At 37.6% G+C, this 72,089-nt stretch overlaps 2 protein-coding genes and 1 pseudogene across 2 annotated transcripts; 2 read left to right on the top strand and 1 right to left on the bottom strand.

Annotated features, from left to right (window-relative positions):
• The first annotated feature begins 23,902 nt into the window (after nt 1-23,902).
• On the top strand, nt 23,903-24,820 carry LOC146894352 (putative vomeronasal receptor-like protein 4). Its single transcript, XM_085691035.2, has one exon. The coding sequence runs from the start codon at nt 23,903-23,905 to the stop codon at nt 24,818-24,820; it is 918 nt and encodes a 305-aa protein (XP_085547161.2).
• Nucleotides 24,821-29,506: 4,686 nt separating this feature from the next.
• Nucleotides 29,507-45,695, top strand: LOC146894353 (vomeronasal type-1 receptor 90-like; annotated as a pseudogene).
• Nucleotides 45,696-57,933: 12,238 nt separating this feature from the next.
• LOC125404180 (vomeronasal type-1 receptor 90-like) lies at nt 57,934-58,851 on the bottom strand. Its single transcript, XM_085691036.2, has one exon. It carries the CDS (start codon nt 58,849-58,851, stop codon nt 57,934-57,936), a length of 918 nt encoding a protein of 305 aa, XP_085547162.2.
• Between the last annotated feature and the right edge of the window lie 13,238 nt (nt 58,852-72,089).

The following is a 72,089-nucleotide window of genomic DNA, read 5'->3' as shown; positions in this document are numbered from 1 at the left end:
GCTCAGACTCTTATGAGAAAAGGAGTGCCCAATTATATTGTCCAGTTAACGTGTATATTCCACACATATAGATGGATGGATGCATATGTGTGTAGAAATAACGACAAAGTTAGTGTATGAGCCAACCTATAATAGCCCCATGAAAATGATACCATAATTCACACATTTTATGTTTAAATGATTTTTTGCTCTTAAAAAGCTCAATCAAGTAAAGAAATAAATTCATTTCAATTGCAGGAGCCAAACATCTGATTCTCCTACCAACATATGTACACAGTAGCTGCACAGTGGTATTTTGCTTTTTTAAAATTTCAGGATACAAGCTAGAAGATGACTCAGTGGTTCAAATCACTTTTTCTCTTGCAAAGGACATGGGTTACATCGCAGCAATGACGTGGTGGCTCATAACCATCTGTAACTCTAGTTCTGGGGGATCCATTGCCCTCTCTGACTCAGGCATGCAAGTAGCACATAGACACATATGCAGGCAAAACTCATATATGTAAAATAAAATAAATAAATCCTAAATAGTAAATATTAAATAAATAAGTAGAAGGAGAGATAATGAATAAGTAAATAATGAATAATAAACACATACATGTTCCAGGATAGCACTTAATTCAGGACGCAGTCTACAAAATTAGAGAATGGTAGCCCAATGCCATTTACAAAAAGAAAATGTACAAACCATATATGTAAAATCATTTTCATTAATTGTACATCTGCAATATATCTATATAGCATATCTAATATATGCAATATAAAAAGATGATAATATGAAGAAAAAGATAGTAATAAATTTTTTCCTTATCCCAAAGATATGTTCTAAAACCTGTAAATTTCATATTCAATGACTTGTAAATATCTATGACTTATAGAACTTCATACATCTCATAAGTGATCATGGGTTATCTTTCTGTGGAACTCAAACTGACTGACTGAGATTTAACCGAATAACTATTGATACAAACTGAATTATTAACATATAAATACAATGAGAAATGGTATTTGTTTTACTTGGAAAAATAAATTACAGCACTGGGTGCTTTCTGTCAGTTTCAATTACAGTGTTTAGTTTGTCAGTACTAAAACACAAAGTGTAGCCATAAACCTTCACAATATACAGAAGCCATCAAGATTTAATTGACCCAAACCTAAAGACCAAGCAGTCTGCAAGCAGCTATCTGAGGAGATGTGCAACAGTAAAAATCTTGGGCTGCTTAATGGATACATAGCTCTACATTCTTAGAAGAAAAAAAAATCACTTTACCCCTTCATTATCACAGTACTTGATTTTAGAACAGTCTTGTTTTAAGACTAATGGTGATCTTTGTATTTCTCTTAGTGATTTAATTACATGAACATTAAAACATACTAAATTAAAGCATCATTTTCATTTTAAGATTTACCATATTTAGTGAGTAATGACCTAAAAGCTGTGTGACTGCTCAGAGAGAACAAGGAGTGATTGTGTGACTTTTAGATGACAAGATACATGGTGATGGCTGATGTGCTGTCCACTGTCAGCAATGTAAAAACTATTCGCAAATCTCAAGAAGATGAAGACCTTAGCCACACAAACTAGTTCCAGGAGGGAATCGTTAGGAAATACATGATGCCTGCAGGAATAACTAGTGACTAGCTTTTATTAAGATATTAATTCACAATTATTACCTGATACACTTACATAATTAAAATGCATAAGTTATTATTTGTGAAATTGAATTTAACTCACCTGCAACTGGAAGCACACAGACGCTCACTAGAACTTTACAGGCTCACACATTGCAGCCAGTTCCCCTGTGATGAAACAGCAGCAGCAGTGTCACTGCAGAGCCTGTGGGGAAGCAGTCAGACCCAGAGCTCCATCACAGGTCACATGGTGTAAGTCTGGGAAAGATATGAAAGTGTTCACTGGAAGTGCGTGTGTGTGTGTGTGTGTGTGTGTGTGTGTGTGTGTGTGTGTGTATTTGAAACGACTACACGGACTAAGAATAGGTCAATAGCACATTTTGTGCTGGGGCTGCTGTCATGAATGTGTTTACACCAATTGAATGCTAAACTAAGAGTAATATGTTCACAAAATAATAAACTTCAAGGAAAATGAAGAGTTTGTTCTTTATTTTCTGTGTGACTTGATCAGGTCAATGAGGGTCCTGCCTAGTGCATCAGTGCAGAATTTTAATGTGCGTTATGCAATACAGATTGAAAATTCTGTAACGCTTGCAATCATAAACTCTGCTTCCACTGTTTGCTTTCATGCTACTCATAATCTGTGGCCAGTTATTAAGTGGCATTTACTCGCATAGTTAGTTCTAGTCCTTAAACAAAATTGTACATTTTCTGATTTCCAATGTAATTTTGTTGTATTTCTGTGTGTCTGTGGGATGCTGTCTCGACCTGTAGTTCAGACCTGTAATAGTCAAACTCACGATGCTCATGCCTTAGCCCTCAGAGTGTAGAGATTAGAGCTATGTGCCACCATGCCTGCCTTTACTTTCCATGTAAACTATGTATACATTATTAAGTGATATTGCAGCAACATAACAACATAACACTGGCCCCAGTCATTCAGCGGCTAAGCTTCAACTTACTGGGCATTTTTTATGAATGTGTATTTTAATGAGCAGTTGTATTTTATTACTATTAGAGGAAACCTTGGGGATTTTGACTTTAAATAATTTTATTCTCTGCAATAATTAAAATTACTTTCTCACTGCTAATGAAAAGCTTATTCAATATTGTATCAGTACCAATGTTACAAATTTCAATTTGAAGACTTGAAATATTAAATTAACTTATTTCAAATAAAACACTCAATATTCAAGTGAAATTTTTCCAGTCTACATTTTTGTAAGGATAACTTTATAAGTATTTAATAAATAAGTGAGATGATATTTCCAGGTATATTTTTGATACCCAGAAATAATCTACTTTTTTAGAAATCACTGCAATAGAATAAAAAATATGTAAAAATTTTAAAACTTGTTTATACAATGTTTAAGATTATCCTATGTTTTAGTAAGATATAAGCTGAAACTTTTCTCAGAATTCCTAAGTATATATACACTTACCATATCAAAAACTTACTGATAAACATTAAGTCATTTAATATTTGTTGTACATTTTTGTCTTAAGTTTCATACACATAAATGCATGGTCAGTTGACTTGAGAAAAGTAGTAAAATGACAAATACAATGTACCATTTAAATGTGGTTTAGTATCATTAATGTACGCCTGTAAACAATAAGTGTGTCTTCTCTGTTTTTCACACACTATGTTATTTCAGATGTTTTGTGATAAGAATGGAAAACTAAGACAGTGGGCATTACTAGTTGGAACCATGTTCTCAGAATGATTAGAGAACGCCCAGAGGAAAATAGATAGTCAGATATGATCACTAAAATATTCCACTTGGGGTCATTTTTTACAAATATACTAGTGTATATTCATTGAAAAATTGAGAGATTTCATAGCATTTTCATTCAATATACAACATCCATTGATTGTCCTCACTCTGTTAGCCTCCCCCCCCACTTCAGCTAGGCCCTGTCCTCTCCAATAGCCCCACCTTCTATTGTCACACATATTATAGTCAGAGGTCAAAGTAAATGACATCTTGTACAAATCATTACACTGATAAGTTATGTCTAAAAGCATCTGTTTTGCTTGCTTATGACACAATTTGGATCAAAATTAAAATGCTAAGCACAGCATTCTCTAATAATTTCATCACAGAAAATCCACATTCACTCATCATCTGCTTAAAACTCTCACTATTAATGAACAGAAAAACCAACACACTCACCTAGCCAGGCCTTTGATAAACACCATGTACAATGAGACTCTAAGAGGCAGTTATAAAGAAGAAATGTCATCAGCTCTTATCCCCCTAGAAAAATAATTTTCATGTCATCAGTAGAGGAAAGTTCTGATTCTGAAGTTGTTAGGAAGTGCAACCATCAATGGGAAAGTGAACTTTCCTAATTCCAGGAAAACAGTGCAGTAGGAACAGCTGAGCTCTGGGTTTCCCACATGTGAACTGTTCTCCCCAGGCCCTACATGTCTGTGTGCATTAGCTGATCCCAGTCCTTGTGAACAAAACAAAAGTAAAATAAAATTATCCTATTTAAAAATGTAGAAAAACACTTTTGCTTCCCCAAGGTATCCTTCCTGCTTCCAAAACATTCCTGATAGCTTCAATACTTACTTGACAGTGGCTTCAGAGTCTCATCTAGAAATTAACAGCACTTTTGCTAAAATTAACAAAATGTTCAGCTAGCCCAATAACCTTTGATCTACAGACTATCCTGTCTGTCAGATATGCTTGGGTAAGGGGGAGCTAGAGACTTTTTTACAGAACGTACAGATGTGAGGTGGTGTAGCTGTATTATCAGCAGATAGGCTGGGAGGGAACTGGTAATGCAGCTTGTAGCATGATTAATAAAAACTCAGATACATATTGGTGTTCAACCTGAAGGTCAGAAAAGCAAAACAGCCAGCCACTGGTGTACCCTGTAAAGATTTTCACTTGCATTGGTTTAATAAAATGCTGATTGGTCAGTAGCCAGGCAGGAAGTATAGGTGAGATGACAAGAATAAAATAATTCTGGGAAGAGAATGCAGTCATCACCCAGACACAGAGAAACAAAATGAGAATGCCTCACTGACACAAGGTACCAAGTCACATGTCTAACACAGACAAGAATCATGGGTTATTGTAAGATGTAAGAGTTAATTAATAATAAGCCTGGGATAATAAGTCAACCAGTTTGTAATTTATGTAGGCCTTTGTGTGTTTCTTTGGGACTGAATGACTGTGGGACTGGATGAGACGGAAATCTCTGTCAACACGCTGGCTCTTACCTCTACCCCAGTCTGAAATGATGATCCTGCCTCCAGGAATCTTAGAATAAGTCTGTGTCTGAGAACTGTTTTCTCCCATCTTGTATTCCTCTCTAGAGCTGGGATTAAGGGCATGTACAACTGCCACCTGGTTTCTATTGCAAACAGTTTAGCTAGTGGGATTAAAGGTGAATATCACCACTTCCAGTTCTGTAAGGTTGACCAGTGGGGCCATTTTATTCTCTGATCTTCAAGCAAGTCTTATTTATTAAAATACAAGTGAAATATCACTACATTTTCTGTTTTTGTCCAAAATAAAAAATAAGGTTATAACTTATATAAAAAAACTATATAAATTAAGTACAATGACTATATAAAATATATACAGGCAATAAAAACATCAACAATGTCTAGTCCATTTGCATTTGACAAATTCAGAGACTATGCTCCATATCTATCCAATGTTCTGTACCTAATTTACTTTCTATCATAATGTGATTTCTGCCTCAGGTAAATAGTGAAAACTATAACTAAAACTATCTAGTCTTTACTCTTTTAAAACCAAGGAGGAAATAATATTAACTGAGTGAGCAGAAAGTGTGAGCAAGCAGTGTCCAAAACTGTGAGAAATGACAGAAACAGCTAGCTGCCTGGACAGTTACCCAAAGTTCCTTTGCAATGTTGGGGTATCCACAGTTGACCTGCAGGTCAACTATGTTTCAGACATTCTTTAAAATCCCTTTGTACCATGAGAATAGCATATGATTTTGTCTTATGAAAGAAATCATAAGGGCTTTTATCCATTTTATTTAAAAGTTTCAGATTTGTAACCTGCCTTTTCTGAATTATTTGTATCAGCATAGAAAGTAGGGGCTACAGCTATTGGTGTGTACCATACAATGCAAGGAAGGATCCAATTAGTTCTCATTATAACTCAAATTGTCTCACTTTTGTGATAGTTGTTGTTAACTCTCCTAAAAAAAAGTACTATAAGCTCTTTGCCAGGATTGAATTTCTTCCCATATTTGTTAATTTCAGCATTAGTGATTTTTACCAGAATTTCTTCTGGGTTTATTCCTGCTAATTGACAAAGTCTCAATGTTCCTTTTATATTCAACTCAGACACTTTTTCCACAAAATCATTTAATTTTTTTCTCAGTTTATGTGGTAAAAGAAACTATTCTAAGATAATGTCTTCCCTGTGCTTTATAATTCCAGTAGGAAAATGTTTGTAGGGTAATATGACAAAAATTTATTTAAGATTCAATTCCATAGGATTCATATGTGACTCTTATAATTTCACTTCAATCAAGTTCAATCCCCTCTTAGCTTCAGTTGAAAATTTCCTGGAACTATTAAAGCCCTTGTCACCATCTAAGGTTTTGTTTAAATTAATACAATCATCATGTTCTATCCCAGTAGTGGGCCAAAGTGGGGAAATGTCTCATACCAATCTCTGGAAGTCATTAAGAGTCTGCAATAGATCTCTCCTACCTTACACCTGTTAATGTCTATTTTTATAAATGTATTGTATAGCCTAAATAATTAATAGAATCTTCTCCTTGTATTTTTCACGAGCAATTTTTAATCCCCAACAAAGAAAATTTTTATTTACTTCTTCTAACATTCTTTCTAAAGTATCTATATTTGAATCAGATAGTAAAATGTCATCCATGTAATGACAAACAATAGGTTCAGGAAATTTCTTAATATTATTTCCAATGGTTGACTTACAAAATATTGACACAGAATGGGAGTATTTAATATTCCCTTTTGGAGAACCTTCCATTCATACCCCTTTAAGGACTGAGAATTATTATAAGTAGGCACTGTGAAAGCAAATTTTTCTCTGTCTTTTTCTAGTAAAGATATAGTGAAGAAATAATCTTTTAAATCAATAATTATGAGATGCAATTCTTTAGGCAATAAGGAAGGTAAAGGAATGCCAGACTATAGAGAGCCCATTGGCTGAATCACCTTATTAACAGCTCTCAAATCTGTTACTATTCTCTATTTTCCAGATTTCTTTTTAACAACAAATCCAGGAGAATTCCAGGGATGGTTGATTCCTCAATATGCTGAGCATCTAGTTGCTCCTGTACCAGCTGTTCTAAAACCTTCAGTTTCTCTTTTATTATAGACAATTGCTTAACTCCTATGTGTTTCTTAGTTAACAATTTTAAAGGTAGGGCCATTGGTATCCCTAAGAGTAGGCTAGTTGTTGTTCTGTTTTTGTATGGACTCAATGGTTGATGGTTTTTTTTAATAGTGCCTTATAATACCCTTTCCAGTAACGTGAGTTGATATGATCCATTTCTGAGACTTCAACAATGTTAATATGGGTATTCCATTGTTGTAACAGATGACCACCCCATAGATTCACTGTTATATTAGCCACAGGTGACTTCAGCCTTTCTTGTAGTCCTTCTGGTCCTATGAATTCAAGCCATTTTTGATTTGTTTTCCTGAGATATGGTTCCAATTCCTAGGAATTGAACATCAGCCTCCTGAAGAGGCCAATTTGGATGCCAAGTTTCTGGAGTAATAATAGTCACATCTGCACTTGTGTTAATAATCCTTTAATTATAAAGTCATTTATTTATACTATCAGATTTGGTCTTTGAACCTTTATGGAAGCCTAGCAAAGTATACCTATTCCATTTTCTCCTGAATTTTTGATTCATCCTTCATTGCTATTTCATCATTCAGAATATTATGATGTTTTACAGCAGGCACTGGATTTACTAATTTTCTTGGGGAGGCATGTCCTCCACAGGGACTGGGAATGGCTGGGCCACTTTTGACTGCAGGAAGCTGTGTGGGTACTGCGCAGGATGACAGCAAGCCATGACTGCCACCAGAAGTCATGGGTGCACAGCCAGGGCTAGAGAAAAATCTAAGTCAGTGCAATCCTAGTTTTTCTTCCAAACCCAAATGATTAGGTTTGGTCTAGCTCTTGCCTATGCCAGTGGCTAAAAAGCCTCAGGAAAATAACTTTTTTTCCATGAATTCATAAACCAAATATTGGATGTAAAATGTAGCAAGATTAATAAAAACACAGAAACAGGTATTGGCGTTCAACCTGAAGGTCAGAAAAGCAAAACAACAAGCATATTACTCTTACCTCTACCTCAGTGTAAAATGATTTTGCAATCAGGAATCTAGAATAAGACCATGTCTGAGAGTTATTTCCTTTCACCTTATATTCCTCTGTACATCTGGGATTAAAGACATGTATCACTACTACCTGGTTTCTATAGCAAACAGTTTTGCTAGTGGGATTAAAGGTGAATGTCACCACTCCCTGGTCTGTAAGGCTAACCAGTGGGACTATTTTACTCTCTTATCTTCAGGAAAGCCATATTTATTAAACGATAAATAAAATACCACCACAGTAGCTCAGTTGGTAGAGTGTACACATGGAAAGAACTTTATATGTGGAATACTAGGAAAATATAAAACTTTCAAATTATAGGCATAGGAGAGACAAGAACCCAAAGTCAATGGCAAAGATAAGACCTTCAATAATATCATAAAAGAAAACTGTGCTGGTAACACACACCCAGAAATAAACAGAAATACAGAACACATAAAAGACAAGAATAGAAAAGAAAATTTCAGACAATACCACACATAGGTCCAGGGTCAACCATGCCTACATGAGACTGAGGACTGATCTTCAAAATGTATAAGGAACACAAGAAATTAGACATTAAAATTACAGATAACCCAATTTAAAAATGTGGTACAAAACTAAACAGAAAATTCTCAACAGAAGAATCTCAAATGGTCAAAAGACAAGACCTAACAGGGAAATGCAAATCAAAATGACTCTGAGATACCATATTACACCACTCAGAATGGCTAAGTTGAAAAACACCAGGAGTAAGTAGAGTACTCATTCATTCCTGGTACAATGCAAACTTGTACAACTCTGGAAATCAGTAAGGTGGTTTCTCAGAAAATTTGGAATCAACTTACCTCAGGACCCATCAATACCACTCCTGACCGTATAACCAAAGGATGCTCAATCATGCTACAAAGACATTTGTTCAATCTTTTTCATTTGTAATGTTTTGTTTTTGCATTTCAGTATATGGCCTCTTTCAGAAAATTTTCTTTATAATGCAGATTAAAATATTCTTTTGTATTTGGTTGGACTGTTTTGTAGGCATTTTTAAGTCCCTTTGGTATATGAGGTCAATTAATTCTGTTGTTTTTCTGTATATTTTTTTGTGAAATATCTTGTCTATTGGAGAAAGATAAGTATTGAATTCTGCTATTATTAATGGGTTAGTGTAATCTGTGTCTTTTAAAACAGTGATAGAATTTTTTTTGAAATTTTGTGTCTCTCATTTTGGTGCGCATATGTTTAGGGCAGTAATGTCTTCTTGGTTAAGTGCTCCCTGGATCTGAATGCAGTTTCCCCCTTTATTTCTGTTGATCAGTTTCTGTTTCAAGTCTATTATCTTAGATAATTGGATGGTGATGCCTTCTTTCTCCATGATTCCATTTGATTGGAATACTTTTGTCTATCTTTTTACTCTAAGGTGGTGCCTATCTTCATAACTGAAATCTGATTCTTTTAGGCAACAGAAAGATAGGTTTTATTTCTTGATCCATTCAATCATTCTCTGTCTTTTGAGTGAAGAATAGAGGCCATTCATGCTTAAATTGTTATAGAAATGCATGTGTTAGTTCTGGTCATCACGTTGTTGATTTTTGTTGTTGTGTTCTCAGTGGTCTTTATGGTTAAATAATTATGACTCATGTTCCTTTCAAAGTCTCTATGTTTTGCTTATCCCTCTACTTATCCCCAAATAAAGCTTCCTCTATCACCTTAGGTTTGGTTTTTGAATTTAAATCATTTTTTTTAGGCTGAAAATGTTTGTAAAATTCTTCCTTTTCCTTCAATAATGGCAGTAATTTTGCTGGCCATATTATTTTATGTTGGCTGTCATTTAGAACTTGGGTGGCATTATTTCAGTATCTTCCGGCTTTGAAAGCTTTCCTTGAGCGATCACTTGTTCTTTGAAGTGTTCTTTACTTGTGATTTGCACTTTTTCCATTGCAAATTTCAATGCGTCTTTATTGCTCTGTCTCCTCAATGATTAAATATGAGATGTTTTAAATATGGGATACTCTTAGGGTCTTGTCTTTAATGTATTCCGTTTGCTTCTTTTAAGTGTGTGGGTGAGTCTCTCCTTTGCATAGTACAGTTTTATTCTAAGATCTTTTTGAAGGTCTTGTGTTCGCCATTGATTTGGGATACTTCTCCCTCACCTGTGCATAGAATTTCAAGGTTTGATTTCTCCATGGTATCCCACATTAACAACAATGTCTACAAATACACTCAACCAACTAAGTTACATCCCCAGTCCCACAGCTCACTATCTGATGATTATGTCAACTCATGTCTGTGGCTCCCGCAAGAAAGATTACTTTTTCCAAGTGTATTTCTGTACATTTTCTTAATTTTAGCAAAAGTGATTTTAATTTCTTGGTGAGGTCATGAAGCCACTGTCAAGTAAGTGTGGAGGCCTTTAAGGAATATTTTGGAAGCAGGAAGAATTCCTTGAGGAATTAAATGTTTTTCTACTTCTTATGAATGTGATGTTATTTTTACATTAGCTTTGTCCGGAAGGACAGGGATGAGCTAATCCACACAGACAGATATGGACTGGGGAGAAGAGATCACACATGGGAAAGCCAGTGTTCAGTTGCTTCTTCTCTACTGTTGTCCTGAAATTAGGGAAGTTCACGCTTCCAGTTAATGGTACCACTTTCTAACAACCTCAAGCTCAGAACTTTCCTCTTTCCATGGGACATGATAATTATGGGCTTAGAGAGAGATGAGCTGATGACATTCCTTCCTTATAACCACTTCTTAGGGCCTCATTCCAACTGGATGTTTATCAAAGGATCGGCCAGGTGAGTGTTTCTTTTTCTCTTCATTAATAGTGAGAGTTGTAATGGTAGAAGGAAGCAGAGTTTTCTGTAATAAAATGATTAGAGAATTCTCTGCTTAGAATTCATTTTTGAACCTTATTGTATCAAGAGCAAACACAACAACTTGCTGTAGACAAAGATATCAGTGTAATTTGTTGAAGAACATAGATTTCACTTGCTATGACCTCTGATTATAATTTATGTGATGTAGAAGGTGATCCTATTGGAAAGAGAACAGGGCCTAGCAGAAGTGTGGACAGAGAGACAGGGAAGGCTAATAGGGTGAATGTTATCAATGGATATTATGTATTGAATGAAAATATAATGATATCTATCTCTTTTTACAATAAATGTTCATTCACATCTCTGTAAAAAGTGACCCCAAATGGAGTATTTTAATGAGCATATTTGACTATGGATTCTCCTGAGGGTGTACTAATACAATTCTATAAACAAGGTTCCTCTTAGCTAATGGCAGCTATGTTAAATTTCTAACCTTCTCACAAAACACCTTAGAGGGTGAAACACAAAGAACACACATTCATTGGTCTGCAAAAGTACATTTATAATATTAAGATATAGATATATATATAAATTATATTTTATATTTTCTCATTTTTATACTTTTCTCAAGCCTATGCATTGATTTATATAAAACTTCATCAGGACTATGCAATAAATATTAGCTAATTTAGTGTTTATCAGTATTTTTCTGTTCTGTTAAGTTTTTGTATACTTAGGAATTCTTAGTAAAGTTTCACTTCATGACTTGGTAAAATGTAAGATAGTTTTAACATTGTATTAATAAGATTAAATTTTTTCATAATTATGCTGTTCTACTGTAATAATTTCTTTTGGTCATCTCAAAAGTATCTAGAATCCTACTTCACTTATTCATTAAATTACTTTTTTTGTATTTTTTACAAAAGAAAACTATATAAATTATTTCAATGTTATCTTTACAAAAATTTAAACTGAGTAATTTTCAGTAGAAGTTTCAGTGTTTTAATTTTAATGAATTAATTTTCAATATTTAATTTTTCTAAGTTGTACATTGTTACACTGCTATTTATGTAATATTGAGTAAACTTTTCATTAGCAGTGAGAAATATTTTTGGTTCTTAAATAGTATCAAATTATTTAAAGTCAAAATATCCAAAATCTTTTAACAGTTGCAAAATATAATTGTTCATTAAAATATGCATACAGAAAATATGTCAAGTAAATTTAAGTTTAGCTAATGAATGTCATAAGTCCAGTTTAATATTTCTGGGATATCATTTTAATACATACAGGAGACTCAAATGAAAAGTGAAGTCAGGTGTGGAAGCACACACCTCTGAACCCAGCACTTTGACAGCTATCACAGGAGCTTCGTGAGTTTGATTGACGTTAGTCTGACCTAAGACTGAGCTTCTTCCTCTGTCTCCGTCTCTCCCACACACAAATACAACAAGACTATAGTGGCAAATAGATAGTGTAGAATTGTGAAATCATTGTTTAAAAATGGAATAAAAGGATGCCAATAAATGTCATTTACTCACCAGATACAGAGCAACCACACCATGAAAAACAAATGATGGAAGCATGAATTTGGTTGCAAGCAGTACAAAATTTTCAGTTTGTTTTGTACAATTCTCTTTAAGAATCTGCACTGATGCTGATGCACTAGACAGAACCTTTGTGAATTTGATCAAATCATCCAGGAAATAGAGATTTTATTTTAGAAATATATTTGATATAACTGTGTTTTCACTCACTGCTGTTTTATTTAATCATGACAGCAGCCTCAGCACACAGTATGCTATTGATCTATTCTTACTCCAGGTAGCCATTTCACACACACACACACACACACACACACACACACACACACACACACACTTCCAGTGAACATTTTCATGTCTTTCTTAGACTTACATCATGTGACTATTGTGCCCAGATCATGACCCACAGAGGGAGACCACCAAAAACCAGAGCACACCGGACTGCAAAATGCAAGATTAACTCTTTTATTGTACAGGGTGGCCATGAACTTTTTCTATACCCCAAAACTGCAAGGTAGCAAGGTAGAGAGAGAAGTTAAAGGTTCCTCTGTGGGGTTAGTTTTTTAAAGGTGAAACTACAAGGAGGCTTTTCAGAGCTGCTTTGGCACAGGTGCAAGGCCTTTTGCTCTTTCCCATAGCTCGTTCTTTGTTTTTCTTTATCACCAGGTGGCTGGCTAAGTGTCTGTGCTTTGGAATTTCTCAGGTGGGATGGGGGAAGGAAAGCATTATCTTTCTGTGAAGCTAGTCTGTGTTTCTAATTTTAAAACATTCTGCTAGGAAATTCTTGTCCCTTTGAAAATAAGGGGTGAGGGTCCCACAGTGACCTGTGATGGAGCTCTGGGTCTGACTGCTTCCCCACAGGCTCTGCAGGGACACTGCTGCTGCTGCTTCGTCGCAGGGGAACTGGCTGGAAAGTGTGAGCCTGTAAAGTTCTAGTGAGCGTCTGTGAGCTTCCAGTGACAGGTGAGTTACATTCAATTTCTGAAGAGTAACTAATACTTTGAGTTGAGTTGAGGCAAGTGCTATGAATTAATACCTTGATCACTTAATCACTCTATTCCTACTGACATATCATTTCATAAAAATCTGCTCATGGACCTAATTTGAGTGGCTAAGATCCTCATCTTCCTGAGATTCCCGAAGACTTGTTAATGTTGCTGACAGTGGACAGCACATCAGCGAATACCGTGTATCTTGTCACCTGAAAGTCACACAATCACTCCGTGTTCTCTCTGAGCAGTCACACTCCATTTAAGTCATTGCTCACTAAATATGGTAAGACATAAAATGAAAATGATACTTTTGATCTAATAGGTTTGCATGTTCATTATATTATTATCACCTCAGAGAAGAATGTAAAGACTACCATAAATTCATAAAACAAGACTGTTTGAAAATCAAATACTGTGATAATGAAGGGGGAAAGTGATTTTTCTCAGAAGAATGTCGAACTATGAGGAACTAGCTCATTGTTTCTTTCTTTGCATGTTTCTTCAGACAGCTGCGTGTTGCCTGCCCAGTCTTTTGGTCTGGATCCCTTGATAGTGACCACATCCTTATTATTATGAATGTTCATGAATACACTTTGAGTTTAATCCTTACAACTAAGTATTGCAACTTAGACCAATATGAACACCCAAGCACTGCATTTTTTCAAATAAAACGAATGACTTTCCTCAGTTTACAGATATGTTGGCAACTCAGTTTATAGCCATGGTTGCTGTGGTTTTTCTGGCCCAGTCTCCCCGCCAGTGTACCCCAGAGAAAGATGTCACATAAAGAATGAGAGGAAGCATCATTTTCTATAGGTGACAAATATTTACTAAGCAAAGGGTGTGAAGTATAGACGTTCAAGTCCATAGCTTTGAGATAAAAATTTTTTTTTAAATACCATCTTTAACTTCTATTATAATCTTTTTGTTTTATTTATAATACATTGCCTTAGTTATAAATTATAGAGGTGTTGTTAATAAAATGATTGGTTATACATATAGATTTTATCCATTTGCAATTTTAAAATTGAAATGTACTACAGTCTTTTCAGTTTAGAGACCAAGCTTTGAATTAATTGTTATCCTCAATAAATCAGATAATATATTTTTTCTTTCTTTTTTTCCTTTCTTTCTTTTTTCTTTCTTCCTTTAATATTTACTTATTTTATTTTCCACATATACGTGTTTTACCTGCATGTACATCTCTGTACCATTTGTTTGCCATATCATAGAAGGCAATAGATTCCCTATAACTAGAGTTACAGATGGTTATGAGCCACCATGTCATTGCTGTGAATGTAGCCCAGGTTATTTGCAAGAGTAAAACATGCTCAGAACCACTGTGCCATCTTTCCAGCTTGTGTCATAGAACTTAAAAATAAACAGAACACCACTGTGCAGCTACTGTAACTGTATGTTGGTGGGAGAATCATACGTTTGGCTCTGGCAATTAGACTGAATCTATTCCTTTACTAGGCAAAGATTTTTAAGATCAAATATAATGTATATGTGTGAAAGGTATTATTTATGTTGGCATATTCATGGGGATGTTATAGCAAGGTCTCATTTACTGACTTCTGAATTATTTCTATATATACATGCATGCACTTATAGATATGGAATATACAAGTGAACTTGAAATTACAGTTGGCCACTCTTTCCTTGCAAGAATCTTAGTTGGTATAGTTTTCTATTTCTCTATCACAGAGTTGATTTTAAAGCAACAAATTATACTAATTTGATAAAATAATGATACTGGTAACCAGGTTAAAGAACTAACAAAAGCTAAGACTATTTGTTGAAATTATAAAAACTGTCTGTGTGTTGATGATGTATGATGACAGTGGGGCCCTTGATTTCCACTGCATTCCGGAATCTCTTTAAAAACAGAGATTGTAAAACAGGATCACTATGTGAGTCATCTTTGGCAAGCACATGTTTGTCACAATGTGCTGAAAATAGTGTTTTTCTTACTGTCACATGTTCTATCTTGTTGGGGGCTTCTAGCTCCACATCTTCAGATGTGAGTATTTAGCCTGTGTAAACTACAGATATCAGGAAAGCAAAATGGGGCCATGGCCTAGGTGGGGTTGATCGTGGGTAGCAAAGGAGAGAAGAACAGGGTACAAGAGACCTTATCAGGGAAATGGGAAAGGGTGGGTTCCTTAGCAGGGAGGAGGAAAGTTCCTATAGAAGGAGGTGGGATAAAGGTAGAGGGGAATAGTAGGATACAATTGATTTGATATGGAAAAGAAGAAAATGGGGATTTCTTAGTTTAAAAGGAGGACATAAATGCAGACGATGGACATCAGTAGGTAAAGTAACAAAGGATGGATGAAAACCCCGAAGTAATCATACTATTAATGATTTATCCACCCCACTGTCCTACTGTGAAAAATAAAAAAAAATAACGTTTGTCTTGATAGCTGGGTGTTTGTTCTTTAAACCATAAGTAGAGTGCACACAAGTTTTACATGGATGGGAAGTAAATTGGGAGATATCTAGGAGCATTTATAACAATAATGGTTATAAAATTAATATGGTGTGGGAAGTGCACAACCGGCCTCCAACTGTATCACTGTCTTTTTTTTTTTTTATTTTATTTTTTTATTTTTTTAAAAAGTTTCCATTTACGCCCCTCCTCCCAACGCCCTCCCACTCCCCCCCTCCCTCTCCTCCTCCCTCTTTGTCCCCAAGGGAAGTCAGGGTCTCCTGCCCTGTGGGAAGTCCAAGTTCCTCCCCCCTCACTCCAGGTCCAGGAAGGTGAGCATCCAAACAGACTGGATCCCAAAAATCCAGTATATGCAGAGGAAACCAGTCCCAGTGTCATTGTCAATGGCTTCTCGGAAAGACTGCAGGCCAGCCACATTCAGAAAATCCAACCACATTCAGAGAATCTGGTTGGATCACATGCTCTTTCAGTCACGGTCCATCTGGCCTTGGTAAACTCTCATTAGATCCGACCCCTTGTATCAGTGGGTGATAGTATCCCTCGCAGTCCTTCGTCATTTTCTTCCTCCTTTTGCTCCTCGTTTGGAACTTGGGGGGCTCAGTTCGGTGCTCCAACGCGGGCCTCCATCTGTATCGTCATCCAACGCCAGGTGAGGGATCTATGGTGATAAGCAAAATATTCATCAGTATGGTCACGGGCCAAGGCCGGTTCAGGCACCCCCTCCTCTGTCCAGAGAACCATCTGGGGATCTCTCCTTGGACCTGGGATCCCATATATAATCAAGTTTCCTGTAAACTCTAATATGACTCCCTTAGTTGAAATATATTCTTCCCTGATCCCACATTCATCCTTCCTCCCTTCCCCCCATCCCGGTCAACCGAGCTTTCTCCATTCCTCCCCTACTCCCTTCTCTCTAACCCTCTCCCCTTCCAACAACCCTCCCACCACCCCCCCCATGCACCCAAGGTTACCTGGGACTCTTGACTATTTCCTACCTCCTGGCGGATAGGTAAATAATCTTCATCAGGTTCGTCTTCTTATTTAGCTTCTCTAGGATCACGAATTATAGGCTCAAAGACCTTTAATTATGGTTAGAATCCACTTATGAGTGAATACATACCGTGTTCCTCTTTTTGGGTCTGGCTTACCTCACTCAGTAAAGCGTTTTCTATGTCCATCCATTTGCATGCAAAATTCAAGATGTCATTATTTTTTACCGCTGAGTAAAACTCTAATGTGTATATGTTCCACACCTTTTTTAACCATTCTTCTATTGAGGGGCACCTAGGCTGTTTCCAGGTTCTGGCTATTACAAATAGTGCTGCTATGAACATAGTTGAACAAACGCTTTTGTAGTATGTTTGGGCATCTCTAGGGTATATTCCCAAGAGAGGAATTGCTGGGTCCTGAGGGAGGTTGACTCCCAGTTTCCTGAGAAACCGCCACACTGATTTCCAAAGTGGCTGCACAAGTTTGCATTCCCACCAACAATGGATGAGTGTTCCCCTCATTCCACATCCCCTCCAGCATAGGCTATCATTGGTGTTTTTAACTTTAGCTATTCTGACAGGTGTAAGATGGTATCTCAAGGTGGTTTTGATTTGCATTTCCCTGATCGCTAAGGAGGTTGAGCATGACCTTAAGTGTCTTCTGGCCATTCGAAGTTCATCTGTTGTGAATTCTCTGTTCAGATCAGTACCCCATTTTTTAATTGGGTTAATTAGAGTTTTAGTGCCTAGTTTCTTGAGTTCTTTGTATATTCTGGAGATCAGACCTTTGTCTGATGAGGGGTTGGTGAAGATCTTCTCCCAGTCAGAAGGCAGCCTTTTTGTCTTACTGACAGTGTCCTTTGCTTTACAGAAGCTTCTCAGTTTCAGTAGATCCCATTTATTCATTGTTTCTCTTATTGTCTGTGCTGCTGGGGTCCTACTTAGGAAGAGGACTCCTGTGCCTATATCTTGTAGACTACTTCCCACTTTCTCTTCTATCAGGTTCAGAGTGGACGGATTAATGTTGATGTCTTTAATCCATTTGGACTTGATTTTTGTGCATGGTGATAGACATGGATCTACTTTCATTTTTTTACAGGTTGACATCCAGTTATGCCAGCACCATTTGTTAAAGATGCTTTCCTTCTTCCATTGTATACCTTTAGCTCCCTTGTCAAAAATTAGGTGCTCATAGGTTTGTGGGTTAATATCCGGGTCTTCTATTCGATTCCAAAGGTCGATTTCTCTGTTCTTATGCCAATACCAAGCTGTTTTCAATACTGTAGCTCTATAATAGAGTTTGAAGTCAGGGATGGTAATGCCTCCTGAAGTTCCTTTATTGTATAAGATTGTTTTGGCTATCCTGGGTTTTTTGTTTTGCCATATAAACTTGATTATTGTTCTCTCAAGGTCTGTGAAGAAGTTTGATGGGATTTTGATGGGGATTGCATTGAATCTATAGATTGCTTTTGGTAGAATTGCCATTTTTACTATGTTGATTCTCCCAATCCAAGAGCAGGGGAGGTCTTTCCATTTTCTGGTATCCTCCTCAATTTCTTTCTTCAAAGACTTAAAGTTTTTGTCAAATAGGTCTTTCACTTCCTTGGTTAGAGTAACCCCAAGATATTTTATGCTATTTGTGGCTATCATGAAAGGTGATGTTTCTCTGATTTCCCTCTCTGCTTCTTTATCCTTTGTGTATAGGAAGGCCACTGATTTTTTGGAGTTGATCTTGTATCCTGCCACGTTACTAAAGGTGTTTATCAGCTGTAGGAGTTCTTTGATAGAGTTTTTGGGGTCACTTATGTAAACTATCATATCGTCAGCAAATAACGAAAGTTTGACTTCATCCTTTCCGATTTGAATCCCCTTGATCTCCTTATGTTGTCTTATTGCTATTGCTAGAACTTCAAGCACTATATTGAAGAGGTATGGAGAGAGTGGACAGCCTTGTCGCGTTCCTGATTTTAGTGGAAAGGCTTTGAGTTTCTCTCCATTCAGTTTGATGTTAGCTGTCGGCTTGCTGTATATTGCTTTTATTATATTTAGGTATGATCCTTGTATCCCCAGTCTCTCCAACACCTTTATCATAAATGGGTGTTGAATTTTGTCAAATGCTTTTTCAGCATCTAGTGAGATGATCATATGGTTTTTTTCTTTCAGTTTATTTATATGATGGATTACATTGATAGATTTGCGAATGTTGAACCAGCCCTGCATCTCTGGAATGAAGCCGACTTGATCATAATGGATAATTTTTCTAATGTGCTCTTGGATACGGTTTGCCAGTATTTTATTGAGAATTTTTGCGTCAATGTTCATGAGTGAGATTGGCCTGTAATTCTCTTTCTTGGTTGTGTCTTTGTGTGGTTTTGGTATTAGAGTAACTGTAGCTTCATAAAAGGAGTTAGGCAATGACTCTTCTGTTTCTATATTGTGGAATACGTCAAGGAGTATAGGTATTAGCTCTTCCTGGAAGTTCTGGTAGAATTCTGCATTGAAACCATCTGGTCCTGGGCTTTTTTTGGTAGGGAGATTTTTGATAACAGCTTCTAATTCTTCGCGACTAACAGGTCTATTTAGATTGTTCACCTGTTCTTGGTTCAACTTTGGTATATGGTACTTATCTAAAAAAATGTCCATTTCTTTTACATTTTCCAACTTTGTGGCATATAAACTTTCGTAGTAAGATCTAATGATTCTCTGAATTTCCTCTGTGTCTGTGGTTATGTCCCCCTTTTCATTTCTGATCCTATTAATTTGCACGTTCTCTCTCTGCCGTTTGATTAGTTTGGATAGGGGTTTGTCAATCTTGTTGATTTTCTCCAAGAACCAGCTTTTTGATTCATTGATTCTTTGGATTGTTTTCTCTGTTTCTATTTTGTTGATTTCAGCCCTCAGTTTGATTATTTCCAGTCTTCTACTCCTCCTGGGTGAATCAGCTTCTCTTTTTTCTAGAGCTTCCAAGTGTGCTGTTAGGTCTCCAATGTGTGCTTTCTCCGTTTTCTTTATTTGGGCACCTATTGCTATGAACTTTCCTCTTAGCACTGCTTTCATAGTGTCCCATAGGTTTGAGTATGTTGTGTCTTTGTTTTCATTAAATTCAAGGAAGTCTTTAATTTCTTTCTTAATTTCGTCCTTGACCCAGGGGTGATTTAGTAGTTGACTGTTCAACTTCCATGAGTTTGTTGACTTCCTGGGGTTAGCATTGTTGTTGAATTCTAATTTTAATCCATGGTGATCTGACAAGACACATGTGGTTACTAATATTTTTTTGTATCTGTGGAAGTTTGCTTTGTTACCGAGTATGTGGTCAATCTTCGAAAAGGTTCCATGAACTGCAGAGAAGAAGGTATATTCTTTCCTATTTGGGTGGAGTGTTCTATAGATGTCTGTTAAGTCCATTTGATTCAATACCTCCAATAAATCTCTTAATTCTCTGTTTGGTTTCTGTGTGATTGACCTGTCCATTGGTGAGAGAGGAGTGTTGAAGTCTCCTACTATTAGTGTGTGTGGTTTGATGACTGCCTTGAGTTCTAGAAGAGTTTGTTTTATATAAGTGGGTGCCTTTATATTAGGGGCATAGATATTCAGGATTGAGACTTCTTCCTGATGAGTTGTTCCTGTTATGAGTATGAAATGTCCATCTCCATCTCTTCTGATTGATTTTAGTTTGAAGTCGATTTTGTTAGATATTAGAATGGCCACACCTGCTTGTTTCTTAGGTCCATTTGCTTGGAAAACCTTTTCCCAACCCTTTACTCTGAGTAGGTGTCTGTCTTTGTGGTTGAGGTGTGTTTCTTGTAAACAGCAGAATGTTGGATCCTGTTTTCGTATCCAATCTCTAAGTCTGTGCCTCTTTATAGGTGAATTGAGTCCATTGATATTAAGAGATATTAATGACCAGTGGTTGTTGACTCGAGTCATTTTTTTTTTTTTTAGGTAGTAGAGTGTATGTGTTTTCCTTCTTTGGGTTGTGCTAGTGAAGGGTCGCTAGATGTCTGAGTTATTGTAGTCAGTGTTGGCAATGTTGGATTCCTTGGGATGTAATTTTCCTTCTAATATTCTCTGTAAGGCTGGATTAGTAGTTACGTATTGTTTAAATTTGTTTTTATCCTGGAATATTTTGTTTTCTCCGTTGATAGTGAATGAAAGCTTGGCTGGGTATATTAATCTGGGCTTGCATCCATGGTCCCTTAGTTTCTGCAGTACCTCTATCCAGGACCTTCTGGCTTTCATGGTTTCTATAGAGAAGTCTGGTGTAAGTCTGATAGGTTTACCTTTATAGGTTACTTGACCTTTTTCCTTTGCAGCTCTTAATATCCTTTCTTTAATCTGAATGCTTTGTGTTTTGATTATTATATGGCGAGGGGATGTTTTTTTCTGATCCAGTCTATTCGGTGTTCTGTATGCTTCTTGCACCTTCATAGGAATATCACTCTTTAGGATGGGAAAGTTTTCTTCTATAATTTTGTTGAATATATTTTCTGGACCTTTGGACTGCAATTCTTCTCCTTCTTCTACTCCTATTATTCTTAGATTTGGTTTTTTTATTATGTCCCATATTTCCTGAATGTTTTGTGATGAGAATTTGTTGGATTTGCTGTTTTCTTTGGTCAGGGCATTTATTTTCTCTATGGTGTCTTCATAATCTGAGATTCGTTCTTCTATCTCTTGTATTCTATTGGTTATGCTTGTTCCTGAAGTCTCTGTTTGTTTACCTAGATTTTCCATATCCAGCCGGTCCTCGGTTTGTGTTTTCTTCACTGCCTCCATTTCAGTTTTCAATTCTTGAACTGATTCCATTACCTGTTTGATTATTTTTTCTTGGTTTCCCAGGGTATCATTTACGAATTTACTTATTTCTTCAAACTTTTTGTTATATTTGTCTTCCATTTCTTTACTCATTTCTTCCATCTTTTTGTTATATTTCTCTTCTATTTCTTTAAGTGAGTTATTCATACCCTGTTTAAGAGACTCTATTGCTTTTATAATGACACTGTTTTCCACTTCTTCCGGTATAGGGTGTTCAAGTCCTTCTGTCATAAGATCGCTGGGATCTGGTGTTTTCGTGTTGTTTTTCAGATTGTTGGAGGAATTCTTGCCTTGGCGCCTGCCCATCTCTTCCTTCAGATGCTCTCCAATGGCTCTTCCCTCCGTTGGGTCTTTTGCTACTGGATTAATGCCCCTTGCTATCCAGGAATCACTTTGCCTGCAGCCTTAGGTTGCTGCAGGCAGGCTTTAGAACAAAGGGATTTCCGTCCCTTTGCACTCACCGCCTGTACGTCCTGCGGTGCCCACCCCGGCTGAGATGGAGGAATTTAAGCCCCGAAAAAAGGAGAGGGGAGGGTATGGGTTCCAGGCAGAAAGCTGGGATGGCGTTGCAGGAGAGAGGGATTAGCTGGGGAAGCTGCCCCTTTGGAGTAGTCAGGGAGATAAGGGTGGCGGGAGTATTGTGTGTTCCCTAACCGGCCTTGTGTGGCAGTCAGGAACAATACACTTACCCCTCCACAGGAACAGAGCCCCTCGCTGGTCAGAGGTGCCCCTGCCTGCAGTCTTGGCTTGCTGCAGGCCGGCTTTTGGAACAAAGGGACTCCAGCCCCTTTGCACTCACCGCCAAACCTGGCCCGCGGTGCCCACCCCGGCTGAGATGGAGGAATTTAAGCCCCGAAAAAAGGAGAGGGGAGGGTATGGGTTCCAGGCAGAAAGCTGGGATGGCGTTGCAGGAGAGAGGGATTAGCTGGGGAAGCTGCCCCTTTGGAGTAGTCAGGGAGATAAGGGTGGCGGGAGTATTGTGTGTTCCCTAACCGGCCTTGTGTGGCGGTCAGGAACAATACACTTACCCCTCCACAGGAACAGAGCCCTTCGCTGGTCAGAGGTGCCCCTGTCTGCAGTCTTGGCTTGCTGCAGGCCGGCTTTTGGAACAAAGGGACTCCAGCCCCTTTGCACTCACCGCCTAACCTGGCCCGCGGTGCCCACCCCGGCTGAGATGGAGGAATTTAAGCCCCGAAAAAAGGAGAGGGGAGGGTATGGGTTCCAGGCAGAAAGCTGGGATGGCGTTGCAGGAGAGAGGGATTAGCTGGGGAAGCTGCCCCTTTGGAGTAGTCAGGGAGATAAGGGTGGCGGGAGTATTGTGTGTTCCCTAACCGGCCTTGTGTGGCGGTCAGGAACAATACACTTACCCCTCCACAGGAACAGAGCCCCTCGCTGGTCAGAGGTGCCCCTGCCTGCAGTCTTGGCTTGCTGCAGGCCGGCTTTTGGAACCTGTATCACTGTCTTTAATCCCAGATTCTGGGGTGGTGAGTTCATTGAAAAATAAAAATAAATAGATAAATAGAGATAGACATCCCACTGATTAAAATAGTGGGATTATCATGAATTATCAACTCTGATTCCATCAGAATTATGAATGAAAACATGGATAATTTAAATTAGAGGTTATTAAAATTATGGAATATAAAACTTACTCATGCCTCTCTTTTGGATATCTTTTGTGATTTTTTTCCCAGATCAACATAATTTTTAATCAGTTTTACAAATATGAGTATGATCCTGTATTCTCATCACTGCTGTTTTCAGTGTTAATTGTAAAATGAGGCAATATAAGTCAAATCAGTAGGATTGAATTTCTAAGGCATGCGGTCTAGGTGCAATACAAGCACATAAAGTACGCATTCTGTATAGGGTATGGCTAAGAATGCATTTATCATCCTCAACATGTTGTATGTCCAGGAGAAATATTGAGGTTATTTAGAAACATAGGCCATGTCTAATGTGAAACTTCAAAAATTAAAGATATGGGTTAATCAAGAATAAATAGGCAAAAAAGAATGATGATATAGACATAGTGGCCAGTTAATCAAAAGTTTGGTGACTACTCTATTATGTTTTTCAGATATTTGAAATAGAGTTCCATAACCAATTGTGTTGGTTCTGATGTTGGGATCTGATACCCTCTTGAGGAAGATACCTCGTCAGTTGTCCTCATAAACTTACACCATGAAACCCAATATGGACAAGGTCAACAGAACCACCACATATGGGCTGCCCATGCATGCTTCAGCATTGGCAGGGCATAAATTCCATTCTTTCTTTTCATGTTTTTAATGTGAGTAGAATTTCTACATATGTCCTCATTAAGGATTATCCTTAATTTCCAAGCTGGATTTGGAGTCCTGGTCAATATGTTTCTCCTTGTTTTCTATACTTTCATCATTCTATATCACAGACCTAAGGCCATGGACATGATCTCCTTCCAATTGACCTTTATCCACACAGTGTTGCTCCTCACTGGAGGGGATATTTGGCTTTGGGACATATTTGAGTCACTGAACATTGATAATGACTTCAAATGTAAGACAACTTTTTACATAACCAGGGTGATGAGAGGCCTCTCCATCTGTGTCACCTGCCTCCTGAGTGTGTTCCAGGCTGTCACTATCAGTCCCAGTTCCTCTTTCTTGGCAAAATTTAAATATAAACTAAAAAAACACAAGATTTATGCTTTCTTATTTATTTGGTCTTTCAATTTGTTATTCAGTAGCAACCAAATCTTCTATGCTGGTGCTTTTACCAACGTGAGCGAGACCAACAAGATGAAGGTCACTAAATCCTGCTCACTTTTCCCCATGAACTACATCATCAGGGCACTGATTTTAATAGTGGCAACCTCCAGAGATATATTTCTTGTAGGACTTATGCTGGCCACTAGTACATACATGGTGATTATCTTGTTCAGACATCAGAGGCAACATAAGCATCTTCACAGCCTCAACTTTCTGAGAGCATCTCCTGAGAAAAAGGCCACCCAGACCATCTTGCTGCTGGTGGTCTCCTTTGTGGTCATGTACTGGGTAAATTTCATCATCTCATCCAGCGCAATCCTGTTATGGATGTATGACCCAATCACCCTGAGTGTTCAGAAGATTGTGACAAATGTCTATCCCACAATTACTCCTTTGGTACAAATCAGTTCTGATAACAGAATAATCAATATGGTGAAACACATGCAGTCTATATGTCACCAGATTTTTAAAAAGGGATAATTTTTTTCATTTTTCATAAAACAATTTATTTATTGTTTTTATATTCATGAGTATTGTGTCAGCTTGTATGTATTTGTTAATTTCTGGTGCCCACAAGGTCAGAAGAGGCCATTGTCTCCCCTTCCTGAGCTGGACAGACAGATGTTTGTGAGGCAACATTCTGATGCAGCCACAACTAATTTTTCCAAAAAAAAATCCATATTCTTCTTAAACTCTGTAATAATTCAAGTAGAAAAATCAAGATTTTTCCTATTAAAGACACTGGGATTTGTTTCCTCTGCATATACTGGATTTTTGGGATCCAGTCTGTTTGGATACTCACCTTCCTGGACCTGGAGGGAGGGGGAGGAACTTGAACTTCCCACAGGGCAGGAAACCCTGACTGCTCTTAGGGATGGAGAGGGAGGAGGAAAGGAATTGGGGGGAATGGGAGGGTATTGGGAGGAGGGGCGGAAATGGAAACTTTTATAATTTAATAAACTTTGAAAAAAAGATTTTTCATATTAAAATAAAATTTGTGGTATAACACATGGACATTCTTGTAATATTTCTGCTGCCAAGTGCTGCCTATTCCTTTAACTTCATTCTACACTATAAGTTGAAATTTACTCTTCTCTTTACTTTATATCATAAATGTTCCCTGATGCTGAGGTCGCTCAAAGGAAGCTCCTTGCTGATACTGACTCTTTACATTTTTCTTTTGAATTTAATCTACTCTCAGCTATCAAAAATAGTTCAAATGTCCCATTGCAGCTTTAATTCTCTTTTCTAAGTTTAATTTCTCTGAATCCATAAAAATACTGTGAATTTAAAATTTTCCTTTTTGCTACAGTTACTTAATGAGTCTTACATGAAAATCCCATGTGCCTGTGTATTTGTACTTCATCAATACTGAGATATTATTAGTAAAACAAAATTTGTAGATATTCATGATGTACAGTGTGTTTTTAGTTTACAAGTGTTTGCATGTGTGTGTGCACAGATGAAGGATGTGTGTGCATGTACATGTGGAGGCCAGGAGACAACATTTGCTGTTTTTCTTTACAGTCCACTCACCTTGGTTTCGATAGTGCCTCCAGTGACCTGGGGATTGCCAAATAGGACAAGATGATAGGCCTGGGTGTTTTCCTGTCTGTGACTCTCCAGTTCAGGATTACAAGTGTGCAACATCACACTCCACTTATTTTTTTCTTTTATTGATAATAAAAAATTATTTGTTTTTTACATACAGTATATTCTAAATAGAGTTTCTTTCCCCTGTCAGTTATTTCCAGGAAAGCTGAGCGTTGGCAGTGAAGGAAACCATAGTAAACAGAGAGCTGGTGAAGATGTCATTGAGAGAGGGGTCATATTACAGCCCCAGAAAGCAGCAGAACTTGGCGCTTTGGACACATGGTTCTGGCTTTAGATGAAGGTTAGAAAAAAGAGTTTAGGAAATCTCCCTCTATGACTCAGGATAACTTCTGAGTCAGGCACAGGTGTCACTGCATGGAGGCCTAGAGAGGCCATTTTATGAAGCTGTGAAAGTCAAACCTGGATTGCCTCAGAGACCCCAGGCTGTTGGAGATGCCAGAGCCATGTGATACCTGCTGAGGAAAGCTGCATACAGGGAGTGTAATTAGACCAAGTGAGAGAAGTGTGATGTGGTTTTGATCCTAGCCATTCTAACCATTCTGGTGCAAGATGGTAGCTCAGAGTTGTTTTGAGTTGCATTTCCCTGATAATTAAGGATGCTGAGCAATTCCTTAACTGTCTGTCAGCCTTTTGAGACTTTTCTGTTGAGAATTCTCTGTTTAGTTTTGGTCCCATTTTTAATTTATTTATTTTGTACTTTGATATCTAGTTTCTTGATTTCTTTATATACTTTTGAGATCAGCCCTCTGTCAGATGTGGGGTTGGTGAAGATATTTTCCCATTTGTATGTTGTCTTTTTGTCTTATTTATGGTGTCCTTTGCCTTATAGAAGATTTTCAATTCCTGGAGGTCCCATTTATTGCTTGCTGTCTTAGTGTCTATGTTACTGGTGTTATATTTAGAAAGTGGTCTCCTGTGCCAATGTGTTCAAGGCTACCTCCACTTCCTGCTCTGTCAGGTTTAGTGTATTTGGATTTATGTTGAGGTCTTTGATCCACTTAGACTTGAGTTTTGTACATGATGACAGGCATGTATATATTTTCAGTGTTCTCCATGATGACATCCAGTTATGTCAGCACCATTGTTGAAGATGCTTTTTTTCCCCATTGTATAGTTTTAGCTTCTTTTTCAAAAATCAGGTATTCATTGGTGTGTGGTTTAATATCAGGGTCTTCAAACTATTTCTATTGTTCCATGTGTCCGTGTCTGTTTATGCCAATACCAAGTTTATTTTATTTTAAAATTTATTTATTCATTTATTTATTTATTAAAAATTTTCACCGCCTCCCTTTTCCCTCCCCCTCCTCACCTCCTCCTCACTCTCTAGTCCTAAGAGCAGTCAGGGTTCCCTACCCGTGGTAAGTCCAAGGTCCTTCCCCCTCCATCCAGGTCTATAAAGGTGAGCATCCAAACAAATCAGGCTCCCACAAAGTCAGTCCATGCAGTAGAATCAAAACCCAGTGCTATTGTCCTTGGCTTCTCAGTCAGCCTTCATTGCCAGCCACATTCAGAGGGTCCAGTTTGATCACATGCTCCATCACTCCCAGTCTAGCTGGTATTGGTGAGCTCCATTAGATCAGTACCACCGTCTCAGTGGGTGGACGCACTTCTCGTGGTCCTGACTTCCTTGCTCATGTTCTCCCTCCTTCTGCTCCTCATTTGGACCTTAGGAGTTCAGTAGAGGGCTACAATGTGGGTCTCTGTCTCTATCTCCATCCATCGCCAGATGAAGGTTCTATGGTGATATGCAAGATAGTCATCAGTGTGGCTATGGGACAAGGGCAGTTCAGGCACCCTCTCCTCTGCGGCCCAAGGAACAATCTGGGGACCTCTCCTTAAACCTGGGAACCTCTCTAGAGTAAAGTCTCTTGCAAACCCTAAAATGGCTCCCTTAATTAAGATATTTACTTCCCTGCTCCCAAATCCACCCTACCCATCCCACTTCACCAAGCTCTCCTGAATCTTTTTTTTTTTTTAACTATGGCTCTATAGTAGAACTTGATGTCATGTCAAAGATGGTGATGTCTCTGGAAGTTACTTTATACCTTTATACTACAGGATTATTTTAGTTATCCTGTGTTTTTTATTTTTTCCCTATGGAGTTGTGTACTATGAGTATTGTTCTTTTGAGTTCTGTGTATGATTGTTTTGGGATTTTGATGGGGATTGCCTTGAACCTGTAGATTGCTTTTGCTAAGATTGTCATTTTTATTATTTATTCCGGCCTATACAAGAGCATGGGAGATATTTCCATTTTCTAATATCTCCCTCAACTTCTTTCTTCAAAGACTTAATGTTCTTGTCATTTTGGTCTTTCTCTTGTTTTGTTAGAGCTGCTCCGCAATATTTCATATTACTTGTGGCTATTGTATAAGATGATGTTCTCTGAGTCCTTTTCTGCCTGTTTATCATTTGTATATAGGAGGGTTACTTTTTTAAGTTAATTTTGTATCCTGCTACATTACTGAAGATATTTATCAACTGTAGAAATTCCCTGGTAGAATTCTTAAAGTGACTTATGTATGATATCATTTCATCTGCAAATAGCAAAAGTTTGACTTCTTTCTTCGCAATTTGTATCCCATTTATCACCATTTGTTGTCTTATTGCTCTAACTAGAACTTTGAGTAGTGTACTGAATAGATGTGGAGAGATTGGGCAACCTTGGCTTGCTCCGGATTTCAGTTAAATTGCTTTGAGTTTCTCTTCATTTAATTTGATGTTGGCTTCTGGTTTGCTGTAAACTGTCTTTGTTAAGTTTAGGTCTGTTCTTTGTAAGTCCTATGTTGCCAAGACCTTTATCATGAAGGGGTGTTGGACTTTGTCAAAGGCCTTTTCAGCATCTAATGAAATGATTGTATGAGTTTTTTTTTTTAGTTTATTTATGTGGTGGATTACATTGACATATTTTCTATGTTGAACCATACCTGTATCTCTGGGATAAAGCCTACTACATCATGATGGATGATTTTTGATGTGTTTTTATATTACATTCCCCAGTATATTATTGAGTATTTTTGCACCAATGTTCATGAGGGAGACTGGACTATAATTCTATTTTTTTGTTGTTTCTTTGCATGGTTTGAGTATCAGAGTAACTGTAACCTCATAAGTGGAGTTTGGCAATCTCCTTCTGATTCTATTGTTTGAAACAATTTGAAGACTATTGGTATTAGCTCTTCTTTGAAATTCTAATGAAAATTTTCAAACAATACCTTACCCTCCTCTCCTCCCATTCTCTTTCTCACACCTCCCTTCTACTTGCCTGCCCCCATCCACTCCTCTTCCATCTACATTTCAAAAGCAGTCATGGGAGTCAAGAAGGCATGGCAAATCAAGTTGAGGCAGGACTGTGCTCCTCCCCTTTACATCAAGGCTGAGCAAGGTATCTCACCATAGGTAATATGTTCCAAATGCCAGTTCATGCACCAGGAACAGGTTCTGGTTCCACTGCTAGGAGCCCTACATACAGATCAACCTACAAAACTTTCACCTACATGCATGGGCCTAGGTTGGTCTCATGAAGACTCCCTAGTAGTTGGTCTTGAGTCCATGAACTTCTACAAACTCAGGCCAGCTATCTCTGTGGGCTTTCCCATCATGATCTCACCCCCACTCCCTTGCTCATATAGTCCCTTCTCCTCTTCAGCTGTATTCCTGGAGGTTGGTCCAGTGCTTGGCTATGGATCTCTGCATCTGCTATAGATGATCTTTTTGGTGTGTTCTTGGTTTGATTTGCAAGAATTTTGTTGAATACTTTTGCATCAATGTTCATAAGTGAAATTGGTCTGTAATTCTCTTTCCTTGCTGAATTTTTGTATGATTTTGGAATCAGAATAACTGTGGCCTCACATAAAGAATTTTGCAAAGTTGCTTCTTTTTCTATTTTGTGGAAAAATTTGAAGAGTATTGATATTAGCTCTTCTTTGAAAGTCTGGTAGAATTCTGTGCTAATACTGTCTGACCCTGGGCATTTTTTTGGGTTGGGAGACTTTTTATGAATCTTTCTATTTATTTAGGTGTTGTTGGTCTATTTAAATTTTTTATCTGATCTTGATATAATTTTAGTAAGTGGTATCTATCAAGAAATTTGTCCATTTCTTTTAGATTTTTCAATTTTGTAAAATACATTTTTTGATGTATGATTCTATTTTCTTAGAGTCTGTTGTTATGTCCCCCTATCATTTCTGATTTTTTTGATTTGGAGATTCTCTTCCTTCTTTTTATTTAGTTTAGATATTGGGGACCAGCTTCAACAAAATTATCACTTTCCAAGAAGGGTGTGGGAATTAGAATACAAGTAAAGAGTATGAAGATGCAAAAATAATAAAACAGATATAATAGAATAGTACTTGCAGCGAGTTCCAGTAAATAATGAAATTGCCTACATTTGTTTTCAAATTGCTTAAAATGCCCCAACCCCAGTTGTTAGGAGTAAGATGAAAAACTGCATTGACATGATACAAGGAAGTGACCAGACCAGTTCAAGGTTGCGGGCTATATTCATAGACAAGCATTCTGTTGGTAGAACAAAATGAGTAACACTCACACCCGAGACCAAAACATTCTCTAGGCAACCCACTCCCTGGTTGTAATTCAATGTTAATCTCCTTAAGGGAATTGGAACTTACTTGGATTCTTAGACTTTTGTTTGGAGTAGAAACATACCTACTTCTTTATACCTGAAGCACAAGGTCTGGATATTAGCTACACCTTTTGATAATAACCTTGAGAGAGGAGAACTCTCTGAGCAAAATCTAAGTGGTACCTTTGTTTGAGGTAGAAACACAAAAACCTTGAAGGAATAGAGGTAAATTCCAACTCTCTGACCTTTTGTCAAAGTTGAAATAAGTTCACAGTTTTGGGCCTCCACATTAGGATAAAGGCTTATCTATATTGTTGATTTACTCAAAGATCCAACTCTATTTAAATTGATTCTTTGTATTGTTCTCTTTGGTTCTATTTTATTGATTTCGCCTTCAGTTTGATTATTTCCTGCCATCTACTCCTCTTAGGTGTGCCTGCTTCCTTTGTGTTAGATCTTTCAGGGGTGCTGTTAACTCAGCATGAGCTCTCAGATTTCTCCATTAAGACTCCTAGTGCAATGAACTTACCTTTAGCACCACTTTCACTGTGTCCCGTAAGGCTGGGTATGTTGTGAGGTCATTTTTAATTAAATTCTAGGAAGTCTCCATTTTCTTTATTTCTTCTTTGTCCTTAGTGGTTACTCAGTATGAAGTAGCTCAGTTTCCTTGAGTTTATTTGGTTTTCTGTAGTTTCTGTTGTTGCAGAAATCCAGCTTTTAACCCATGGTGGTCTAATGAGATATAAGGAGTTAGTGATTACAGTTTTTATTTATCTATTTATTTATTAAAAATTTCCATCTCCTACAATCCTCCCACTTTGCTGCCACTACCCCACTACCCTCCCACTCCCTCTCCAGACTTAAGAGCAGTCAGAGTTCTCTGCCCTGTGGGAAGTTCAAGGTCTTTCCCCATCCATCCAGGCTTTGAGACATATTTAAGTCGCTGAACATTGATAATGATTTCAAATGTAAAACAACGTCTTACATAAGCAGGGTGATGAGAGGCCTCTCCATCTGCATCACCTGCCTCCTGAGTGTGTTCCAGTCTGTCATTATCAGTCCCAGTAACTCATTCTTGGAAAAAATTTAAATATAAACTAAAAAAATACATAATTTGTGCTTTCTTATTTATTTGGTCTTTCAACTTGTTATTCATTAGCAACCGAATCTTCTATGCTGGTGCTTTTACCAATGTGAGAGAGACCAACAAAATGAAGGTCACTAAATCCTGTTCAATCTACCCCATGAACTATATCACCAGGGGATTGATGTTAACAGTGAAAATCTCCAGAAATGTATTTCTTGTAGGAGTTATGCTGACCACAAGTGCATACATGGTGATTATCTTGTTCAGACATCAGAGGCAAAGCAAGCATCTTCATAGCCTCAGCCAACCAGGTCATCCCCAGAGAAAAGGGCCACCCAGACCATCTTGCTGCAGGTGATTTCTTTGTGGTCATGTACTGGGTGGATTTCATCATCTCACCCATTGCAGTCCTATTGTGTATGTACGACCCAGTCATCCTGAGTGTTGAGATGTGATGGATGTCTATCCCATAATTACTCCATTGGTATAAATCAGTTCTGATAATAGAATAATCAATGTGCTGAAAAGTTTGAGGTCAAAGTATCATCAGATTATTTAATAAGGGTAATTTTTCTCCTTTTCAATAAAATGATCTATTTACTTTTATTTATTTTCATAAGTATTGCATCAATGTGTATGTATGTGTGAATTCCTGGTACCCACAGAGGTCAGAAGAGGCTATAGGCCTTCCTTGAACTGGACATACAGATGGTTTTAAGGTGGAATTCTGATGCAGCTGCAATTACTTTTTCCAAAATGTAGATTTTCTTAAACAGTTTAATAGTTCAAGTAACAAATCAAGATTCTTCATATTTTAAATAAAATTTGTGATTAATACACAAGTATAGCTTTGTGACTTTTTTTTCCAAGTTGTATAAAGTCCTTAAGTTCATTGTACACCATAAGTTGGTTTTTTCAACAGGAATTCTCTTACTGTCTCTTATTTACTTTATATCATAAATGTTTCTTTGATGCTGAGTCTACCCAAAGGAAGTTCCTTGCTGATACTGACTTGTTAAGCTTCTCTTTTGAAGGGATATTAATCTATTCTCAGTTATGAAGAGTAGTTTATTTATTTTTTCCCTGAGACATCAACTTTGGGTTTTTATTTTCTATGCTAGATTTTTGGTTCATGTGACCAAACCGGACTCTGAATGTGGCTGAAATAGGGGGTTGATTGAGACGTCATTGATAAAGTACCTTCATCTGGAGATGGATGGAGATAGAGAAAGAGACCCACATTGGAACACTGGACTGAGCTCCCAAGGCCCAAATGAAGAGCAGAAGGAGGGGGAACATGAGCAAGGAAGTCAGAACCACTAGGGGTGCGCCTACCCTTGGAGGCGGTGGGACCGATCTAATAGAAGCTCACCAAGGCCAGCTGGAATGGGACTGAAGGAGCATTTGATCAAATCGGACTCTCTGAATGTGGCTGACAATAAGGGCTGACTGAGAAGTCAATGATAATGACACCGGGTTTTGATTCTACTGCATGTACTGGCTTTGTGGGAGCCTAGTCTGGATGCACACCTTCCTAGACCTGGATGGAGTGGGGGGCTAGGACTTTCCACAGGGCAGGGCACCCTGACTTCTCTTATTACTAGAAAGCAGGGGGAAGGGGGAATGGGGGAAGTGGAAGGGATTTGGGAGGATGGGAGGAGGTGGAAATTTTTAATAAATAAATAAAATTAAAAAAAAGAATTGCATCTTGTACTCTTACTAACTTTAGCATTACTTATAGTTGCTTAATGATTAGTATATTAAAATTTTAACTTCATTCCATAATATAGTGAGTAAACAGAACAAAATATGTGTTCTGTCTGTAATCTGTTTGTATTTCTATTTACATATTTAAATAAAGGCAAAAATGTTTTTATGTATTTTAGCAAAAAAAAAAGAATTTAGTTTGAGATCTGCAGGATCCTTGGACTACCAGGAGTCCCTGTTTCTGTGCTGAGGAGTTCCATCCAGACCGGTAAGTGTGTGCCATCCCTGGGCGAAAAATTTGGGAAGGGTGCACAGGGCCCCCTCAGCTCCTGCTGCAGGAGCTTCTTTGTTACACACAACCCTGTCCTACACCCAAGTCTGCCCTTTTGTCTGCGGTGGTCCTTGGACTACCAGGAGTCCCTGTTCCCGTGCTGAGGAGATTCATCCAAACTGGTCCTTGGCCCAGGAACAGTTCCTACTCCTGCACTGAGGAGATCCACGCAGAGAGTCAGTCCCAGCAAAGATTGGACCAAGACACTAAGACTCTCCAGGCTGCATTTGAAGGAAGAGATGGGCAGGTGCCAAGGCAAGAATTCCTCGAACAACCTGAATGGCAACATGACATCACCAGAATCCAGGGATCACGCAACAAGAACACCCTACTCCAGAAAAAGTAGAAGAAATCGCACTGGTCCTGGCCCTGGCGTTTTTGATTTTAGCTATTCTGACAGGTGGAAGATGGTATCTCAAAGTTGTTTTAATTTGCATTCCCCTGATTGCTAAGGAAGTTGAACATGACCTTAAGTGTCTCTTGGCGTAGAGGAAGGCACCAGACCTCATTACAGATGGTTGTGAGCCACCATGTGGTTGCCAGGAATTGAACTCAGGACCTTTGGAAGGGCAGGCAATGCTCTTAACCACTGAGCCATCTCTCCAGACCCTTTTCCCAACTTTTTAACTAAACCAGGTTTCCTCAACATGGTGTGCGGGTCCCATCTGCATTCCCCTAACATGTGGAGCACAGGGGTCTCTTTGGGCCTATTGGCCATTAGTGTACCTCATAGAGAAGGTCTAGATAGATTGTTTCTCTGGCTTTAAATTGGATTAACCTTTCGCTGGTGTTTGTAGTCCCTTGTGTGTCTTGGATGTGAGTTCTTCACCAGGCACATGAACACACCAGTATTTTCTTCTTCTAGCCATCTTGCCTTGCTCTCCTTGGCAGTTTCTCTGAAGCACGCTGGCGCGTGGTGACGGAGTCTGCTCAGCTGTTTAGGCTTCAATGTCCTAACACAAAGTTTTGGCTGATCCGGTCACAACGATGGGTGCCCATGTCCTTTTCTTAGAATTTGTGGATCTCATTTCATACTTTTAATGTTGCATTCTGAGTGAATTTTATTGGTGATGTTTCATAGTCACCAGCACTTCTGCTGTTTAGTACTCCATTGTGTAAATGTACCACATTTTCCTTATCCGTTCTTCGGTAAAGGGACATTTAGGTTGTTTCCAAGTTCTGGCTATGACAAACAAAGCTGCTATGAACATAGATGAATACATGTCCTTGTGACATGACTGAGCATCCTTTGGATATATACCCAAAAGTGGTATTCCTGAGTCTTGATGAAGGTTGTTTTCTAATTTTCTGAGAAATCACCACACTGACGTCCTAAGGGGTTGTACCAGCTTGCATTCCCACCAGCAATGCAGAAGTGTTCCCTTTGCCCCACAACCTCTCCAGCATAAGTTGTCATCAGTGTTTTTGATCTTGGCCATTCTTACAGGTGTAAGATGGAATCTCAGAGTTGTTTTGATGTGCATTTCTCTGATGACTAAGGATGTTGAACATTTCCTTAAGTGTCTTTCGGCCATTTTAGATTCCTCTGTTGAGAGTTCTCTGTTTAGGTCTGTACTGCATTTTTATTGGATTCTATGATCATTTATTGTCCAATTTCTTGAGTTCTTTGTATATTTTGGAGATCAGACCTCCCCCTGTCTGATGTGGGGTTAGTAAAGATCTTTTCCCATTCTGTAGGCTGTCGTTTTGTCTTGTTGACCATGTCCTTTGCTTTACAGAAGCTTTTCAGTTTCACGAGGTCCCATTTACTGTTTCTCTCAGTATCTGTGCTGCTGGGGTTGTATTTAAGAAGAGGTTCCCTGTGCCAGTGTGTTCAAATGTACTTCCTATTTTCTCTTCTGTAAGGTTCAGTGTGGCTGGCTTTATGTTGAAGTCTTTGATCCATTTGGACTTGAGTTTTGTGCATGGTGATACGTATGGGTCTATTTTCATTCTTCTACATATTGATATCCAGTTATGCTAGGACCACTTGTTAAATATGCTTTCTTTTTTCCATTTGATATATTTGCTTCTTTGTCAAAAATCTGTTGTTTGAAGATGTGTCGATTGATATCCGAGCCTTCTATTCAGTTCCATTGGTCCTCCTGTCTATTCTTATACCAATAACAGGCTATTTTCAGTACTGTAGATCTGTAGTAGAGTTTGAAGTCAAGGGTTGTGATGCCTCCAGAAGTTCTTTTATTGTACAGGATTGTTTTGGCTATTCTGGATTTTTTGCTTTTCCATATGAAGTTGAGTGAGTACCATTCTTTCGAGGTCCTTGAAGAATTTGCTGGGATTTTGATGGGCCTTACATTGAATCTGTAGATTGCTTTTGGTAAGATTGCCATTTTTGCTATATTAATTCTGCCTCCCCAAGAGCATGGGAGGTCTTGATGTAGGTGGGCCTTCTGTTATGTGTTATTTTCATTGGTTAATAAAGAGACTGCCTTGGCCTTCTGATAGGACAGAGAATTAGGTAGGCAGAGTAAACAGAACAGAATGCTGGGAAGAGGGCAATGAAGCACATGCCATGGAGCCAGCCACCAGGTCAGACATGCTGAATCTTTTCCGGTAAGCCACCACCTCATGGTGTTACACAGATTATTAGAAATGGGTTAATCAAGATGTGAGAGTTAGTCAGTAACTAACTCTCTAGAGATAATGGGACAGGCAGTGCTTAAATGAATACAACTTATGTGTTATTATTTCTGGGACTAAGCTAGCTATGCGGAGCCGGGTGGGATGAAAAGCAGGCCAGCCCTCTGCTCCTTCTACAAGGTCTTTCCACTTTCTGGTGTCTTCTTCAATTTCTTTCTTCAAATATTTAAAGTTCTTGTCATACAAATCTTCCACTTGTTTGGTTAGAATTACTCCGATATATTTTATGCTATTTGTGGCAATTGTGAAGGATGTTGCTTCTCTGATTTCTTCCCCAGCCCTTTTATCATCTGTGTACAGGAGGGCTACTGATTTTTTTTGAGTTAATCTTCTATCCTGCTACATTGCTGAAAATGTTTACGAGTTGTAGAAGATCCTTGGTAGAATTTTTGGGATTGCTTATGTAAACTATCATATCATCAGCAAACAGTGAGAGTTTGACTTCTTTTCCAATTTGTATCCCCTTGATCTCTGTTTGGTGTCTTATTGCTCTAGCCAGGACCTCCAGAACAATATTGAATAGATATGAAGAGAGTGGACAACATTGTCTTGATACTGATTTCAGTGAAATCGCTGGAAGTTTCTCTCCATTTAGTTTGATGATGACAATTAGCTTGCTATATATTGCCTTAATTATGTTTAGGTATGTTCCTTGTATCCCTGCTCTCTTCAAGACCTTTATCATGAAGGGATGTTGTATTTTGTCAAAAGCTTTTTCAGCATCTAATGAGATGATCATGTGGTTTTTTATTTTTCAGCTTGTTTATATGGTGGATTACGTTGACAGATGTTCGTGTAATGAACCATCCTTGCATCTGTGGGATGAAGCCAACTTAATCATGGTGGATGATGGTTCTGATGTTTTGGAATCTTGGATTCGATTTGCCAGTATTTTATTTAGTGTTTTGCATCAATGTTCATGAGTGAGATTGGTCTATAATTCTCTTTCTTAGTAATGTCTTTCTGTGGTTTGGGTATCAGGGTAATTGTCGCCTTATAAAAAGAGTTTGGCAATTTCCTTTCTGTCTCTGTTGTGTGGAATAATTTGAGGAGTATTGGTACTAGTTCTTCTTTGAAAGTCTTGTAGAATTCTGAGCTGAAACAATCTGGTCCTGGGCTTTTTTTTTTTTTTGGTTGGGATACTTTTGATGACTGTTTCTATTTCTTCAGCTGTTATAGATCTGTTTAATTTGCTTATCTGGCCAATCTTCACCTTCTTAAAGGGATAGTAGAAGAAATAGTAGACTGTCCCTCCTGCTCTTGTCACCTTTCCTGTTGGAAAGACAGCAAAGGAAAACTAACGGTAATATATTTTCCGTGAGAGAATAACAATATGAATGGGAAAATAAGAGCCCCAAGATCCTCCATGGCAACAGGATGACCACAGAGAAAGGTTGGTAGTATGCCAGCTGTAAGCCCTCAGCAGACTTCTTGGTGCCAAACACGTGACTGCACATGTCACAGCTGGAAGGCTCATAGAGGGCATCAATGCCAACCAGGAACAGTCTCTTGCAGAGCAAGCCTGCAGTTCACAGAACAGAGTAGCAGCGGGGCAGTCACATCCAGAAGGCTTCAAATGGACGGAAATAGAAAACACTATCCTGAGTGAGATAACCCAGACCCAAAAGGATGAATATGGTATGTACTCACTCATTTGTGAACTTTAGCCATAAATCAAGGTCATTAAGCCTATAGTTTACAAACCCAGAGAAGTCAAATAACAAGGTGAACCCAAAGAAAAACATGTATAGATACTCCTGGAAATTGGAATCAGACAAGATCCCCCATGCAAAAGTTGGGAGCATGGGAGGGGCAGGGAGTGAAGTTGGGGGAAAGGAAAGAGGGAAGGGAGAAGGGAAGGACTGGCAACAGCTTGGATGAGTGGGAGGGTGGAGATGGTGAAAGGACAGATATAGGAGCAGGGAAGAAGTTATCTACATTAAGGGAGCCATTTTAGGGTTGGCAAGAGGCTTGGCTCTAGAGGGGATCCCAGGTTCCCACGGGGATGTCCCCAGCTAGGTCCTTGGACAGCAGAGGAGAGGGTGCCTGAACTGTCCTTACCCCACTATCACACTGATGATTATCTCGTATATCACCATAGAATCTTCGTCTGGCGACAGATGGAGATAAAGACAGAGACCCTCATCAGAGCAACGGATTGGGCTCCCAAGGCCCAGTTGAAAGGCAGAAGGAGGGAGAAGGCGAGCATGGAAGTCAGGACCACGTGGGGTTGGTCCACCCACTGAGTCAGTGTGCCTGTTCTAGTGGGAGCTCACCAAATCTAGCTGGACCAGGTCTGAATGAGCATATGATCAAACCAGACTCTCTGATTGTGGCTGACAATGGAAGCTGACTGAAAAGCCATTGATAAAGGCACTGGGACTTGTTTTTATGGCATGTTCTGGCATTTTGGGGCCCTAGTCTATATGGATGCACAGCTCCCTAGACCTGGATGTAGAGGGGAGGGCCTTGGACTTCTTACAGGGCAGGATTCCCTGCCCTCTCTCAAGCAGGGTGGGAGAAGGAGAAGGGGGTATGGGGGAGTGGGAGGAGATTGGGAGGAGGGAAGGAAGTGTAAATAATTGAATGGAAAAATAAAGTAAAAAAAGTCATTAAATTTGCAGGCAAATGAATAGAACTGGGAAAAAATCATTCTAAGGTAACACAGATCCATAAAGACAAACATGGTATTACTTACTTATTAGATGATATTAGCTGTTCACTAAATGATAACCATACTACAAACCACAGACCCAGAAAAGCTAAGTAACAGATGAATACCCTCATTCTTTAGAGGAATTGCCTCAGTCCTTTGCTTAGTGGCTCTGTCAGTTAGTAATTCTGTGAAAAGATGAGATTTATCATTTTTCTGTGTTATTCCTGCCCTCACTGCTGTCTGCCATTTTGACTTTAACCTCTTTACTGAAAATGCAATACTATCTCATTGTATATTCAATTGTATCCAATGGATTAATGGCAATGGCATTCTCTGAATCACTACACTATATCTAATCCATTATGAACAAATCTAAGTATGAGTTCATTCCATGAATCATTGACTCCAGGACTGACTTGCTATTGCTGATGACATGAGTATGTCCTCAGTTGTACAAAGCAGGTCAGGACAACTGTTTCAGATGGTAAATTATTGCAGAGACCACGTCTCCAAGCATGATCAGAAGACAAGGCAATTGTGCAGTTTGAGTGTTAAAGAGCTGAGAACTCACTCAACTTTACATATCTCTCTCTTCTCCTTTTGAACCAGTCACTCAGCAGGGACATAAAACCAAAGTTGAAATGTGTCTTCTGAGACTTCAGCAACTTTGGCTTCCCTGGGAGGAAAATCTTTGCTGATCTTTTGGCTCCTGACCTGTCTCCTACATGCACTTTGGCATCTTTATTAATAACTCAGATCATGAACACATGTACAGCTACAGACACCTTGCAAGAAAGCCATGAGGAAACACAATGCACAAATTAAATGTCTTCAACTACAATTAGATGGATGCAGAAACATCTAGAAATTCCAGAGATTGGTAGATATGATGTCCCTAATGTCACATGCAAATAAAATGTGTGCTTATTGAATAGACCAGAATAGTAAATATATTTCAAAAAAGTAAGAATGGAGATAATTTGATTTTTTTCTAGTAATGACACGGGAAAATGCTAAATCCTAGTGCACTTTCGAAAGAAAATAGAACAGTGAACATACAATATACTGTTAATTGTTGTTGAAATGAAAAAAATTTATTGACAATTCAGAAGCATGTAAATATTTGAAATAGGCCTACCAAGAATTATGTGACATTTAGACAAAACAATGCCAAGAAGAAGTATAAATCACCATAAAATGCTAATTCTCCATTTAAAAATGTAAATTTCAGAATGTTATATACAGAAATTCTTAATTAAGAAAACATAATGGTATGAAATTGGAGAAGATTTAGTATTTAGTTTTGATCACAAGAAAACTGAACTATTCCCCTTGACACATCTAAAAACACTCACATCCCTAAGGGTCAGGAAACATTGGAAAGGAAGGGTCAGAAAGCATGTAAGAGTCACAATATTGAGAAGTTTGTTATGATGTTGTGTTTTCTACTGATAACAGAAAATACACCCGTAGGGTCTCACCAGTATGATTGCCTAGACATGTTTTGAACAAGAATGACATCAACAAACATGCCACATTGGACTGGGAAAAGCCCACAGGAACTCAACCTTACACAAACTACTACAGGCTACCAAGGAAAGCTGTGAGTAGGAGACGTGGTCCTCTGCAGGGAAGAGCACACTGATTGGTGGCCAAGCACCTAATGGTGATGATAACATGAAAATAAGTAACTTTATATACATGAAACAATGTATATTTAGGAATGCATACCTGTTTAGGAGGGCTTGGAGGGAGGAACAGCAGAGAGAAATGCAATAGCATTGTAACCTCAAAAAGAAAAACAAAACTCAAACCTTAGATAAAAGATAATGCAGGGCTCAGATCCATAGATAAATAGGGCATGTAGTTGACCATGTACTCGGGGTGCTTCTGACAAAGGGCAAATTCTAAGCAGAACTCTGTCACACCCTGAGTCTAAGACAATGGAACCAGAGGTAGGGAACCTGTAGTTTCTATGGCAAATAGAGAAGAGATCTGAAGAACAGGGATGTATAAAGGAATATTGACACATCTGTGAGTGATCTTCTCATAGCCTTAAAGAAAGTTAAAATTTCTGTGTGGAGAATAAAATCCTATTACTTTATAATTGACTGTCAGGATATGTAGGATGATCAGTTTTTACTTTTCACAGAAGGGGAGGAAACATTACAATTCTTACCCATTATCAAAATAAACAGTTTAATTTTCAATCAATTCAAGATACATCAGCACAATTTTGAAGATTACAGAGAGCTTAATTTTACAGAAATGTTAAAGATACACTGCAGGGAATCCACCCAGTTGTCCCAATTTGTTTTTTGTCAAATTGACACAAACTTGAGTTATCTGGGAAGATGAACCTCACTTGAGAAGATGTCCCTTCCAGAGTGGTCCCTTAGCAAACTTGTGGTGTATTTATTGGTTGATGATTGGTATTGAAGAGTCCAATGTAGGTGGTGCCACTCCTTGGCATTGGAACCCGGGGGTTATACAAAATCATTCTGAGAAATTCTATAATCAGCACTCTGCCATGGCCTCTGCATAAGTTACTACCTCTGGGTTCATGTCTTGAGTTCCTATCCTAACTTCTCTCAGCAATGGACTGTGCTTAAGAGTTATAGGAAGAAATAAGCCCTTTCCTTCCCAAGTTGCTTTTGGTCATGGTGTTTTATCACAACAATAGAAACCTAATTAAGACACCAGTTACGAAGCTAATTAAAATATATTACAAGGTGTTTATCTGATTTCAAGCTCAGACAGTTAACACATGTATTGGAAGAAGTGAAAAACCTCTTTCACAAAATAATGGATGTCAGGGTATAGAATGGTGAAGTTGAGCATGGCATGCTCATTCTCAATGCTGCTTGATAATGGATCTTGTGCTTAGACCTGTGGCTTTAATACCACCAACCCAAAGAAATCTAAGCCAACTTCTGAATTGGTATTTACCAAATAAATCCTTGATGTAAGGACTGGTTGATGTAGAGTTCAAATCATGAACATTTATAATAGCAATTAAAACATTGATCAAGTAGTTTAAAGAGAAAAATAAAAGCAGAAAAAGATAGTTTTAAACGAAATAAAGTATTTTAAAAAATCATGCTATTTAAAATAACACACTAATATTTTTTCTTAATACCTTAATTATAGCAATATAATATAGAGAACAGTTAAACTTTTGAGTAGCAAAATAAATTCTAGTTAGTTCATAATTATAAATTGACGGGAAAAGTTCAAATGCAATATTGTCTCAGGCTATTTCTTAGGATTATTTCTCTGGAAATTTTTGGACTCATGTGTCAAGATGACCCTAGATTCTTTCTCAGATGTAATGCTAGTTAGTTATTCTTGGCTATATATAAGGTTTCCCTGTGACTTTTTTTGCTTTCTGTTTTTGTTTTGTTTTGTTTCATGTGTGTATGTACAGAACTGTCATAGAATATATATGGAAGCTGGAGGATAACTTGTAGATATTGGTTTACACCCTTTACTGTGTGGGACCTGGGAATCAATCAGACTCAGGTTGTCAGCTTACCTGAAAAACTCATAAAATCCTTGCATCATTTTTAAAAATGTGGTAATATATACTACAATCAGAAATGCAGTTATTAAAACTATAAGATATATTATAAAATATCAGGACAGATACAAGTAAGATAATTATTAAATGGATAATTTGATGTAACAAAATATATAATAGGAAAATATTTGAAATGCAATTTCATTAAAATAACCATAAAATTTAAACATGACTTATCAAATTATATTTGCAAGTAAATTGAAAGTAAACATATGGCCGGGTAGTGGTGGCACACGCCTTTAATCCCAGCACTTGAGAGGCAGAGACAGGCAGATTTCTGTGAGTCTGAGAACAGCCTGGTCTACAGTGTGAATTCCAGTACAACCAAGACTGTTTCACAGGAAAACCCTGTTTTGAAAAGCCAAAAAAGAAAACAACAAATGAAAAAACAAAAACCAAAAAAGTCAACATATGAATGGGAAACCATACATGTGTAAAGGTTTTGCTATCTCTGCTATAAAACAAGTAAAGAGAGCAAGCTTCCTTCTTCCATATCCTTTATATAGGCTAAGAGCAGAAGGTGTGGCCCTGATTAAAAGTGAATCTTCCCACCTCAAAAGACTAGGATTTAAACTGGCTCTTCCACTTCAAATGAGTTAATTAAGAAAAAATATTTGGTGTGCCCAGCTGCTTGGGTTTTAGTTAAATTCAGATGTAGTCACTCAACCAAGAATATCTATCACAAGTTCACCCACTTGACAACTGAGCACACAATCATATTTTCTTAGGTCATGAATAATTTCTAAAGAAAAAAATAGTCAGACATAATTATGTCTATCATGATATAACTACCCTTTATACAACTACAAAAGTATTGTAAATTTTAAAAGAGGGGACAATATCACTTAAGAGACATCTTCTTGTGTCTCAAATATGAAGCCACCGATATTCTCTTAGTTTATGTTACTTTAATTAATGGTATGAGGAAAGTAAATCACAAATATCTGTACAAAAACATTCCTAACAAAATATGACAGAAACACTCATTTCACTTATAATCCTTGTTTCTGCAACTGGTCACATGACCATAGGAGATATTTATAACTACCTTCCTCTAGAAACCGTTCTGTATTTCCTCTGCCTTCAGCAATCACTTTACCATGACTTAGCTCTTTTTCCCAGAGGAGAGACCCACACCTTCATTTCTGAAAGATCCTTTGTCAGGATTTCTGCCTGCCTGGATTATATTATTATAGTTTCCACTGACTTTACAGGACATGGTAGCACCAAGAGATACCCCTAAAGGATTCCTGCACTCCAGACATAAACCTTCTTACCTCCACTTTAGGAAGTAATCTAATTTCCCCCTTTGTAATCTGAATTAATCATCCTCCCAATACCATTATTCCTTTTGGAACTTGTTAAGGGTATCAAAGGCTCCAAGTAGGCAGGAATGGGAGTTTTCAGTTTAATAGTACGTTTGTTGTGGCTCCTGACAGAAGAACTCCCTGCTCTGAAACCAAAACTTCTAGGTCATCAGAATTTAAGATCGCGGGAATATGAATCATAAATTTTCCTAGTGTACTGCTGGGAGTGATAGATAGTGAGTAGAACTATTCCCTTTCTATCCCTTGATTCCTGGACCCATGAATCCTGGCGATGGGAAAAACCATACTATATATTGTACCCTGATTCGAAGCATATACTGCCTTTTGGAGAACCCCACCATAGCCCTCCAGGCTGCTGATACTTTATTGGTGCTGTAACTATATCTTCAAGAGATCATTCTATCTTTCTATCAGGAGAGCTTCCTCAGGATGGTAAGGAACGTGGTAAGATTCCACAATCATGGGTCCTCTGTTATGTTTCTCTGCCCATGAAAGGAGTTCCTTGATCAGAAGGCATACTGTGTGGAATACCATGATGGTGCATAAGGTATTCTGAGCACTCTGTAATTCCTATAAGTCCAGAGATGGTAGAATTGACAGAAGTATTACACATAGGAAAATAAATTCATAACCAAAGTAAGTATGAACTCCAGTAAGGACAAAGCATTGTTCTTTCCAATGAAGTGGTTCAATGTAGTCGGCTTGCCATCAGGTCGCTGGCTGGTCACCCCAGTGAGTGATGCCATATCCAGAGCTCAGTGTCGGTCTCTGCTGTTGGCAGATGTGACAGTCAACAATAGCTGCAGCAAAATTAGCCTTGGTGAGTAGAAGTTCATGTTGTTGAGCCCACGCATAATTCCCATCTCTGACACCATGACCACTTTGATCATGGGCCCATTGGGCAATGACAGTAATGGCTAGGGAGAGAGACTGGCTGTCTACACAATGGGTCATTCTATCTACTTGATTATTGACTGCTTCCTCTGCTGAAATTACCATTTTATGAGCATTTACATGGGACCCAAGTATCTTCGCATCCTTTGCCCATTTGGAGAGAGAAATCCACATACTTCTTCCCCAGATGTCTTTCTCATCTGTTTTGCAATCATGTTCTTTCTAACTCCCTGACCCTGAACACTAAGTGGGGTGGGGATTAGAAAGATTCTCAGCCCTTTTTGATCAAGGAAGGAGAGAGAGAGAGAAAGAGAGAGAGATCACTTCTCCACTGCTTTTCTGCTCATTTAGGTTTCTGTGTTTTCATTGATAAAGAATACTTAGACAAATGCTTCATCTGGTGCCCAATACAGGGCACAAGACCATGAGACAGCCACTTGCTGATTTCTTTGCAGCCACCAGAATCACTTGGCTGGCTTTCCCTGCCTCCCTCCAGGCCCAATGCAAGTCTGGGTTTTCCTGTTACAGCCTCTCTACAGCAGCCTTCAGCTGCCTTCCTGAGCCCCAAACACTGCTGTATTTACCTGCCCACCACCAGACAGCTCTGTCGTTCAGATGGCCCCACTCCCTTGTTTCCCTCTACACGGGCTTCTTCCACACATCACCCTATGTTTGCTTTTCAGGCAGCTCGCTACTCTTACCATGGGCTTCCTCCGGACCTCCTCCTTGGACCATTGCCATGCCAGACTGGCTGCTTTGACCCCTACTTGGGCTTTTACTGCTGCTGCCATACTCACGTACTCTGAGCCCCCAGCTACAAGCAAGCAGTTGCCCTCAGCCTGGCTATACACCATCCACTTTCTCTTCCCAGCCATGTATCTTGGTGACTGCCAGTCTCACACCTCACTATAGTCATCGGGTAGATCGGGTGAGACACATGGGGATTCTTAAAAAGGGGAATTGTTTTTTTTTTTTTAAAAAAAAAAGAGAAATAAAAAGGAATTTTTTTTAACCCTCATTAAGAATGTGAACTTACAGTGTGGGGAGTTAGGTCTCTAAAATACATACTTTGAAAATGGAAAAACTAAATGAAGGGATAACTTAGCCAGGATTGACAAAATGTTGATTGTAATCATTATCAGTTTGGTAAGTCATATTTTATCCCTTTAAAAAATGATTTAGTATTGATGCCAAATTTTAAAAAAAATGACTGATAGATACAATCCTTAGAAAGACCTGTTGTGAGTGGTTGCTTGTTCATTTCCAGTTGCCCAGACTCACAAAATAACCACTCAGAAACTATATTATTAAATCACTGAATGGCCAATCACTTAAGCATATTGCTAGCTAGCTCATATCTTTGGTTAACCCATTTCTATTAATCTGAGTATCACCACATGGCTGTGGCTTACCAGGTAAAGTTCTGTCTCCAGCTGGGCTACATGGATTCTCTCTAACTCCACCTTCTTTCTCACAGCACTTAGTTTAGTTTTCCCCACCCAGCTCTGTTCTGCCTTGTTCAGGCCCAAAGCAGTTTCTTTATTAATCAATGGTAATCACACATCAAAAACCTACTAATGAAATTAAGAAAAATATTAACACAGACCAGAGGAGTTTGAGGTAGAACCTACCACACACTTACATTATGAAATTAAAGAGGAGCAGCCCAAGGTTATTAGAAAAACAATGCTAATTTATCCAGTTACCATTCAAGAATGATCATCAGATGATATGCATTCCCAAAGCTATTCAGAAGTTAGCTGGGATCCTGTAGAAATGTTAGACTTGAAGATATTTGAAGAAGCAGTGGTTTCATATAGTATGCATTTACCTTTTGTGAAATATAGGTTAAAATCATAGGGAACTTTGAACAAAATTATTCCATAAGACTGGAAAGATTTAGGTACAGCAATATTAGAAGTAACCTAAGTTACAATGGAGAACATGGTGAAGAGAGAAAGCTAAAGTCATAGAACAAGGTAGAGGTATGAAGTAAGGCTAGAGGTATTAAAATTTCTGAAGGTCAACTTCTCAGTGGAGGCCAGTATGCTGATACTCAAAGACAGACTAGAATTGATGATCATAACTTGACTCATAACATATAACTGCTTTGAATGCTTGGGGCAGTGTCAAAGAATCAGGAAAGAAGACTGAGTGATTTATTAAAATTATACAAAGCGCAAAGAAACCATCACTGATTTTTTGCAAAGATTGACTTCAGATAAATATAGAATGATATCAGATTCAGAAATTAGACAAATATTAATTGAATCTTTGGCTTTTGAAAATGCTAATTCAGAATGCAAAAGGGTGATTAGGCCTCTAAAGACAAACTCTACCATGCATTGATGAATGGATATGTGGTATTTACAGCTGATATTGGATCACCACCTTAGCTATAATGGTGCAGCCTCATAGATTACTCCAGCCAGTAGCACAGATAAGCCCTGTACTTTCCCACCACACTGAGATTGGACAACAGCCAGCTCTTCCAGGATTGGCCATTATCTCAATTTCTCTGGGCCCTCTAAAAATGCCATCACCCTGAGTCAATAGGAAGTAATTTTAAGAACATAACACCCAGAATCCCAAGAGGTGGGGTTGGTGTTCTTTGGTCATTAGGTGAGTTATGGATGTTTGTCATCATTTGGGGGTTGGCTGCAAATTGCTACTGATCAAGGAAAGGGAAGAAACTAGGCAAGAAAAGTTAGATTAAAGAATCTCTTTTTGAAAAGAAAAAGTTGGGGGGGATATAGGAATGATGGCATAAAAGGGTAGATTATTGAATCTGCTTTAAACTAAAAAGCAGCTATTAATCTCAAATATTTTACATTGATATGGAGTTTTGTATATTGACACAAATTTAGGGTTATATTGATTGAAAATAGTCATATATGTTTCAACTCTTCTTTAAGATATTTTGTATATTGATATAAATTTAAGGTTATTTTGTTATACTTAATGTATGTTTCTACTTGTGTTTAAGGTATTGCACCTATGTAGCTCATTTAAAAATGTAATGCATAATTTAAAAATATAGCTTAGTTGTTAGTTATCCAAAATAATTAAACTTGTAGTCATGTTAGGTATGTTTTCAAGGTTAAACAGAGAAATATTTTAGATAGATAGGTAGTCTTCAAACACTTTAGAGACTTAGAAAGTATGACATTTAAGATGTTTTAATAACATAAGGCTTTTCATGCCAGGGAGACATGTCTCTTCTTGGCGACTCTAATTTACCTCAACAAAGAATTATGGGCATCAAAGAACCTCCATATGGAATTTGCTTTTATTGTAGAAAACTTAGGCACTGGGCAAGAAAGTGCCCTTGCTTCTACTAGTGTGGGACAGTGGTCTGTATTCTGTCAATTATATTTTAAATAAATGCTGATTGGCCAGTAGCCAGGCAGGAAGTATAGGTGGGACAACCAGACAGGAAGTAAAGGTGGGCCAATAGGAACAGGAGAATCCTGGGAAGAAGATGCAGTCCTGCCCCTGCCAAAGAAGAAGCAAGATTTGGCTGCTTCGCCAAAAAAGATACTGAGTCACGTGGCTAACACGGATAAGAATAATGGGCTAATATAAGTTGTAAGAGTTAATAAGAAGTCTGAGATACTAAGCCAATCAATTTATCACTAATATAGACCTCCGTGTGACTTCTTTGGGACTAAACAATTGTGGGAACTGGTCAGGACAGAAAGCCCAACATCACTTCTACTGCTGACATTGTGCTGCACATATTGAACAAATAGGACACAAAAGAAGGCGACTGTCAAACTTTGTCAAAACAAGGTAGGACAGCCCTTCAAAATTCCTGCCATACAGAAAAGTGAGTTAGATAATCTAGCCATGTCAGTCAAAGATGGATGCCCAAAGTTGCTAAGGAACCTTGGGTGATTGCTCAAGCAGTCAGTTGTTTCTCTCGTTTCTATAGCTGTTGGAAGTTATTTGCTCTACATTTCTTGCTTACTCAGGTAATATTATATCCTTTGTGAGTCTCTGATGGAGTTAAAGATGAGATAGTTATGGTTTTCTTTGTTACAGAATTCAGAAAAGAAACTCACAGAAGTGATATACAGTATTTAGGGTTGATAGGCATAAAATCATTTAAATTGTTTATCTAAAATCTTTTCCCATTCTATACTTTTCTAATTTGTCTAAATGTTGATGAGTTTTTCCATGAACAAAGGTTTTAGTTCATGAGGGTCCTTTTATTAATTTTTATACTTAGGGCCTGTACAAGCAATGTTATGTTCAGAAAGTTTTTTCCTGTGACAATGAGCTAAAGAAAGACTATTACCAACTTCCTCTTCTGTCAGGTTCGGTGTATCTACTTATGTTGAGATCTTTGATGCATTTAGAGTAGAGTCTTGTACTGTGTGAGAAGTATGGATCTATTTGCATTCTTCTACATGCAGACATACAGTTTTACCAGTACCATTTGTTGAAGATACTGTTTCTTTTCCAGTGTGTATGTCTGATTTCTTCACCAAAAATCAGATGTCCATTGGTATGTAGACTTATGTCTGGACCTTCAGTTATATTACTTTAATCAACATGTCAGTTTTTGTGCCAGTACCAAGCTGTATCTATTTCTATAGCTCTCTTGTATAATTTAAGATTGGGAATGGTGATACTAAAGAACAAATCTGCCTCCATTGGAGATTTAAAAGTCACTTTACAGTAAAGACAAACAAGTTTTTCCTGGTTATGATTAAACCTCTGCTTCTCAAGGATTGGAGTATGCCCCACCTGTAACACTAATTACAGAGAGTTCTCTACTTCCTGTTCCAGCAGTGACAATCATTTCTTTATTTCAAACAAGTTGTTTATAACCGTCTTGAAAGTCAAACATTCTTTCAAAATGGCTGTTATGGCTGCCTTGTGTCTACTTTGCTCTGCCCATCTTGAGCCTTGTCTTTGTTTCAGGAGGAACTAACTTGTTAACTTATGTTTGGCTACTGTACCGGGCTTTTAGTGCCCACCAAATCCCCTATTTAGAAAGCCCCTATTCCTGAGCTAAGGTCTTATCTTTCTTACATCCAGTGTTGATCTTAGGACATTATATATATTTATGAATTAAAAAGCTTTCTTTAGTTAATTGCTTGCTTTTATCAATTTGGCCATGATGATTTGGATCAGTGGTCTTTATCCTACCAGCGTTGGGATAATTTTTATACCTCTGACAGTTATTTAATTATTCAAAAATGTTTTAACTATTTTAAGCTATTTTTAACTTTATATAGCTTTTGTTACTCAGGGGTGGACTTTGCTTGTTTGTTAGTTTGTTTTTATATTTTTATATGAAGTTGAAAATTGTCTCTTTTAGTTCTTTGAAGACTGTGTTGGAAATTTGGTGGGTAGTGCAATGAATTTGTACATTGCTTTGGGTAGGATGGGTATTTTTACTATATTAATCCTACTGGTCAATGAGCATAGGAGATCTTTCCATCTTCTTATATCTTCTTCAATTTCTTTCTTTAATGTCTTAAAGCTTTTATCATACAAGTCTTACCTTGCTTGATTAGAGTTATTCCAAGATATTTTGCATTATTTGAGAGTCTTGGGAAGGAGTTGCTTTCCTGATTTATTTTTGGTCTGTTTTTAACAAATAGGAAGGCTACTTATTTTTATGAATTATTTTTGCATCCAGACAATTTGCTTAAAGTGTTTATCAGCTGTAGGAGTTTCCTGGTGGAAGTTTTAGAAGAGTGGTTCTCAATCTGCAGGTCACAACCCTTTAAAGGGTTGAATGACCCTTTCACAGAGATCAGCTAAGGCCTTAAGAAATATCAGTGTTTTACATTATGATTCATTAAAGTATAAAAACTAGTGGCACACACCTTTAATCCCAGCACTCAGGAGGCAGAGGTAGGTGAATCTCTATGAGTTTGAGGCCAGCCTGGTCTACAAGAATGAGTTCCAGCGCAGGCTCCAAAGCTACAGAGAAACCTTGTCTCAAAAAAAAAAAACAGAAAAAAGTAGCAAAATACAGTTATGAAGTAGCAACAAAAATAACTTTATAGTCAAGAGGGTGACCACATCATGAACTATATCAAAAGGGTCACAACATTAGGAAGGTTGAGATCAACTGAACTCAAATCGTGTAATATTATTTGTATTAGTCAAGGTTCTCTAGAATAATAGAACATATAGAATGAGTCCATATCTATATAGAAAGCATATTTACTAGAATGGCTTACAGGTTGTGGTCTGGCTAATCCAATGATTGCTGTCTACCATAAGAAAGTCCAAAAGTGCAGTTCAATCCACAATGCTGAAAGTCTCAGCTGTTATTTGGTATATTCTGAATTCCTGAAGAAATAGGCTCAATACCAGAGAAATAATGATATTTCTGGCAAGAACAAAGGAACCACACAAACACACATCAATCCTTCCTTTCTCATGTCCTTTAAATATACTGCCAGCTAAGGTGTGGTCCATATTAGTGTTGGATCTTCCTACCTCAAATATCCAGAATAGAAGTGGGTTTTCCACTTCTAGTGATTTCATAAGAAAGAACCTTGCACAGGCATTTCTAGTCATTTTGAAGTTTAATTAATTCCAGAAGTAGAAAAGTTGAAAACTAAGATTAGCATCACACTATCATAGCATCTGCAAATGTATATGCTTTGACTTCTTTCCTATCTGTGTCTCCACAATCTCCTTCAATTATTTTACTGCTCCATAAAGACTTTGTGGTAGTTTGAATGTAATCAGGGCCCAATAGTTCAAAGGGGAGTGGGACCATCAGGAGGTGTGGACTTGGGGTGTAGGTGTTAAAGGAAGTGTGCCACTATAGGGTGGACTTCGAGGTCTCTTTTGCTCAAGCTTCACTCAGTGTGACACTTAGTAAACTTTCTGTTGCCTGCAAGATGTAGGTCTCTCAACTACTTCTCCAGCACCATGTCTGCCTGCCTGCTACCATGTTGCTCCTACCATGCTATTAATGGACTGGACCTCTGAAAATGTCAGCAAACCACCGCAATTAAACATTTTCCTTTATAAAAGTTGCTGCGGTCATAGTATCTCTTCACAGCAATAAAATCTCTAAGACATACTTCAAGTATATATATACCATATATATATCATATATATATCAGGTATGTTGAGTGTACATTCTTACATTATTTTCTTCTTGATGATTTTAGTTTGTTTAAATTTCTCTCCATTAAAGTTGATATTGGCTATGGGCTTGCTATCAACTTCCTTTACTACATTTAGTTATGTATCCCCAATATTTTGTCTTTCAGTCTGTTAATATGGTGTATTTTTTTAATCAATTTATGTATGTTGAATCATCCCTGCATCTCTAGGATGATGTTTACTTAATCGTGGTGGATGATGTGTTTGATGTTTCCTTGGGTTGGGTTTGGGGGTAATTTTTTGATAAATTCTTACATCTATGTTCCTAAGGAAAATTTATCTGAATCCTCTTTCTTTATTGGGTCTTTGTGTATCTTATGTATTAAGTAAACTGGAACTCATTAAAAGAATTGGGCAGTATTCTTTCATTTTTGAATTTGGTGAATAATTTGAAGAATATTGTGGGGTGGTGGTTTGAATAAGAATGGCCCCCAGAGGCTCATAGATTTCAACGCTTAGGAAGTGATACTATTTGATTGATTAATTGTTTGGAGGATTAAGTGTTTGGAGGAAGTGTCTCCCTTAGGGTGGGTTTTGAGATTTCAAAAGCCCAAGCCAGGCCCAGTGGCTCTCTCCTTTCCTGTTGCCTGTGAATCTGGATGCAGAACTCCCTGTGCCTCCACCAACACCATGTCTGCATGACACAATGCTCCCCACCATGATAATAATGGACTAAAACTCTGAACTGTTAACAAGCCCTGATTAAGCACTTTCTTTTATAAGAGTTTCCTTGTTCACGGTGCCTCTTCATCCAATAAAACACAGGCCAAAACATGGAAGTAACTCCCTTTTGGAAGTCACAGGGAATTTGGTGCTAAAGTTGTATCGTTCTGGTTTGTTGGTTTTGTTTTTTTTTTTTACTTTGTTTGGTTTCATTTTTTTTGTATGGTTGGGAGACTCATAATTATTGCTTCTAATCCATTGACATATTGTCCTGTTTAGCTTCCTTATTTAAACTGATTTAACTTTGGAATATTGAACTTGTTGATCAAATTGTGTACCTCTGATGCAGAGATCCACAGTGGAGTCAAGACCATGATGGGGTAACCCACTGAAACAGCTTACTTAAGCTAATAGGAGCCCACTATTTCCAGTCTGACAGTGAGGGAACCAGCATAGGACCAAATTAGGCACTCTGGGTGTGGGTAACAGTTGCATGGCTAGGGCACACTCTGTTACCACTGATAGTTAATCCTTGATTTTCCCTACTGCTTCTACTTGCTTTTTGAAACCCATTCTCTTTGGAGGGATACTTTGCTCAGCCTGGTTATAGTGGGAATGTCTTTTGACTCAAAGCAATGTGCTAGACTTTGTTAACTCCTCATGGGAAACCTTTCCATATTCCACCCAAGGTGTAGTTTGCCTACAGAATGTTTTGGTCTAGGGTGTAAGTGTGACTTGTTTTGTTCTAACAACAGAATGCTTTATCTAGGAATGTAGCCCACAACCTTCAACTGGTCTGTTCATTTTCTTGTATAATGTAAATGAAGTGTTTTATCTGACTCCTACCACTTGGGGTTGGTGTATTTTAAGTAATTTGAAAATAAACTTAGGTGATTTCAGTATTCACTGGAACTTTCTCCTGGTACTGTTCTGTGTTTTCTATTTTATTATTTTTGTGTCTTTGTATTCTTTACTTATACTTCTATTTCCCTTGTCCCTACCCTGGCAAGTGTCAATTTTGTTGAGGCTGATCCGAGACATCAGAAATGAAAGGGGGGACATAACAACAGACTCCAAGAAAAATCCAGAGAATCATTATAGAATACTTGAAAAAGATGTACTCTACAAAATTGGAAAAAATCTTTTAAGAAATGAACAAATTTCTTGATAGATTCCACTTACTAAAATTAAATTGAGGTCAGATAAAAAAATTTAAATACACCAATATCCCCTAAGGAAATAAAAGCAATCATAAAAAAATCTCCCAACCAAAAATGCCCAGGACCAGATAGTTTTAATGCAAAATTCTACCAGACTTTCAAAGAAGAGCTAAAATCAATACTCTTCAAATTTTTCCTTAAACTAGAAAGAGAAGAAACATTGCAGAATTCTTTATATAATCCACAGTTATCCTAATCCCCATACCAAGCAAATATTAAACAAAGAAAGAGAATTACAGAGCAATTTCACTTACGAACATGGATGCAGAAATATTCAACAACATACATGCAAACCGAATCCAAGAGCACATCAAAAAGATCATCTGTAGCAGATGGAGAGATCATCAGCCAAGCACTGGGCCAAGCTCCAAGATGCCAGCTCAAGAGAAGGAAGAGGGACTATATGACTAATAGGGGGTAAGATCATGAAGGGAAAACACAGAGAGACAACTAGCCTGAGTTTGTAGAAGTTCATGCATGGATGCTAGACCAACTGCTAGGGAGCCTGCATGGGACCAAACTAGGCCCATGCATGTGGGCGACAGCTGTGTAGCTTTATCTGTTTGTGGGGCCCCTAGCAATGGGACAAGGACCTGCCCCTGGTGCATGACCTGGCATTTTAGAACCTATTACCTATGGTGAGATGGCTTGCTCAGTCCTGATGCAAAAGAGAGGAGTTTAGTCCTGCCTCAACTTGATTTGCCACGTCCTGTTGACTCCCAGGGGAGGCCTTACAATTTTGGAATGGAGATAGAGGAGGAATGGATTGGGGGGGGGGGTCAAAGGTAGGTGTTGCAGAGAGAATGGGAGGAGAGGAAGGAGGGGAACTGTGCAAAGAATTCTACCAGAATTTCAAAGAGGAGTTAATGCCTAAAGTCTTCAAATTGTTCCAAACAATAGAATCATAAGTAACATTGCCAAACTCCTTTTATGGGGCTACAGTTACCCTGACACCCAAACCACTCAAAGATTCAACAAAGAAAGAGAATTATAGTCCAGTATCCCTCATAAACATTGACGCAAAAATACTCAACAAAATATTGGTGAACTTAATTCAAGAACACATCAAAAAGAATCATCCACCATAATTAAGTAGTCTTTATCCCAGAGATGCAGGTATGGCTCGACATAGAAAATCTGTCAATATAATCCATCATATAAATAAAAGAAAAGAAAAAAATCACACAATTTAACACTCCTTCATGATAAAGGTATTTTCAAGATATGAAATAAAAGGAATATACCTAAATTTAATAAAGACAATTTGGAGCAAACCAGCGACCAACATCAAATTAAATGAAGAGAAACTCAAAGCAATTTTACTGAAATCTGGAGCAAGAGGAGGCTGTCCACTCTCTCCACATCTATATATAGTACTCAAAGCTTTGCTAGAGCAATAAGACAAGAAAGGGAGACTGAGTAGAAAGAAGTCAAACTTGCTATTTGCAGATGATATGATAGGATACATAAGTTACTTCAAGCATTCTACCAGGGAATTCTTACAGCTGATAAATACCTTCAGTAATGTAGTGGGAGGAATACAAGTTTAAATTTAAAAAAAAATAGCCCTTCTATACACAAATTATAAATGGATAGAGAAAGAATTCGAGAACATCACTTTTTTACAATAGCCACAAATAATATGAAATATCATAGAGCAACTCTAAAAAAACAGCTGATAGACCAAAATGACAAGAACTTTAAATCTTTGAAGAAAGAAAATGAAGAGGATATCAGAAAATTGAAAGATCTTTCATGTTCTTGGATAGACAAGATTAAAATAATAAAATTGGCAATCTTACCAAAAGCAATCTACAGGTACAATGCAATCCCCATCAAAATTCCAAAACAGTCATACACAGACCTCAAAAGAACAATACTCAACTTCATATGGAAAATTAAAAAACACAGACTAGCTAAAACAATACTGTACTATAAAGGAATTTCCAGAGACATCACCATTCCTTGCATCAAGCTCTACTATAGTGTCATAGTCATAAAAACAGCCTGGTATTGGCATAAAAACAGTTATTTGGACCAATGGAAACAAATTGAATACCTTGATATTAAACCACACATGTATGAATATCTGATTTTTGACAAAGAAGGTAAAACTATTCAATGGAAAAAAGAAAGCATCTTCAACAAATGGTCCTGACATAACTGGATGTCATCATGTAGAACACTGAAAATATATCCATATCTATCAACATATACAAAACTCAAGTCCAAGTGGATCAAAGACCTCAACATAAATGCAGGTACACTGAACCTGATATATGAGGAAGAGGAGGTAGCCTTGAACACATTGGCACAGGAGACCACTTCCTAAATATAATACCAGCAGCATAGATACTAAGAGCAACATTCAATAAATAGGACCTCCTGAAATTGAAAATCTTCTATAAGGCAAAGGACACCATGAATAAGGAAAACAACATCCTACAAATGGGAAAAGTTCTTCACCAACCCCACATCTGATGGAGGGCTGATCTCCAAAATAAATAAAGAAATCAAGAAACCAAACATCAAAATACAGAATAATCCTATTAAAAATGTGGTATAGATCTAAACAGAGAATTCTCAACAGAAATGTCTCAAAAGGCTGAAAGACATTTAAGGAATTCCTCAATATCCTTAATCATCAGAGAAATGAAAATCAAAATGACTCTGAGCTACTGTCTTACACCAGAATGGTCTGAATGGCTAAAACCACATCATATTTCTCTCACTTGGTCTGGTTCCACTCCCTGTTAGCAGCTTTCCTCAGCAGGTATCACATGGCTTTGGCGTCTCCAACAGCCTGGGGTCTCTGAGGCAATCCAGGTTTGACTTTCACAGCTTCACACAATGGCCTCTCTAGGCCTCCATGCAGTGACCCTTCCCAGCCCCCGCGTGCCTGGGCTCAACAGCTTTCCTCAGTCACAGAGGGAGATTCCATAACCTCTTTCTTCTAACCTTCATCTAAATCCAGAATCATGTGACCGAAGCTGCCAAAGTTCAACTCCTTTCTGGGGCTGTGATATGGCCCTTCATTCAATGACATCTTCACCTACTTTCTGTGTTCTATGGTTTCCTTCACTGCCTAAGCTCAGCTTTCCTAGAACTAACTGACTGAGAGAAGAAAGTCTATTCAAAGTATAATCTGTGAAACAGAACTCTTATCAGTAAAAGTAAAAAACAATTAAGTGGAGTCTGGTTTTGCATACTTGTAATCCTGAACTGGAGAAACCCTGGGACTATCATCTTGTTTTATTTGGCAATCCCCAGGTCACTGAGAGACATTATCAAAACCCAGGTGAGTGAAGTGTGAAGAAAAACAGCAAACATTGCCTCCTGGCCTTAACGTAAACATGCACACACATCCTTCATCTGTGCACACACATATGAATACACATGTACACAAAAACACAGTGTACATCGTGTATATATAAGCAATTTTCGTTATACCAATAATACGTGAATAAGTTTTGATGAAGTACGAATACACAGGCACATGGAATTTTTATATAAGGCTCATTAAGTAACTGTGGTAAAAAGGGACAATTTAAATTCACAGTATTTTTGTGGATCCGGAGAAACTACACTTATGAAAGCAAATTAAAGCTACAATAGAATATTTAAACTACTTTCAATGACTGAGAGTAGAATAAAATTCCATCAAAAAAAATATGGTAAAGTCAGTATCAGCAGGGAGCATCCTTTGAGCAACCTCAGCATCAGGGAATATTTATGAAATAAAGTAAAGAAGAGAGAGTAAGAGAATTCCTGTAGAAATTTCAAATTATGGTGTACAATAACTTAAAGGACTCTATAGTTCTGGGTAGCAGAAATATCACACAAATGTATATGTGTAATGCCACAAATTTTATTTAAAATATGAAGAATCTTGGTTTTCTACTTGAACTATTACAGAGTTTAAGAAGAATATGTTTTTGGAAAAATTAGTTGTGGCTGCATCCGAATGATGCCTCACAAACATTTGTCTGTCCAACTCAAAGGGGGCGGGGACAATGAACTCTTCTGACCTTGAGGGCAACAGGAATTCACACTTACATACATCCTGACACAATACTCATAAATATAAAACATAAATAAATCATTCTATTAAAATGAGAAAATTATCCCTTTTTAAAAATGTGGTGACACACAGACTGCATTCCTTTCAGCATATTGATTATTCTGTTATCAGAACTGATTTGTACCAAAGGAGTAATTGTGGGATAGACATTAATCACAAACTTCTGAACACTCAAAATGACTGGGTCGAACATCCATAACAGGACTGCTGTGGATGAGATGATGAAATCTACCCAGTACATGACCACAAAGAAGGCCACCAGCAGCAAGATGGTCAGGGTGGCCCTTTTCTCAGGAGATGCTCTCAGATGACTGAGGCTGTGAAGATGCTTGCATTGCCTCTGATGTCGGAACAAGATGATCACCATGTATGCACTTGTGGTCAGCATAACTCCTACAAGAAATACATCTCTGGAGGTTGCCGCTGTTAAAATCAGTGCCCTGATGATATAGTTCATGGGGAAGACTGAGCAGAATTTAGTGACCTTCATCTGGTTGGTCTCATTCACGTTGGTAAAAGCACCAGTATAGAAGATCCAGTTGCTAATGAATAACAAGTTGGAAGACCAAATAAGTAAAAAAGCACAAATCATGTACTTTTTTAGTTTATATTTAAATTTTGCCAAAAAAGAAGAACTAGCACTGATAGTGCCAGCCTGGAACACACTCAGGAGGCAGGTGACACAGATGGAGAGGCCTCTCATCACCCTATGTATGTAAAAAGTTGCCTTACATTTGAAATCATTATTAATGTTCAGTGACTCAAAAATGTCCCAAAGCCAAATATCCCCTCCAGTGATGATCAGCAGTGTGTGAATGAAGGCCAATTGACAGGAGATCATGTCTGTGGACTTAGGTCTGTGACCTAGGATTATGAAAGTGTAGAAAAAAAGGAGAAATATATTGGCCAGGACTCCCAGTCCAGCTTGGAAATTAAGGACATTCTTCAATGAAGACATAAGTGGAAAGTGTATTCATCTTAGGAGCATGATATGAAAAAAATGTAATTTATGTACTGGAAGTGCTGGAGCATAGGCAGCCCATATATGGTGATTTTGTTGACCTTGTCCATATTGGGTTTCATAGTCTAAATTGATGATGATGACTGATAGGTCTCATACTCAAGAGGGCACCAGATCCCAATAAAGATGGATACTTATATAATATACCTGAAAAAATTATATACTATTCACCACAGTTGTTATTCACTGGTCATTATGTATGTCATCATTCTGTTTTACCTATTTATTCTTGATTAACCCATCTCTTTAATTGAAGTTCCACATCAGACTTGGCCTATGTTTCTATATACTCTCAATATATATCCTGAATATACAGCATTCTCAGCCACATCCAACACAGAATGCACATTTCATGTACCTATATTGCACCTAGACCTCATGCCTTAGAAATTGAATTCTAGTGATTTGACTTACATTGCCTCATTTTATAGTTAACACTGGAAACAGCAATGATGAGAATAAAGAAGCTTGATCATATTTGTACAACTGATTACAAATTATGTTGTTCTGGGGAGAAATTACAACAGAAATCCAAAAGAATAAGGTGAGTCAGTCTCATATTTTATAATTTTAATAAGCTCCATTTTACAACTATCCATGTTCTCATTCATAATTCTGTTGGAATCAGAGTTGACAATTCTTGATAATCCCACTATTTAATCAGCAGGATGTCTATCACAATTTATCTATTTTTATTTTCCTTTTTCAATGAACTCACCACCCAAGAATCTGGGATTAAAGACAGTGATACAGTTGAGGCCATTAGTTCACTTTCCACACCGTATTAATTTTATAACCATTATTGTTATAAATGCTTCTAGATGTCTCCCAGTTTACTTCCCATCCACTTACAACTTGTGTGAACTCTACTTACGGTTTAAAGAACTAACTCCCAACTATCAAGACAAATGTTATTTTTCTTTATTTTTCACAGCAGGACAGTGGTATGGGAAAAATCATTAACAGTATGAATCCTTTGAGGTTTTTCATCCATCCTTTGTTACTTTACCTACCTATTGCATAGTCTGTATTTATAATGTCCTCTTTGACTAAGAAACCCCCATTTTCCCTATCAGTTCAATGGTCTCCTGCTACTCCCCTGTACCTTTCTCCCATCTCCTTCTATACGAACTTCCCTCCTTCCTGCTAAAGAGCCCACCCTTTTTCATTTCCCTGAAAAGATCACTTATACCCTGTTATTCTTCTCTCCATTGCTATCCACAATCAACCCCATCTTGGCCATGGCCCCATTTTGCCTTCCTGATATCTGTAGTTTACACAGGCTAAATACTCACATCTGAAGATGTAGAGCTAGCGGCCCCCAACAATAAAGAGTATGTGACACTTTGACAAACACTATTTTCAACACATTTTGACAAACATGAACTTGCCAAAGATGACCACATAGTGATCCTGTTTTAGAATCTCCCAGTGTCATCCTATGTCACCAATATACAGACAATTTTTTTACTTTCAACAAATAGTCCTAGCTTGGGTGCTGATGTTAGTTATTTAGTCTGGTTACCAGTATCATTATTTTAGAAAATTAGTATAATTCATTACTTTAAATTCAACTCTGTGATGGAGAAATAGAAAACTATACCAACTAAGATTCTTGTAAGAAAGAGAGGCCAATTGTGTTCTCAAGTTCACTTGTATATTCCACATAGCTGCATGCATGTATGTATAGCAATATTGCAGAAGTCAGTATATGAGAGCACTCTATCACATCCCCATGAATATAACAGCATAAATCATACATTTTATATATATACATTGTGTTTTCTCTTAAAACTTGATCTAGTAAAGGAATAGAGTCAGTCCAATTGCCAGAGTCAAACATGTGATTCTCCCACCAACAAACATTTACAGTAGCTGCACATTGGCATTCTGTTCTTTCAAAAAAATTCCAGGATGCAAGTTGAAGAGTTGGCACAGTGGTTCATAGCATGTTTTCTCTTGAATACGATCTGGGCTAGGTTCCCAGCAATGACATGGTGGCTCATAACCATCTGTAACTCTAGTTGTAGGGAATCTATTTCCTTCTCTGATACTGTAAGCAAGTGGTACACAGATATACATGCATGTAAAATACATATATATGTAAAATAAAATAAATAAATATTAAAGAAAGTAAGAAATTGTGTTATCAGATTTACTAGGGATAATAATTAATTCAAGGCTTGGTCTCTAAACTGACAGAACTGCAGCACATTCCAATTTTAAAACTGCAAATGGACAAACACTATATGTATAAATATTTTTATTCATTATAGATCTATAATTTCTTAATATGGAATTGTAATATAAATAAAATAAAAAGATGATAATAGAAGTTAAAGATGGCAATTGAATTTTTTTCTTATCTCAAAGCTATGGACTTCAACCTCTCCACTCCACATCTATTGCTTAGTAAATATTTGTCACCTACAGAAAATGACACTTCTTCTCATTCCTTATGTGGTGTCTTTTCCTGGTGTGTACTGGAGGTGAGACTGGACCAGAAAAACCATAACTATCATAGCTACAAACTGAGTTGTCAACATATACATAAACTAGGAGAAGTCATTCATTTTATTTGAAAAAAATACAGTGCTTGAAATTTCATATTAGTTTATGTTGTAATACTTAGTTGTAAGGACTAAACTCAAAGTGTATCCATAAGCATTCATAATAGTAACTGTTCCATCACTTTTAATGGGATCCAGACCAAAGACTGAGCAGGCAGCAGGCAGATGTCTGAAGAAACATGCAACAAAAGAAACAAAGAGCTGTTCCCTGCATAACTCTACAATCTTCTGAGAAAATCACTTTCCCTCTTCATTATCACAGTATTTAATTTTAGAAAATACTTGTTTTGTGAATTTATGATAACATTTTCATTCTTCTCTGAAAAGATAATAATATAATGAACATAAAACATATTAGATCAAAAGTATTATTTTCATTTTAAGTTTTACCATATTTAGTGGGTAATGACCTATTTGCAGTGTGACTGCTCAGAGAGAACAAGGAGTGATTGTGTGACATTCAGGGGACAAGATACACGGTGTTGGCTGATGTACTGTCCACTGTCAGCAGCATTAACAAGTCTTCGGAACTCTCAGGAAGATGAAGACCTTAGCCACTCAAATCAATTCCATGTGGATAATTTTTTATGAAATAGATATGCCAGAAGGAATAAATAGTGATTACTAATTTAAGGTATTAATTCATAGAACTTGCCTAAACTCTTAAAGAATTTTAAAGTATAAGTTACTCTGTAGAAATTGAATGTAACTCACCTGCAACTGGAAGCACACAGACGCTCACTAGAACTTTACAGTCTCACACTTTCCAGCCAGTTCCCCTGCGATGAAGCAGCAGCAGCAGTATCACTGCAGAACCTGTGGGGAAGCAGTCAGACCCAGAGCTCAATCACAGGTCACACGGTGTAAGTCTGAAAAAACCATGAAAGTGTTCACTGGAAGTGTGTGTGTGTGTGTGTGTGTGTGTGTGTGTGTGTGTGTGTGTGTGTGTAATGACTACCTGGACTAAAAATAGATCAATAGCATATTGTGTGCTGGGGCCGCTATCATGATTACATGTACAGCACTTAAGTGAGAAACTGAGGGTTATATCAGATATGTTTCTGAAATAAAATGAACTTTAAGGGAAATGGAGAGTGCATCTCTGTTTTCTGTGTGACAATAAAATCCACAAGGGTTCTGCCTAGTGCATCAGTGCAGACTCTTAAGGTGAATTATACAAAACAAACTGGATGTTCTGTAAGACTTGCAAACATAAATTCATACTTCCATCATTTGGTTTTTTGTGACTTGGAAGCACTGTATCTAGTGACTAAATGACATTTATTGGCATCATTTTATTCCATTTTAAAAACAATGCTTTTATAATTCTATATTTTCTATTTGCCAATATAATTTTTGTTGTATTTATGTGTGAGAAAGATGGAGACAGAGAGAGGGGCTAAACCTCTACTGGCTTCAATAAAACTCAGGAAGCTCCGGTCTCAGCCTTCTAAGTGCTGGGTTCATAGGTGTTGCCACCACACCTGACTTCACTTTCCATTTGAATCTCCTGTATTTATTAGCAAATGATATTCCAGCAATATTAACATGGACTTATGACATTCATAAGCTAAACTTAAATTTACTTGGCATATTTTGAGTATGCATATTTTAATGAACAATTGTATTTTGCAGATATTAGAGGAAACCTCGGGGATTTTACTTTAAATAATTTGATACTATTCAAAAACTGAAAATATTTCTCATTGCTAATCAAAACTTAATATTTATATCAGTAGCAATATAACAATGTTGAACTTAAAAAACTTAAAATATTGAAAATCAATTCATTTTAATTAAAACACTCAAACTCCTACTGAAAATTACTCAGTTTACATATTTGTAAAGATAATGTAGGTGGGTGGTCCTTTGACTTCCCACAGGGCATGGTTCTCTGCCTTCTTTCAAGCAGGGAGAGGGTAGAAGGAGGGTGAGTGGGGGAGCGGATGGGAATGGGAGGAGGGGAGGAAGTGTAAATTTTTGAATTGAAAAATAAAAAAAACTAAAAAAGATAACATTAGAAGAATTTAATGAATAAGTGAAAGAAGCCTTATAGATACTTTGAGATACCTAAAAGACATCTACTTCATTAGAAATTATTACAATAGAAAAAAGAAATCTATGAAAAACGTTTGAAGTTATTTATATAATGTTAAGACCATCTTACATTTTACTAAGCCATGAAGTGAAACTCTCCTAAGAATTCCCAAGCACATGCAAACTTAATAGAATAGATACTGGTAACACTAAATTAGTTAATATTTGCTGCGTATTCATGGTGAAGTTTCATATAAATCAATGCATAGTTTTGAGAAAAGTAGAAAAATGAGAAAATATAATTTAAATATATCGTAATATTATAAACGTACTCTTGCAAACCAGTGAATGTGTGTTCTTTATTTCACCCTCTAAGTCATTTCAGGTGTTTTGTGAGACAGTTGGAAATTTAACAGAACTGCCATTGACTACGAGAAACCATGTAAATAGAATTATAAAAGTACACCCTCAGAAAAATCCATAGACAGATATGCTCATTAAAATACTCCATTTGGGGTCACTTTTTACAGAGATATGAATGTACATTTACTGTAAAAAAAAGACATAGATTTCACTACATTTTCATCCAATATATAATATCCATTGATCACCTTCACCCTGTTAGCCTTCCCTGTATCTCTATCCACACGTCTACTAGGTCCTGTCCTCTTTCCAATAAACAACCTTCTATTGTCACATACATTACAATCAGAGGTCATAGCAAGGGAAATCTACATTCTTTTACAAACCATTACACTGATATTTTGTCTACAGACATCTTTTGTGTTTGCTGTTAATATAATTAGGCTGAAAATTAAACAGAGAATCTCCAATAATTTTATTACCGAAAACTCTGCTTCCTTCTACCACTCACAGCTCTCACTATTACTGAAGAGAAAAAGAAACACTCACCTGGCCGGTCCTTTGATAAGCCCCATTTGGAATGAGGCCCTAAGAAGTAGTTATAAGGAAGGAGTGTCATCAGCTCATCTCTCTCTAGACCCACAATTATCATGTCACCTGGAAAGAGGAAGTTCTGAACTTGAGGTTGTTAGAAAGTGGTACCATTAACTGGAAGAGTGAACTTCCCTAATTCCAGGACATCAGTAGAGAAGGAGCAGCTGAGCTCTGGTTTTCCCGTGTGTGAGCTATTCTCCCAGGCCGTATCTGTCCATGTGGATTAGCTCATTCCTGTCCTTCTGGAGAAAACTAAAGTAAAAATATAACCACATTCATGAAAAGTAGAAAAACATTTTGATTCCTCAAGGAATTCTTCCTACTTCCAAAACTTTCCTGATTGATCGCCTCCAAACTACATGACAGTGGCTTCATGGCCTCACCTAGAAATCAAAGCACTTTTGCTAAAATTAAGAAAATGTCACCACCTCTAAACACTCTGTAAGAAAACTAATCTTTCTCACAGAGGCACAGGCATGAGGTGATGTATTCAGCAGATAGTGAGCTGTGGGCTGGGAATGTTACTCTGCTGATAGAGTGCCTGCCTAGACATTGTTGTTTATGGGGACACCATGGAGAAATCAGACCTTCAAATTTTATGCACAGGTGAGGGAGAAGAATACCAAGTCAATGCCAAACACAAGACCTTCAAGGAGATCATAGAAAAAAACTGTCCTAAACTAAGGAAAGCCTCACTCATACACAAACAAAAAGCACATAGAATACATTAAAAATAAGACCAGAAAAGAAAATTTCCATGACATCTTATATTTAAAACACTGAGGAGACAGAGCAATAAAGGTGCATTTAAAGTTGCAAGAGAAAAAGTGCAAATCATGAATAAATAAAACACATCAAAGAACAACTGATTTCTCAAGGAAAACTTTCAAAGCCAGAAAAACCTGAAACAATACAACCCAAGACCTAAATCACAGCTGATCTAAAATAATACGCCCAACAAAACTGCCATGATTAAAGGAGAAGAAACAATTTTACACACATTGACAGCCTAAAAAGCTTTATAATCGATCAACCAAATCTAAGGTAATACAGGAAGGTTTATTTTGGGGTAAAGAGAGGAATAAGCAAAGCAGAGAAACTAAAATAAACATGAGCCATAATTATTAAAATATAAAAACCACTGAGAATACAACAAAAATTAACAACGTGATAACCAGAACTAACACACACATTTCAGTAACATACACAAAAGTACTCCCAATCAAATAGATCCAGGAAGACATCTGACATAAAAAGACTTGAAACTCAAACTGATAAAGAGAAATAAATAGGGAAACTGCATTCTGATCAAGGGAGGACTTAACCAAGAAGACTTTACTGCTCTTCAGAAAGGGTAAGGTTTCCCATGGTGGGGGAGGTAACAAAGTCTAACACATTGCTTTGAATCAGGGCCAAACCCTCCACCACTATGTCTAGGTTGAGCAAAGAGAATGTATTAAAAAAAAACAGTAGAATAAGTAGGGACAAAACCTGGTCTCACTACCAGTGGTCCCACAGTGTGCCCCAGCTATGCAGCTGTCACCCACATTCAGATGACCTTATTTGGCCTATGTTGGTTCCCTCACTTTCAGACTGGAGATAGTGGGATTCTACTAGCTCAGGTACACTGATTCAGTGGGTATCCCCATCACGGTCTTGACCTCTTTGCTTATTTTCTCATTCCTCTCACTTTTCGACTAGACTTTGGAAGTTCAGTCCAGTAGTCCACTGTGAATCTCTGAATCAGAAGTAGAAAATCTGATGAATAAATACGACCTTTCAAAGTTAAATTAAAATTAAATAAGAAAGCTAAACCAATAACATCAAAGGATTAGATGCAGTAATATGAGTCTCCCAACCAAAGATTTTTTTTTTAAAAAAAGGAAAAACCCAGGGCAATACATTTTAGGACAAAATTTTCTGTGACTTCCCAAAGGGAGTTAAGCCCATGTCTTGGCCTGTGTTCTATTGTGTGAAGAGACACCACGAACATGAAAGCTCCTATAAATGGAAGCCTTTAATGGGGGCTTGCTTACAATTCAGAAGATTAGTCCATTATCATCATGGTAGGGAGCATGATGCCATGAAGACATGATTCTAGAGAAGGCACTGAGAGTTCAGCACCCAGATTCACAGGCAGCAAAAAAGGAGAGAGGAAATGAGCCTGGCTTGGACTTTTGAAACCTCAAAACACACCCCCAGTGACACACTTCCTCCAAACACCTAGCCACACTTAGTCAATCAAATAGTATCACTCCCTAAACATTAAAATATATGAGCCTCTGGGGGCCACTCTTATTCAAATCACCACCCCAAAATATTCCTCAAATTATTCACCAAATTCAAAAATGAAAGAATACTTCCTAATTCTTTTTATGAGTCCCAATTAACCTGTAACATAAACTACATAAAGATGCAATGAAGAAAGAGGATTCAGATAAATTTCCCTTAGGAACACAGATGCAAAAGTTTATCAATAAAATACCTGCAAATCCAAACCAAGAAAACATCAGACACATCAACCACCCTGATTAAGCAAACTTCACCATAGAGAAGCAAGGAAGATTCAACATACATAAATTGATAATAATAATAATACATGGTATAAACAGACTGAAAGCCAAAATACCACATAATCATCTCATAAAATGAAGAAAAGCCCCTTGATAAAAATCCAAAACCCCTTCAGGAAAATGTCTTGGAAATATTGGGGTTACAAGGTATCTAACTCAACATAATAAAGGCAGTTTATCCCAAGCTCATAGCAATATCAACTTAAATGGAGAGAAACTTAAAGCAATTCAACTAAAATCAGAAAAAAGACAAGAATATCCGCTCTCTATGCCTATTAAATATAGGACTTGAAGTCTGTCTTAGAGTTTCTATTGCTGTGAAGAGACACTATGACCATGGCAACTTTTATAAGGGAAAATGTTTAATTGATGTGGTTTGCTTACATCTTTAGACGTCCAGTCCATTTTCAGCATGGTGGGAAGCAACATGGAGGCAGGCAGGCAGAAATGGTGATGCAGAAGTAGCTGAGAACCCTACATCTTGCAGGCAACAGAAAGTTGACTGAGTGTCACATTGAGTGAAGCTTTAGCAAAAGAGACCTCAAAGCCCACCCACAGTGACACACTTCCTTCAACACCTACACCCCAAGTCCTCACCTCCTGAAGGTCCCACTCCCCTTGGGATTGTGGGGCCCTGAGTACATTCAAGCCACCACAAAGTCTTTATAGAGCAGTAAAATACCTGAAGGAGATTGAAGAGACATAGATAGGAAAGAAGTCAAAACGTCTTCATTTGTAGATGTTACAGTAATTTGATGCTATCCTTAGGTGACAGGTGGGCCATACTCCAATCCATGAAAAGCAGAGGTTTAATCATAACAGGAATGAACCTGTCTGTCTTTACTGTAATGTAATGTGATCTTTAAGTCTCAGATAGAGACAAGATAGGTCTTTAGTATCACCATTCCCAATCTCAAATTGTACAAGAGAGCTATCAAAATAAAAACAGCATTGTACTGGCACAAAAACAAACAAGTTGATTAATATAATCTAACTGAAGGTCCAGACATAAGTCTACAAACCAATGGACATGATTTTTGATGAAGATATCAGAAATACACACTGGAAAAGAAAACAGTATCTTCAACAAATGGTACTAGTAAAACAAGATATAGAAGAGTGCAAATAGATCCATACTTCTCACATGGTACAAAACTCTACTCTAAATGAATGAAAGACCTCAACATAAGGCCAGATACACTGACCCTGACAGAAGAGAAATTTGGGAATAGTCTTGAGTTCATTGTCACAGGAAAAAAACTTTCTAAACAAAACATTGATTGCACAGGCACTAAGAACAAAAATTAATAAAAGGGCTCTCATGAACTAAAACCTTTCTGCATAGAAATGTCAAGTTCATTTAGAAAAATTAGAAAACTAGAGAATGGGAAAAGATTTTTACCAACTACATATTCAATACATGGCTAATATCCAAAATATAATATCCAAAATACAAAGAACTCAACACATTGACATTAAGAAAGCAAATAACCAAATTTAAAAGTGGAGTACATATCTGAACAGAGAATTCTCAAAAGAGTAAAATCAAATAGTTGAGAATATCTTAAAAACTTTTCAATATCCCTATTCATTAGGATGTGAAAATTAAAACTACTTTAAGGTTTTACCTTACACAAATCAGAATGGCCCAGATGAATAATACAAATGACACTTCATGTTGGCAAGATTATGGAGTAAGGAGAATGCTCATCCATTGCTGTTGGCAGCATAGACTTGTCCATCTACTATGGAAATCAATGTAGTGGTTCCTTAGGAAGTTGGGAATAGAACAACTTCAAAATTCAGCTATACCACTTTTGGGCATATACTCAGAGAACACTTCATTCTACAATAAAGGCACATGCTATTCATAACATCCAGAAACTGGAAGCAAGCAGATGTTCATTAACAGGTAGATTAAATAAGAAAATGTGGTACATTTACATAATAGAATATTACTTAGTCATTAAAAGTAATGTAATCTGCAGGTAAAAACTAGTAAAAGTCATTCTGAGTGAGGTAATACAGACTCAGAAAGACAAACATGATCTGTTTCCTTATATTTGTATTTTAGCTATTAAGTCATTAATAAGCAAGTCATGATCCATATAACCACAGAGGATAGGTATAGAATTAGAGAATAGTAGAGGGGGAATCTCACTAGAAAGGTTAAATACATTAGATAGTTATGGATAGGAGGTTTGAGAGGCAGATCAAATGGGGAAAGGGACAACTAAATCTAAGGAACACTTAAGAGATCATATGGAAAATAATACAGCAGAAGATTCCTAAAGTACATACAGATAAAAAAGGAAACCGGTCACAGAATAATGGAGGAATGGAGCCCCAAATTAAATCTCTCATCATCAAATGAAACTTCCAGTACCAGGCGTTGGTTAGATCTAATTGAGTTATTGGCCAAAAGTGCTCCTTGAGAACCTGAAAACAATCCAGGGTATGGTCAAGGTTATTGATTGCTCTGTAAAAATTGATAGATAACACCGGTTGTCCTGAAGACAATACTTACACAACTAGTTAAACATGAAAAATTCAAGCTGGCACTTATCTAAAGTCATCATCCCAGAAGATTAGAGTTCATGGGAGTATAAGGTAACATGCACATTACAAAAGAAGAAAAGCAAACACTAACTCAGCTACAAACCCTTCAATCTACAATCGTGTCCTACCTGCAATGCACACTGCTACAATATTGGCACAATGGAGGAAACCAAGAGAATAAGGCCTTCTAAATAAAGAACAATGGATCTGCACATAAACTCAGAGACTGTAGCAGCATGCACATGTCTACACCATACGGTCTTCTAGACAGAAAGGAGAAGTGATTACATGCCCCCATCTCAAATCCAGAAGTATCTCCATTTGATAATCACTTACAAATGAAGCATTAGTTTTCTCTAAAGGAGTCTCACTGGAGGAAACAAACCACTCTGAAGGGTAGGCCCCATGCCCAAGAAGGTGGTCAACACAAAATGACCCCAATGGAATCTACAGTTCATTTACATATTTAACAAATGTTGCTGGCATAACTGGATGTCAGCATGTAGAAGAATTAAAATAAATCCATATCTATCAACATGCACAAAACTCAAGTCCAAATGGATCAAAGATCTCAACATAAAGCCAGCCACACTGAACCTCATAGAAGAGAAACTAGTAAGTACATTTGAACGCATTGACACAGGAGACCACTTCCTAAATATAACGCCAGTAGCACAGACATTGAGAGAAACAATTAATAAATGGGACCTCTTGACGCTGAAAAGCTTCTGTAAAGCAAAAGAAATGATCAACAAAACAAAATGACAGCCTACAGAATGGGAAAAGATCTTTACCAACCCCACAGCAGACAGAAGTCAGATCTCCAAAATATACAAAGAACTCAAGATATTGGCCATCAAAAAGAACAAATAATCCAATAAATAAAATGGAATACAGACCTAAACAGAGAATTATTAACAGAGGAATCTAAAATGGCTGAAAGACACTTAAGAAAATGTTCAACATTCTTAGTTATCAGAGAAATGCAAATCAAAACAACTCTGAGATACCATCTCACACCTGTAAAAATGGCCAAGAACAAAAACACTGATGACAACTTATGCTGGAGAGGTTGTGGGGTAAAGGGAACACTTCTGCATTCCTGGGGAGACTGCAAGCTGCTACAACCCCTTTGCATGTCAGTGTGACGATTTCTCAGAAAATAAGGAAACAATCGTCCTTAAGACCCAGTAATAATACTTTTTCTTTATATATCCAAAGAATGCTCAATCATGCCACAAGGACCTGTGTTCAACTATGTTCATAGCAGCATTGTTTGTCATAGTTAGAAACTGAAAACAATCTAAATGACCTTCAACCAAAGAATTAATAAGGAAAATGTGGTACATTTGCACAATGGAGTACTACACAGCAGAAAAAAATAACGACATCTTGAATTTGCAGGAAATGAATGGAACTAGAAAACATTTATCACATGTACTCAGTCAACGGTGGTTTTTAAACATAAAGCAAAGAAAGCCAGCCTACAACCACAATCCCAGAGAACTTAGACAACAATGAGGACACTAAGAGAGACTTACATAGATCTAATCTGCATGGTAAGAAGAAAGTAGGAAAAGACAAGATCTCCTGAGTAAATTGGGAGCTTAGGGACCTTGGGGGAGGGTTGAAGGGGGGAGGGGACAGGCAAGGAGGGGAGCAGAGAAAAATGTAGAGCTAAATAAATATTAAAAAAGAAGGAGAAGGTCTACACCAGAATGAAGTTATTGCTTCCACCACAGCAACTTACTACAGAAGACAGCTGGCAATAAGCCACACACTCCTGAAAAAAGTTCTCACCTGATAAATCGACTTGATTTGGTACTGGCTTGCGGGACCCAAAAGCAAACTCCCATGTTTATGATCAATTGACTCTCAACAAAATGCTGCATAATTATTCTTAAGAACAATATTTTTAGCTGTGGTGGTGCACACATTTATCCCAGCACTCAGAGGTAGGCAGACCTCTGTGAGTTTGAGGCTAGCCTGGTCTATAAGAGCTAGTTCCAGTACAATTTTTTTTTTCCAACAAGAAATGATTCTGGGACAACTTGGTATCCACACATGAAAAATATAAGTGCTGGTGACTATGAAACACCACCAATAAAATTCACTCAAAATGCAACATTAAAAATATGAAATAAGATGTGCAAATTCTAAGAAAAGGACATGGGCACACGTCATTGTGACTATATCAGGCAAAATTTTGTGTTAGGACATTGAAGCCTAAACAGTTGAGCAGACTCTGTCACCATGCGCCAGCGTGCTTCAGAGAAGCTGCCAAGGAGAGCAAGGCAAGATGGCTAGAAGAAGAAAATACTGGTGTGTTCATGTGCCTGGTGAAGAACTCATATCCAAGACACACAAGGGACTACAAACACCAGCGAAAGGTTAATCCAATTTAAAGCCGGAGAAACTATCTATCTATCTATGAGATATACTAACAGGCAATAGGCCCATGGAGATCCCTGTGCTCCAC

This window comes from Myodes glareolus, chromosome 6 (genome assembly GCF_982192425.1).
Source record: "Myodes glareolus chromosome 6, mMyoGla1.1, whole genome shotgun sequence".
Classification (NCBI taxonomy): Eukaryota; Metazoa; Chordata; class Mammalia; order Rodentia; family Cricetidae; genus Myodes; species Myodes glareolus.
Note: the sequence above shows the minus strand (reverse complement) of the source record. Positions and strands in the feature narration are given on the sequence as shown.

Coding starts and splice junctions, on each gene's coding strand:
- LOC125404180 (XM_085691036.2), bottom strand. CDS start 58,851: ATGTCTTCATTGAAGAATGTCCTTAATTTCCAAGCTGGACTGGGAGTC.
- LOC146894352 (XM_085691035.2), top strand. CDS start 23,903: ATGTCCTCATTAAGGATTATCCTTAATTTCCAAGCTGGATTTGGAGTC.